This window comes from Tinamus guttatus, unplaced genomic scaffold (assembly GCF_059628265.1).
Source record: "Tinamus guttatus ecotype Peru unplaced genomic scaffold, ASM5962826v1 Tinamus_guttatus_pri_ptg000240l, whole genome shotgun sequence".
Lineage (NCBI taxonomy): Eukaryota > Metazoa > Chordata > Aves > Tinamiformes > Tinamidae > Tinamus > Tinamus guttatus.
Window position 1 is genome coordinate 9,366,685 of NW_028288774.1, and position 58,562 is coordinate 9,425,246.

General features: G+C 40.5%; 1 protein-coding gene across 4 annotated transcripts; it reads left to right on the top strand.

The window, feature by feature from the left end:
- The first annotated feature begins 887 nt into the window (after positions 1-887).
- Positions 888-44,915, top strand: AP2A2 (adaptor related protein complex 2 subunit alpha 2). Of its 4 annotated transcripts, none has more exons than XM_088525800.1 (23): positions 888-1,073; positions 11,001-11,069; positions 22,133-22,275; positions 23,101-23,294; positions 25,276-25,405; positions 26,244-26,345; positions 27,902-28,010; positions 28,502-28,652; positions 29,077-29,245; positions 30,443-30,580; positions 31,798-31,980; positions 33,033-33,130; positions 33,316-33,547; positions 35,814-35,987; positions 37,274-37,437; positions 39,198-39,275; positions 40,155-40,237; positions 41,185-41,264; positions 42,067-42,200; positions 42,747-42,863; positions 43,073-43,142; positions 43,817-43,951; positions 44,763-44,915. In XM_088525800.1, exons 1-23 carry the CDS (start codon positions 1,007-1,009, stop codon positions 44,838-44,840), a joined length of 2,898 nt encoding a protein of 965 aa, XP_088381926.1. In that variant the 5' UTR covers positions 888-1,006; the 3' UTR covers positions 44,841-44,915. The 4 variants fall into 4 exon arrangements, with proteins under 4 accessions (XP_088381926.1, XP_088381927.1, XP_088381928.1 ...); XM_088525801.1 differs by having other exon boundaries at positions 28,505-28,652; XM_088525802.1 differs by lacking the exon at positions 39,198-39,275.
- The last annotated feature ends 13,647 nt before the right edge of the window (positions 44,916-58,562 follow it).

Below are 58,562 nucleotides of genomic sequence, written 5' to 3' on the forward strand. Positions count from 1 at the left end.
GCATGCCCAGGAAGTCAGAATATGTATTGCTGAAGATAACAGAGCAACTGCATCACTGAGCAATGTGATGGCTCATTAGATATGTGACATAGAATTATACTACATATACACCTATATACTTGCCTGGCCTAAGCTTTTGTTTTTTCAAACAATCACAGTGGTCTGATTATTATACAGGGCATGTACCCTGTACTGTTTTGGGCCCCCTTTTGAGCTGGAGGACTCCGGTATTACTCCCCACAGGATCCCCCCTGTGGCCACTATGGCCTTGCACATCAGGAGATCTCCACATTGCAGCCCACCTGAGGCTGCATCCAGCCTGAAAAGGACCTACAGGATCTAAAAAAGATCCTACATGAGCATGCTGTCCAACACTTACCACTGAAGCAAAGACATTTTCCTGCCTGAAGCTGCAACCTGCTGTCCCTCTCCTTCTCCCCTAGAGGTTACATTTTCTGAGGCAAAGTGCATTATTTCGCCTTAAAAATAATAAAATAAATAAATAAATAAATAAATAAGAAGTCTCGGTTACTCAGGTACGGCAAGGGGAGGGCGAGTGGGCCATTGCGGAGCAGAGGGTGAGCAGTAACCTGCGGATAGATAGAAGCGTTTGCACCGCCCCGCCCGCGCCTCACGGGGGCCCGCGGCCCTCCCCGCCGCCCGCACCGGCCCCGTGGTGCCGACTGGAGATCGGGCCGCGGGCGCGCGGCCGCCGGCCCCCAGCCCCGCCGCGGACCGCAGCACCGCAGGCCCCGGGCGCGCGCATGGCGGCCGCGGCGGCGGCCCCGCTGGGGGCGGCGGCGCCGCCACCTCCGGGCAGCAGGTGGCGCCGGAGCGGCGCGAGCCCGGCGGCGGCGGGGGCGGTGCGGCGCCTGCGCGCTGCGGAGGCGGCGGCGGCAACGGCAGCGGCGGCGGCCCGAAGAGCCCCGGGGGGGAGAGCGAGCGGGTGGCGGCAGCAGTTGTGGCGGTTTGGCGTGTCGCTGGGCGGCCGTGATCGCGCGCCACGATGCCGGCGGTGTCGAAGGGCGATGGCATGCGGGGCCTGGCCGTCTTCATCTCTGACATCAGAAACTGTGAGTGCGGCCGCGCCGGGGCCAGGGCTTGGCCCGCGTCGCGCCGTTCGGGCCGTTGCGCCGTTGCTAGCGGCCGTTGTGACCGTTGCGCCGCGCCGCCCCTCCCCCCACCGCGGGCTGCGCGGGGCGCTCCCGGCTCGCGAAATGGCGGCGCGCCCCGGGGGGCGGCGCGGCGGTGCCGCCCTGGGCCCTGCGCTCGGCCCTTACTTAAAAAAGGAATACAATAATAATAATAATAAAGGCGCTTCGAGGGAAGGGGGGCAGGAGGGGTGGGCGTCTGCTCTGCCGTTATTGCCGTTTGCAGGGCGCGGAAGTGGAGCTGGCGTGAAGCCGTGGAGGGGCGGGCCGGGCCGGGCCGGGCCTCTGTGGCCTTGCTGCAGAGCTGCCCGCGGCTCTCCGCCCGCGGATGTGTTTGAGCCGGCCTCTAAACTGCCCTTCAGGGTTTGAAGGAGGATTGGGGGGGGGGGGGGTGACGTACAAGGGATGGTCCTTCTCTGGCGCCTGGATTTGCGTGTGGTTCAATATTAATTCGAGTTAAGGGCCGGAGTAGGTGATGTGGCAAGAACTGCCTGAGGAAGGGCTAAGGTCGCAGCGCTGGTGTGGTGACATAGCTCCGTGTTTTGTCTATGTCTGCCGTGCTGGGTGACGTAGGGCTGCATTGGAAGCAGTGACAACCTGGCTCTCACAAGATGGAAGTGGGTTTGGAGCATGCTTTAGGCAAATTATGATGATCCAAGGAGGCTTTTTCTGGAGTAACCAAACTGGCTTGGAAAAGCCTCCTTTATCTTCAGAAGGCTTCCTGGCAGTGGCTTTTGACTTCTACAAGAGGGACAGAAAGTGGTACTGATAAACAGACCAGTTAAACTAGGTTAGCACAGTGTCCTTAAACAGAATTTAGCTGATATAGACTTTTAGGCATGTAACCAGGAACCTCGCCAGTAAAATTCAAGGTCTTTAATCTTTTTCAAGGCAAATGTTGTCTCCAGGGGTGAGGTTTCTTGATTTGGAGACCAAACTTCCAGGCCTTTGAGACTTTCATCCTCAAGCCCCTCACCCCCCCCCCTCCCTTTCCTTCAGACTTCACTGTTATGTTCTGTATAAGAAGAATTCTAAAATATCAATTCAAGGTTAGTTGAATGCTCCTGTGCTTTGGTTGGCCCAGTTGTTTACTGAAGAGCATCTAGTGCTTTACAATTCTATGTAAACTGCATGTGTAACATAATCTCACATGGTATTGCATCACTTAAACTTGTTGCTGGTAGAACTCCCCAATATTTTTGAATGACTATTCTCATTCACTTATCTAGAAATATAATGACTTATTTTTCTACATATCTTTATTTCTTGCAGTTGAAGAATATGTTTCTCCCCTCTCTCTGTCAATGGGATCCAATACAAGTGAAACAGGCTCTTCTCAGCCTAGGTTTATAGATATGCAACTACTTGATATAATGAGTATAAAAAATTAACTGCTTGTTGCCCATAGATTTTTTTCCAGTACATAGCCAGTGCATGAATGCTGCTAGATCAACCATGTTTATATCCAGTTTGGAAGGAGGGGCATTTCCTACTGTGAGTGAAAACGATACAACTAATTTGTGAAACACAAAGCATTTAACCCTTACATTGTATCTCTAATAGAGCTACACTTGAACTGTTTGGATACCTATTTGGAAGCTGTTCTTCATAATGAAGATGAGAAAGATACAAAGTAATTATGGCTCCCAAATAGCTGTACCAAAGTAGTTTGCCCTAGTGTAGGGTATACACCATTTTCTAATAGCTGTTAATTGGCATATGATTTTTTTTTTTTTTTCAAAGCTACTCCAAAGGTGCTGTCAACTATCTAGGAGCTGGTGGATGATACTCAAATGTACTTAGTCATGCTCTCTAGAGACTCCCTGCTTTGCAAGCATGATTACTAGCTTAAGCTCATCGTTCCCATTTTGAAGTGGAGAGACTTGGTGGCACACTGGCGTACCTACTAGCATTCTGTATTTTTCTTAACTTTGGCTTTGTGCATTTTTTGTGGTGCTGCTACCAGTGTTTGAAGGTTTGTTGTTTGTTTGCTTACAGCCCTTTCAGATTATCATAATTAACAGTTGAAACATTGCAAGATCTTTCAAAGAAACAGCAAAGTTAATGGATTTGTATTATGTATGTTGCTGAAAAATGCTGATCATGTTTGTCATCTGTGCTCGTGTGGGTGCACCGTGTGTGCTTCCAAGTAGCAACCTAATTATCCCTTAAAGCTTAGGTTATGTAACTGAAGACGTTTTAGTTTTGGACATACCTAATATTCTTGCATCAAATATTGCATGTGTACTAACAATGTATGCAGCACCAAATAATATAAATTCTTTTACAAATTCATAAAATCAGTAATTTGACGATCATGCTGGCCTTGTCTCTCTCTTGTCCTCATGCATTATATGGCTTTTTAATAGTTAATGGTAGGTTATCACTGTGATTTAGGCATGTTTTTGGCACTTGGCCTATCTATAAACTTGACTGTTGTATACATTTTGTTGAATGCTTTTATATCATATGTGTCTTACATGCTTTGAATATACAAATAACTTCCAATATGACTAAAGAAAGTCTACTTAAGATGTTAGTTCTGCAAAAGTGTATAAAGCTTTTGCTACCAGTAGTCTGCTGACTTGAAGTCACAAATTGTATGAGAAGCTTCTTATGCTTAATGACTTTGCTGGTCTAGGCTCTGTGAAGTTCTAATGCTGACTTCTTCCAAATGAAGAGTTGACCTTTTATTCTTTATTTTGAGCAAGTATAAAATGAATTTTACAACTGAATATTAAAAACTGAATAGTATAAGAAACTGAATTAGCCAATACTTCGTGTTAACTGTTCAGACATGTTTCAGGACAATTTCTTGTTGTAGGTTGCTGTATTTTTTTGCATGTAAAGCTGCTGGTGGAGGTGTCAGAAGGAAGAGTGATTAAGAAAAGTGAAAACAATTCCTTTAAATTCCTGGTGAATTGTCAGTAGATAATATGGGCTTTTCTAGGAGCTTTGCTCGACTGAATTGCATTAACATATATGAAATAGCATTTTGATTATCTTTTCTAGACCCTAGAGAAGTGACTGGAAGACTATAAATTGAAAGCTGAACTAATGCACTTAGTTAAGAGATTTAACTTAGCCCAATGGGACAACAACAAAACTTGGCTATACTGTGAAATAAATTCTGGTGTACAGATAGCAGACCTGGAAATCTCAGGTGGTCCATGAAGGGCTGTTCGCATCTGAAAGGATCCTTGACTTTTCTTGGGTAACGTGTGAACTAGTAAATGATACGAAAATTGGCATATGTTATGTGTGTGAGTATATAAACTCTTGAAAAAGAAATCCTTATTCCTTAAAACGTTAAATGTATTTCCTCATCTGTACTGGACAACTGTTAAAGTAAATTGATTACGCAACATGATGCTTTATAAACTCCATAACCATCTTGCCTGCAAAATAACTGGACTGATACAGAGTTGATAATGGCTTTGTGCTCGCCTGGGTCTCTGTGAGCTGTCACGTAGACAATTCTGTTACAACAGCAGCATTATTGTATATTCACCCCCCAAAAAATAGGGAGAGGGAAATAGTTTTCATTACATTGTGTGCTACTTATAACCCCAACCTCCATTGTGAAGGGAAGAATCATTTGCTCTTGGGTTGATGGGATGTGCCTATGCAGAGGCAAAACCTAGTGCTGCCACAGCTTTGGAGAAGACCACTCTTAATGTTTTTCCTCATTACCTTAGATGACTGCCTTATGTTTTTAGTGGTACTTTAAAATTGGGCAGCGGAGGTTTCCTTCAGTCTATTTTTTAAATGTTTTTGTATCTGTTTGAATAAACTATTGCCTCTTTCATTTTTTTGGTTATTCTTCTTGAAATAAACCTGATGCATATTAAAACAATGTATCTTTTCTCTGACAGTTTAACGCTTTTTTTTTTTTTTTTTTTTTTGTACTGGGCAAGGGGAAGAGCTTGGCTTCTTGAGGTGCTTAGCTTCAGTAGCTTTATTTCAATGGATGTGGACCCATGCACAGGGTAAAGAGCATCAGGTTATAGGGGAACAAGTGTAGGGAGTAATGAAAGTGCACTAAACTGTTCAGATTGATCTCCCTTTTGAGTGGATAATGGATATCACATGCATGCCCCTCACATCTGATCCACTCTGATGTAAAATGATAAATATTTACCTATTTAGAGATATTTGCTCTTGGTGAGAACAGCCACACGGTGAAAGAAATCTATCGTAGTGTGACTAGTGCAGTGTGGAGCTAGTGCAGTTTTTGTACTCTGTATTGGTCATGTGGCTTTTGACATGGAGTTAGTGCATTGCTCCTCAGAGTTAGGTTCTGCCATTTGGATGAGGTGTAATTCTGAGGTAGGATTTGCATAATTTCTGTAGACAGTTGATGTTGCTATACATCTGAGTGATTGGACCATATGCCTCAAGATATTTGAAGGGGAGGGATGTGTGGAAATCGATTTCTTGCCTATTTCTTTTGCAGGGCTGTATCTGTTTTTTCCAATACAGCTAATTTCCTGATGGCTTCTGACATAATCAAGCTGAGAAGATGCTCAGAGATTTAGTATGCGATAGTGAACAAATGTTTGCATTGCTTATGTCTGCTTGCAGAAGAGTGATTTAAGGAGAACACAGGTAGCATGAGATTAATCTGAGGGGGATGGTGTTTTTTTGTTGTTGTTTTTGTTTTTTTGTTTTTTTTAAGTGTCTGTGCAAATTCATCTATCTAAACTTTCTTTTGGTCCTTTTATTGAACTCCAAATGGTTTATTGTGCTGCTGGATTTGCACCCATTTGGCTGAGAAAGAGGGAAGAATAGGCACAGATGATTAAAGATAGCTGAGAGGTGGTAATCAGGTAGTGTCTTACATGACCCTAGCTGAACAACCTCCATTGTGTCAGTTGAATAATAAAATATTTGCTGGATTTAAAATGCCTTGAATAAAGGCTACTTAGGGATTGCTGTAGAGAATATGACATTACCTGCCACAGTTTCTGTTTTTTTCAGAATATGCTTGGATAGAATGTGTTCGTTATTGTTTGGGTTTTTGATGTTTTGGAGTTTTTGGGATGGTTGCTTTTTATAAGGTCCCGGAAGTAATCATGTATAGAAGTGTCAAACTTGGAGATTTTGGGCAATCCCCCCAAACTGTTCTCTATTGTCTGAACCTAAACTAAGATGAAAAGGAGCGCATGGTGACTTGTACTGCATCAGTGCAAATAATGCCACGCCTGCTTGAAGAGAAACCCTAACTGTATGATGTGAACACACTGCAAGTTAAATGCTGATCCCTTGAGGAAAGAGGAAAAACTGCTTTATGCAATAGCCTAATGTACTTCCGCTTTTATGTATCTTCTTAGCTTAAAGCTTCTTCTGAAAAGAGCCAATGTCCTTTCATAACTAAATTGTAAATAGATGTTTCAGTTTTCATAAAGCTATTCACCTATGAGCTTTCAGTAAGCTTTCTCTTCATATGGGGATCTAGTGTTAATTAATGCTGGACCTTACTGCCTGCTGACAGCCGAAACAAACTTTCAGAGATTTGAGCTGCATTTTTTTTTTTAATTTGTAATGCCTAATTAGGGAAAAAAAATCCATGGTAACACTTAGCATGACTACACTTGCCTTACACTATTGCAGTTAGAGTATTGGAGTTTTGGTGATGGGAGGTGGTAGCTGGTGTCTACTCTCTTCCATTTATTTTCTCTTCCTTTAGGTGAAAAGGAGTTAATGTAATCAGATTACAGTAAATCTATGACTCCTTTCTGTTTCATGAGAGGTCCTCTTATACGGGAAAACCACTAGGAAAAAGTCAGTTGTATGGAAAGCTGTTTGCATATTTGAAAATGGACACTACAAAGCAATGTGATGAGTTTCAGCAAGTGATCAATAGGTCACTGATGTTTTCCATGGTAGTAATGCATATGTAATCACATCAGGATGTCCAGAAGAGCAACAAACTTGAGCTATTTTGGTGCCTTTAAAGATGTGCAGAGCTGCTGTCTTGTAAGGAGTATGGCTTTGAATTGAAATTATTACAAAACTACATCAGCATATCTTGCTGAAGGGAAGCTAGTACTGCTTTGACTGTGGTGTCCCTCCCACCCATCTGACAATTGGCTAAGATATTTCTAATATAGATGCTAATGAAAGCCTAAAAACACAGGAAAAACTAAGCTTGGAAAACAGTGACATGTTTTTTACCTCTGGTATGTTATCTAACACCTCTAAGGAAAATACCTAACAGTATCTTTAATAAGAAGAGTTTCTACTACTTATTAAATGGCTTCTATTAAGAATTAACTCCTGCATTTTTCCCAAGTGGATATTTGTAACCATTATAGAGTTCAGAGGGGAAGCTGCTGCTCTTAGTATTAGATAGTACTTATTTTTCTACTTTCTTGACCAGGAAACTGAATAAAATTGTTTTATGTCTCAAAGACCTATTTGATAACTCAATGCGAACAGAAAGGCATGTTCTTTTAGACAAATGCCATCAAGCGTTCTTGTGTTCTTATACCCCTGTCCAACATGGTTTATAGCATTTTGTTTTGTGTTTTTCGGACACTGGTGATAGCACATTCTTAATTGTTGGATCATCAAATGCCCTGCCCTTTTACACAGGGCAACTAGGGCTAAGGGGTCACACAATGAAACAATTCCGCCTTATGCACAAATTAAATGCATTAGCAGGTGGTTTCAGCTGTGTTGTTTACTGACCATAAACAAATTGTTTGGATGAGTACTGGGAATATTTAAACTATTGTAAAGATTTGTTGTTATTTTTGCTTTAAATGTTGCCAATATAGTAATCTCCATTAAAAGACTTGCTAGTGTTTTAGCAAGACTGAACTTCAGTGTTTGCATGGAGACCTGCTTAGAGCTGCTTCCCTGTTCCTTTGGGAAATAAATGTGTAAACTTTGTCAAAAACTTTCTAGATTGTAGATGGTTTATATATATGAAAGCAAAGCAGCAACCTCAAGGAAACTTCTACTGTGTATAATAGCTCCTTCAATCCAGATGTTTCTATGCAATTTACTTGAAGCCTGTCAGAGACAGTCCTAAAAATACTGAAATGATTATTTGTATTGTGGCTAAGGTATCCTCATTTTGTGGCCTATTTGCTTGACCTTCCTGGTAAGAGGACTGGAGAGAGAAACTGATTAAGTTGAAGGAAGGCCTGAATCCTGGGAGAGAACCCTGAGATAACCTGAATTAGGAGGATTTCTGGGAAGTCTGAAAGTCTTTTTGGTGAGGCTTGAATAACCTGGGCTTTAAAGGCATACGAGAGCTCAATAATAGGCTAGGGGCTTGGTTTATCTACTGGTATCATCCAGCTTTTGCCTCAGAAATCTAACAGTCAATAGAGTCTGAAGTACAATCCTTTCAGGAACCTGAGTGAACTTCGGATATGAACCTGGGGGAGAGAGGTAACTGCTTAAATAAGACAGATGGATCAGATACCTTCTGCAGCAGGGCGACAGTCAAAAGAATGAGTTTACAGCCTAGCTCACTTGGTCCAGTAGCTAGAGCCTTCAGGTCCACGTTCATATATCTTCAAGGCAAGCAAGCTTTTATCTCAGATGTCTGTGTACTACTACTGTAAGGATAGATAGCACCAAATCAACTTTTTGTTTGTTTTGTTTTAATCATTAGACTTGTAGCATTTCTCCTTAATTGTCGTGGATGTGCTTTGTGCATCAAACTTGCAGTTTGTGCTTAGTGCAAAGGCAAGTTAATCCTGCTGGTCTAAATGATCTGCAAGCAGCCCACTAATACTGCCCTTAAAACATTCTATTAATCTTGCAAGTCTTCTGCCAAATTACTGTCATGGTACATCTGAAACACTGTCTTCAAATGAACAGATTGTCAACGTATCTGATTCCTGTTCTTGAGTTTTCTTGTTCTTATTTAATGTGAAGTTACTGACTTAGTTAAGGTGGTGTTCATGGAATATCGAAGCTCCGACTACAGACTAGATTAATAGGAGATTAAGAACAGTCACCCTTTATTCTTCCAAAGAGCCCTCTGACTTGCAGTATTCAGTGCTGTGTTAAACAAGATGGCATTCGAAGGTGAAAGAACACTGGCCAACTGCCAAATATAAATTAATTGACTGAGTGTCTCAATATTGTGGCTGGGTATCAGTTTGCTCAGTTATTAATCTCGGATAAGATTAACAGAGCTGCTGTATTCTGTTTGTTACTTTACAGTTGTGAAGTAACTGTAAAGACACTGTGGTGTCTTATCCACAAAATAGCCAGCCAACGTTTACTGGATTGCAGTCACCTCTTTTAACCTCTTATTATGGATATTTAATCAGTCTTTTTAAACTGGAAAAGCCTGAATAAGAGGAAGCCTGAATAAGTGAAAGTAAGAAGGATGTGCACTAAACTGATGTGGGATATGAAAATCTTAGTATCTGTATGCGCTGTGGTTTAAGTGCCGTCCTAGCCATCTGTTTGTGTACACGATGGCCATTGATGCCATTGGTTATCAACAGTGTTCTTACCTTCCTTAAGGGTGCTTAAGTGTTCTAGTGGTGGTAAAATAAATGCACTTGGTCATGTTGTTGAAGATCTTCTACAAGTGATGTGAAGAAAACTTGCCAATTAAACACCTTCCCAAACACGCTGCCCCTTGGTGGCATAGAAAACCTGGCTGAAATTCGTGCATCTCTTGGCTGGTTGACTTATTTGTACTTATTTGTTTTTCTTTCTGTTCGTGTATGTGGAGCCATGTGAAGCCACTCATTCCTGTGATGCTTTATCTCATGTTGTCATCTTCTAATGCAAACAATAATGAGTTAGAAGTCTGAATATGACTATCAGGCAATGTTACTGCTGGAACTTTAGGAAACTTAATTACTCAAAGGTTAAGAGTTAAACTGAAGTATCCTATTATGTGGCTATCCTCAATCATCAGTGGGACTTGATACCTATTGTGCTAGTGCTGCTCTACAACTGTTATCTCTGGCATGTATATATTGTAGTTAGTGATAATGCTGCCTCTGCTCTTCCACAGCTGCTTGTGTTAGCTCAGATCCTGACATTGCTAGAGAATCTGTGTGTGACTTCAAAATGGCTATAAAAATGTATTTGCTTAAACTTTATTTGGACCATTTTAGCTGAAATTTATGTGCAAAGGGTTGCTTAAACATGGGGATAATTGGAGAGGGGAGTAAGAGAGGGATGGGACAGACGACTGCTCAATCTTCTCCTTAAAACTAACTGGAATAGATAGCAGATTATGCTAATTTGCTTAACGTAACTGTGGCTCATTCTAGGCAAGTTTGCAGCCTGTTAAATGAATCTCATGAGATGTTTGAATAGTTGCATTATTGATGTCAAGATGCTTGCTTTCTGAAGAAAACCAATGTAGTAAGGAGACAATTTGGGGATTGATCGTGAATCCAACTTGGGTGTCTGATATGTGGAATGCCTTTGTATGACCAGGAGAGGGGAGGGGAATCATTGTTTTGCTGAGGCTGCCATCCATCTGCCAAAGGATGGCATTCCTGACTTCAGGAATTTATGAAGTATTTCACTGAAGCTTCCTTTAATGCTCAGTTGCTTGCTTAGGAAACAAAGACCATAGTTTTTAGAAGCAATTGATGGATAGTGTAATGGGTAAAAATGCTGCTTGAAAAGCTTAGAGGGGAAGGTGGCTTTGCGCTTAAAAAAAAAAAAAAATCTAATATAGATTAAAGCCTTAAAGTTTTTTAAGTAAGCTGCCTAAGATTGATGTACTTGTTTTGTTTTCCCCTTTTCTATTCACTTTTTTTTTTTTAATCTTCAGTGATTATTGCTAAACTTACTGAGGTTAGAGGAACAGTACTCTGAAACACCACCTGATGTATGTTCTTTTGATTTCAGGCAAAAGCAAAGAAGCTGAGATAAAAAGAATAAACAAAGAACTAGCAAACATTCGCTCAAAATTTAAAGGTAAGTGACTGTACCATTCTAAAAACTCTACTGCTTGCTTTTGTGTGACATTCTCTCGTATTTTATGGGGGATTTGTTTTGTTCTTACGTGCTTGGATTTAGTCGTGGTGTGGTAGATGTGTGTTTGGGTGTTTTGTGTGTTTGGGTGTTTTGTGTGTTTGGGTGTTTTGTGTGTGTGTTTTTGTTCCTTCTTCTTTCTATCAACTGTTTTGGCAAGTGAAAAACTAGAGGAAGCTATTAGAATAACTGTTGAAAATAGACTATGAATTAAAGAACTTGATAGTCCTGTGACACTGCCCTAATGGGCATGCCCTCCTTTATCACAGAACTGTGCTACTGCAAACTCTGCATTTTCTAATGCTTTGCCGCCCAACCTTCCCGTTTTGTAGCCTGCTTACTTGCAGAAGACTATGAATTAAAGATATGTGTGATTCATCCGTAGCAAAACCAAATCTATTTGAACTCCCCTACACATTCACTCATGTGTGCTTTCTTGCTTTTTCTCACTCACTCTTGGGGAATTACTGTGTTAAGTGGTCTTCTAGTAGAAGTAAGATGAAAATACATCTTACGATCCTTTGAGACTATAGATCTTGACCATTCCAATAATCAGCAGCAATACAAATTTATTTCTATAAAACGAATAATATGTAGTGACTTTGACTGCATCCTGGTGAATTGAGGCCAAAGTTAAGAAGTTAAGCAGCATCTGATAATGCTCATAGAGTAATTGTATGCCAAGTGGTTTAGCTGTGTATGTGGCTTTGTGGGTTTTTCTTGTTCTGAGAAGCAGTTGAGATATTCCATCGTGATGCCTATGGTAAAATAAGTTTTCTGTTTAAGTAGACAAAGGACTAGGTTTAGATGGATAACATGTTGCAGTGTATGGGGCTGTATGTATGTATGGGGCTTAGAACTTACTATCTTCAGAATCAATTTGTTTGCCGTATATATATACCCTGCCTCTTAGCCTGTTTTTTCTCATGGGAATACTTACTGCTTTTACAAAGCCTGAAATAACTTGATTGAACTTCATAGTGATCTGTTGAGATATACCACAATGTGGAAGTTGAAAGATGAAGTAACATGAAAATACTTTAATTCACTTCCCAAGCATATACAAGAAGTTACTTAAACTGTTTTAAACTCAGCCTCTTTGTCTGAAAGGTATATTTAATCTGTCTAATAAAGATCTTGCTTGGAGACTAAATTATATATAAAAAGCTATGTCTTTGTGTTAAACATTGACTTGGAAATGAAGAAGGTCACTCTGAACATACAGCCAGAATTAACAAAAATTACTTAGTCTTGTATTCAGTTTTCTACTGCACTCTTGAAGTATGTGCTGGTCCCTCAGTGTGCATGCATACTTTGTACTCGAGGGCAAGTGATGTCTACTTGGTCATTGTGAGTGAACACTGATGTAAGTTGGGATAGGTGACTTGGATTGGGTGAGGGAATAAGCTCTAGAATAGACTGTGCAGAGCATGCCAAATCTGCCAAAATTTAGACCAACACCAGTGTCTGGTGGAACCCTTGCAATGAAAAGGAAGTGAAAAACAATGTGACAACATAGGGAGATGCCGAAAAGAAATTGGAGAGTGGTTCTGCTTTTTTTCCCTAGAAGAATAGCCACACACAAATGAAAACTTTCTCAGTTATCTTATGGCTGAAGTTACCATCTGGAAAAAGTTTTTAAAATAAAAATGTTAGCAGAGAAGCATGAATGTAGAGGTACCTTTACAGAGGCACCTCTCTAAAGGACTACTTAACTTTTCTTGAGTGTCCTGTGCTCTAGTCAGCTTGTCACCTCTGAGCTTTTGTTGATGCTAAGCAGTTTTTATGGGTCTCTAAATGGGGGCTTCTAACCTTTTCAGTGCTAGTATGAGTGTGAATTATAGCCTCCTCCTGGTTAGCACTTTTGCATGAAGACTGAAATGTTGTATTAGATTACCTTGTCCTTGTACCTTTTTTCTTCTCTTTCCAGGATTCTCTGGCTGGAATTAGGAGCAGAATAAAATCTTTGTCTACTTTTATTTCAGGGTGAGGGATTTCTGAGTCTCTCTACAAGGATCTAAAAGTTAATGCTGCTCTTATAATCTTATCTAAGCTGCCCTTACAATACAAGGTGAAAAATTGAAAAGTGGCTAAACTTTTAAGACAGCTACCATCAGGGGAACTGTTTCTTATCTAGGATAATTCAAGAACTTATAAGGAGAGCCTGTTTTGTTGGGCAGGAGTGGCGTGCAATATCAGTTCTGGACTTTATACTATAGCAAGTAAGGGATCAGGAAAGTAGTGGCAGAGGAAAGCCTAGCAAAGCTAAGAAAAAAAGTTATGAAAGCCTATCCTAAGGTGCCTAAAATTGAAGGAAGTAACTTTACGGTATGCAGGCAACTTAAGAGCATTAGCATTTCAAATATTGTCTGTGAATAGATAGTATACACTCTCACTGGCTGTTAGGGTGCTTAACAGCTCTTCCTAACAGAGCAAAACTATTCCTTCAGCATATCGGAGCCAGAGCAACAGATCTTTCTTCCCCAATAACACGTTTTGTTACCAGAATTTCATAGGCAAGACCAGTGTTTTAGATTAATCTCAGCATGTGGTGACTTTCTTCATCTTTTGAACAGTGAAAGTACATTAATCATATTCATGTAACAGTCCATGGCTCAGTTTCTGGCCATGATTTTGTTTGTCCAAGTTCAGGTGGCTATTTTGCTTCTGAAGTTACATTGCACATAAATCTGTAGTCTGACTTATAAGGAAGTCTCATTCAACCTGTTACAGTTGGCCTGAACCAACTGAGAATAAAAAGGATTCTTAATTTCCCTATTCTTCAGGCAAGCTGCTCTTCCTGTCTCTCACACTTCTGTATTATGGTCCTCTGATTCTCCCTTAGCTGTTTGAAAGATTATTTGGCAGTCTGGAAGATTTGGCCTCAAGGACAATCTGTTTTTGTTGGTCTGTATTTGTAAAACAGCTTTATTTGCTGTCAGCTGTTGTTAAAGTAGTTTTTCTGTTGCTAAATTTCTTGCTTAGTAGTGTCATGTAACTTTACTTATAGGTATTTCACGTTATTCTGCCTGCATCCTCCCTTTGTCAAGAACAAGTTGAGGTTAATGTCTATCCACAAATCTTACTGCGGTATCAATACCAAATAAATCTAGTGTTTTCAAGAACTTGACTTGTAAACTCTAACACTTTTTTTTAATCTCGTTTTGGTTGATGAGTAAACTTTAGTTTATTTACATAACTGAATTGTTTATTTGCATTTCTCAGTAATGAGAGAGGAATTTCTTATCAGACTAAAGTTATCAAACTTTGCCTCAGTTTGAAGTGAGGTGCTATAAACCTAAATCATGTGGAAATCTAAATTATGGAAGCTTCAACTATCTAGGACTGCTGCATAACGTCACTGCCTCTTCCATGTTCTGGCCTCCTTCGTGTGTGAGGGAGGTCCAGTTGGGCCTGATTGCCTTTCGGTTGGAGTTAAACATGCTGTCATGAATGTAATAACTAATAGCAGAAAAGTTCCTAATGGCTCAGACTAGCTGGGCTATATTCTTGCAAGTCAGAATCCAAACAATGTGTACTGTAGTCAGATTCTGTTCTTCAGATCATAGACAGGAAGATACTAGCTACTTCTAAACTACCTCCTCGCCCTTGCACCTGACTCTGAAAAGCTCTAATTGTGTTTTTCTGCAAATTTAAAATGGGCAACTGGATTTAGACCTCTGTCAACCATAGGAAAGCAAACCATTCTAAGAGGGGGAAAAAAAATGGCCTACACTTGTCATAGCTGAAATGAAACTTCATCCACTTCTCTCTTTTTTTTTTTTTTTTTTTGACCTTCCATCCACACCCACGACACTTCATGTTTCTGTAAGCTTGCAAGAGTACGATAGAAATAAGTGAATCGGTGAATTATGTGTGTGCTGCAGCAGTCAATAAAGCCTTAAGGGAAAAAATAGTAATGCTTTCAGTGCCTTTACTAGTAATGTGCTGTAAGTAGTATGAGAGGATCACTAACAGTGACAAGCAATTCGGTATTTGTTGAAATCTGTCATTCTTTGAGCCTTGTCCTGTAAAGGGTGTGCCATCATATTTAAAGGCCTACTCTTATCGCCTATAAAAAGACTGTGTAACATAGTTAAGCTAGTCTTCTCTGTTCTCTTGTGTGAATATCTCTAAAACTGTCTAAGTTGGTATGCTACAAACTGTAGAAAAAAATAGGCAGTACTGTAGTTCTTAGCTCACTGAAGCAGGCTTCTCTGGTTCACTTAGGTAGTTCTGTAGCTGTATTGTATAACTGAATATTCATAAATTAAACACCGCTGATGGTGCAATTCATAAAATTGTGTTGTTGCTAAGTGCTTTGCAAGGTATTTCATGACTTACATACAAAACCTTTTTTATATAAAAAGGATTAATTCTGCTTCTGTGATTAATTATGAGGCAGGGAAGAAATAATCATAGGAAGCTTCAGCTGTGTACAGCCATGAAATGGGCAGTTTAGTGGAGTTACTTTCCTTAAAAGAAATGTAACAACTTCAGCTTGAGTACCTTGTGTGTACCACAGTAAGCCAATTTAAATAATTCGGAATAAATGTAACTTTTACTGTGCTTAACCCGTAATCTGAGTGACAGGCTGAGTGAGGCTTATGACTAAGCCTTCCCTGAAGTTGTTCTTGCTCTTATGTACTGTGCATGAAATTCAGGTGAAAGCCCTCACTTAACTGTGAGGACAATAAGTTCATGTATTTGGAAGAAAAATAAATACAAACAGCATGTGTTTGGAGAAAAAACAGAGTTTGGATAGCTTATGTAACTGGTTTGGCCTTTAGAGTGTAGGGAGGTGATAGTGGTTATCTGTCCTTTGCAGAAGCTCTGTGGGGCTGGTATGCTGTGTGGTATGCTTTCTTGGAGAAAGGCAATGTGGAAATATATATGTTTTAGTTTTACTCCTAAGTGGAGAATGTTCAGTTAATGCAGTTACTCTTTATGTAACTCTACTTTTTTTTTTTTTTTTTTTTTTTAAAAAAAAAGCATCTTAAAAGTCAAATATTTGATCAGGATTTTGAGATAGAGTGCCTTGCTAACTAGTTATGGAGGAAATAGTGGGGCCCTCTTAGCTGTGTTAGTTGCCTGTCTCAAGATTTGACTGTAGAACTGGCTGTACTTCTGTAATTAGGAAAAGAGGCAACTATAAGAACCGAAGTTGGTAATTTCACCTTTTGTCACAAATGTGTTAGATTCTTAAGAAACAACGTAAGAGATTTGTATACCATCATTTCCTTCCTTTGGGCTTTTATAATTTTTCAGCATGCTCATTTGCAACATGCCCAAACCCAACACGGTTCCCAAGATGTATTCTGACGCTCTTACAAAGGTAAAGTATTTTTTGTTTTGATTTTTTTCAGGCAAGTCTTTTGGAGGTGGGTAGCAGGTCTGTTGCCCACATCATGTGTGAGGAAGCTCCTATTTACCCTTGTACCCAGCAGACTGGGATGGGGTTGCAAAAAAGGCAATACTTTTCTTGAACTGGTGGAATGTGGAATGCCTCGGACTTGCATTTGGCTTCTGCACTCTCACTCAGAAGGAATATACTACATAAAATCACTTTATCTTTTGTTTTAGTATGAGAAAACCTTATCACTGAGGTTGGTGTCCTTGACTGTTGGTTCAAATACTGCTGTGAAAACTGAAACAAGATGAATGTAACAGGAAGGAAAAAGTACAATGGAATAATACCTCAGAAGTTTTGGAATTAAGAATTAAGCCCAGGAAAAACATTCTGTTTTCATTTAGATCTTTAGACTGTAAGCTGTATGTATCATAGAATGCCCTTTTTTTGTTTTTATTTGTTTGTTTTGCTTTCCTTCTCCAATTCTTGAGCCAAAGTAAAAGTCTGGACCTCAGAGTATTGATTCATTTGTAAAGGAGACCACTTAGCATCTTGAGGGAAAAGTAAATGATGTATTGATTGCTTTTTATTTTGATATCTCGAAGTATTATTTGTGTAGTAATGAAATAGTACACAAAATATATACTGATTCTGCAGACAGTGGAGTTCTTGTTTTTTGCTTGATGCAGGCTTCTTGTGTTTTCCAGATCTGGCATAAGAGCTTAATTTTCTTCTGTTTAGGTGATATGTTTAGGCTTAAAAAGTAGCTGCTGCATTTAAGATATGGTAGTGTATCTTGGCAGTTTTTAGTTATGCAAGAAAAATAACCCTCTGTCAACTAATAATGTCTGCTAGTTTGCCTCTGGCTCACCTGTTTTGCCAACCTTGAGCAAGACTCCTCTATTATTCGAAAGTAACCCCTTGTAAGAAGTTTCAAAATAAGTCTGTAAATCTCTCTCTCAAACCAAAGCTGTGCAACAGTGAGTTGCTTTCCTGCCATCCTGCATAGTGAATCTTTCACCAATTAGATTTAAAATTACTCTGGCAAGTTAGTGAGCAGGTGACTGTCAGGTTGTCTTCCATTTGTCTTAAATATGTGAAAGCAAAGCACGTCTTCATTCACAGAGCAAACTATTACAAACAGAACTAGTCTTAAACAGCTGAGATGCAGCTGCTCTAGCAATATTCTGTTTTAATGGAGGCAGTGTGGTAGCTAAATAATAATTTATGGTCCATGTATGGGTTTTCAGCCACAGATCGTCAATTTTTCACTTAGAAGGCTTGGACAGAATTGCACTTTTATGGAGAAAAAACAGTTTTCCTCATTCCTCAAAAGATGTAGATAGTTGTAAAAAGGCAATTTAGTATTTTTGTTAGCTGCTAAGCTACAAGTAGGTCTTCGGTCAGTATTGCACTAGACTGACACTTGCATGAATGAATATAGTCTAAACTGTACAACTAAGTTGTACTGTCTAAAACTGTACAACTTAACCCAGGAAAGAAGTGTTTTGAACACAAACATTTAATGATATTGCCCAATCTACTGGAGTTCTAAAGCAGAAGATATATATATGTCTTTGAGGAACAATTAACTGTGTGGGGGCTAGTGAGGCTAGACTCTAGTTGGTAGCGAGCTGTACAGTAGGGTGTTTTTTGTTTTCTCTTTCTTTTTAAAGAATACTTAATTAGATTAAAATGCTTTTCTGCTTATGGACTAAGCTAGAGTGAGAGGTACTGCTTGGAGGCTGAAAAGTTTAGTAATGTTGGTGCTTTATTTCTTCCTTTTTGGAGGGCTGCCTGAGAAATTCCGGTGTGAATTCCTGCAGTGTTTACAGACCTCTTATCAAACAAATCGCAAATCTTTGGTAGATAAGGTGATCCACAGAAATGTGGAAGTAATATCTCTGTTTTAATTTGTAAAAGCACTATTAGCTGATCTGCTGCTCAGAGTCTCTTTGCCTTCCCCCACCCCTCTGAAAAAGCCTGGCAGGCTCTCCAAGGAGAGGAAGTAGTCTGCCATGTGCTTGTAGTACTCGAAAAGCTGCTGACTCTTCTTCCGAGCCTTCCTGTTTCTGCTGACTTGATGTGCGCTGTTGGAAAATGTTCACAAAAACTTAAAAATGAGCCAAGCTAAAAGTAATCGTGTATTACAATAGACAGCATAGAATAAGCAAAATATTGTCAAGATGTCTTCTTGGGAAAAGCTGTGGGTGTTTTGTCTTTCTTTGTATGTTTTTAAACCACATACTTAAGTGGCACGACTTGTTAGTAACATTTCAAATAGAACCCTGTATAAATGCTACCTGGGAGAGAGTAGGACTGATTAGTTAAGCATGAAACCCGCATAACAAATGGAAAGCAAAGCTTTTTTACAGCACCTTGTAATATACAGAGAGACTTCGGTTACTGTAAAGCTGACTTTTCAAATGCAGCTAAACAAATGATATACAAAAAAGATAGTGAAGTGAGTATGTTTTATTCTTGTTGAGAGATAAAAGTTTTAGAGTGAACTAGTGCTTGTTATTTGGCTTAGTTTGTAAGTTTGCCTGTTAAAGTGAACCTTCAGGTTGCCATCCTGGGGGTGGGGAGGAGGCGGTTTGCTAGACTATGACGGAAAAATAAAGAACAGAACTGTAAAATCAGTACTTGAAAAGTCCTTTCCTTAAGAACAGAAAAAATACTTCAAAGCATCTGCTTTCAAAAGCCTATGTCCCTCCCATGTAGAGATGGCAGTGTGCTTTGAGCTTGATTGTTTGGTTGATAGTTTCTATCAAAGATGCTTCAGGTAAGTGGTATTAGAGTTCAGATTAGCAAGGTCCTTAGATCTTAGATATCTTTTAAGTATATGAAACTTTAAATACCTAGTTCCTGAACCTGATGAGAAAAAAGAATTGGCAAACTGACAAATACTTTTTTTTTTTTTTTTGTTAAAGTCACTGCAGTTCACAACATACATAGTTTGATCTGCTCACGCTTTTCTTTAAGCGGTTAGGTTGCTTTGTCCTATACTGTCTGTTCCCTTGTGATTTCAGGAAGTCAGCAGATGAGCAATTCAGTAAAATGAGAGAAGGCAGTCTATAAATGTGAATTCTATGGATCAGCTGAAAATGTATGCTGTCAACTCCCCTCTTTGAAACTGTGTGTGTGTGGTTTTTTTTTCCTTTTTTTTTTTTTTTTTTTTTTTGCTTGTCCTGAGGTAAGCGTCAAGCTACTTTCTGACACCTTTTAGTGCATCTGCCTGCTACACATCTCTTTTGAGAGAAGCAACAAGTGATATTAATGATACTAAACTTGATAGCAAGTCCTCAATTGCATGGATCTGGCTTGCTAAAGGAACCCAGGCTACCCTGCTTACAGCTTTAGTGTCCCCTTCTGTAATAAAATTTGATAGAGGTATCCAGCAACTCCCATTTCTTTAATCAGTGAAAGCAAATGGCTTGTCACTAACTGTCACTTTACTCATTCATTCTTTCTTTTCCTAAAGGAGACTTAAAGGAGACAGAGCTGTTGGAAAGCTTAAGTCAACAACTGAAAAATATAATAACTCAGTCTTGCTAACTTGCACTCTCTCACATCTTATTTTTTTTGCCTCTTCTAAGCAAAGGAGGTGTTCTTGAGCTGCATGAAATTGTACATCTACCATGATGTTATGGGAAGAAAGCAGCTGCTGTTGATTTCTACTTTACTGGAAAGATGGTATAACCATCCTATATGTGTGTGTGTGTGTGTGTGTATCTCCCCTGTAGGTTCCCTTTTAAAATTGTGGAGTGCCTTTTTCCTTCGTTACTCAAGCCATAGCTTGAAGATCACAGTGGAAATGGCAGAACCTCCCTTGCATATTTTTTTCCTTCGATCATGCTGGTTCCAAATTAGAAAAAAAATGTAGTGTTTTTCCCTAATCTGAATGTTTTACCCTGTTTCTGCTCATATTAATTCATATGTCCAATAAAGCAAACTCTCCAGATTCTTTTTGCTACTGACTCATCAGGAAAATAGCCTTATCTCAGCAAACTGAAAGAAAACTGGTTTTAGGCAGTCTTGTGCAAAGATGGATGTCAGCATATCCTGTGTAGCGGGACTTTAGCAGCATAATTACTGTAGTAACACTGCTTCCTGTATCCACATAAAATATTTGAGTAGCATGTTCGGGCTTCCATGGCATAGGTCTGAAGGTTGATTTTTACATTGAAGTTGCTTTTATGCTGTGCAAAGCTTTCTGTTGGCAACTGCTGTCCATGCCAGTTGAAAATAATATATACAAATTTATGTATTTATCAAGATCAACTACTGTTTAACGACTCAAATGTTTAAGATCACTGTATTAAATTTCTGAATTCATGTGCTAAAGTTCCTCTTTGTTATACATGTAGAAAAAATGGCGACTTGAAATCTAGAGGCTGAAAAGAGAAAGCAGCCTCCTAAAAGTGATGTAATTGCAGACTGTAGACATAAACATCATCTGCTTCAGTGTGCCAGTGTGCTTTCTCCTAACTCACTAACATTACTGGATTTAACATGTAGCATTTAAGTTAGTCTTTGTTCCTTCAAAACCTTTTAAGTTTAACTTGTAGTGGCGGGGTTTCTCTTAACCTTTCTCTTAGTCTTTCACACTGAATTGATTATCAATAGGAGCTAATAGATACCTGCTTCCCCACCAGTGGCTGGAGTGGAAGAAGGGGAGACCTCTGTGCTGTTAAGCTTCTTTACTGTATATTTAGCTGTCTACTTCATATATCAGAGATGAAAAAAGAAGGTGGGGGGGGGAAGGGAAAAGAGCTTGGAGCTTTTTTTTTTATTTTTTATTTTTTATTTTTAATAAAGGCAAAGACTTGAAGATACTTTGTTTAAGCTTCATGTTAAACAATACTATGCTGCCTGAACTGGCCTGTCACTGAGGAGTGCACACTGATTTGACAGATCAGTTATTTCTGGACCCCAAATGCAGAAGCTAAGGAGTGTGTGTGTGCAGCAGCGTCTACACTAATTTTCTTCGCTGACTGAAGAATTTGGACTTTTTGATTTACTGGTGCTCTTTTGTGCTATGAGCTACATGTGTTCCACAAATATATATATATAAATGTATATGTATATGCAATTCTTTTAACTCCAAGTGGCAAGTTACTTGACTTGTCTGACTGTTTCTAGTGATGGTTTATGATAACTTTAATGTTTAGCACAAAAGGGTGCAAATACTTGTAGTCATTTTCCATGAGTATTAAGTAGATTTTCCACAATTTATTTACCACAGTCATTCCCTCTATAGTTTTGTAAATTACCTTTCCACTGAGATGATGGTTTTGCCACCATCCTATACTTATACATGTGGGATAGTACTTTGCACATTATAAAAACACAAGAGTACACTTAACATTCAATTAACAGTAAGTGAAAGTTAAGAGTAATGTTATATAAAATACAATGACTTTAGTTAAGTGGAACTCTCAATGTTTTTTTTTCTCTGAATGCCACTTTGTACATAGTGAATCAAATGTCAGTCATCATCACTAAGTAGATCTTTTTACCTTCTTGAAGACATGCTGAAGTACTTCAGTGAAACTGTTTATCTTTGCAGGGGGACAGGCCTCAGGCCTCAGAAGGGTACATGAAATATAGGAACAACAGAGGCTTAATTACTCTTTCTTTCCTTGCTTTCTAGGTGACAAGGCTCTGGATGGCTACAGTAAGAAAAAATATGTCTGCAAGCTGCTTTTCATCTTTCTCCTGGGGCATGACATTGACTTTGGTCACATGGAGGCTGTAAATCTGCTCAGTTCTAATAGATACACAGAAAAACAAATAGTGAGTAAACACCAGCTGTATGAAAGACAAGGCATACTGTCTAATATCCTCCCTCAGCTGTATAGTCTGTATTTAACTCCACCCTCAAATTTTCCTTGCAACAAGTTTGTTTTGGATCTTAGCTTGGGCTCAAAAACAGCACCTGTTTGTACAGAGGGATTCTTGTTCTACTAAATGACTCGAGAGACTGTGTTCCTGCACTGCCCAAGTGAATTATTGTAATAGCTAAAACATATATTCTGCCTAAAAATTACTTATTAGGAACTTGCCCTGACTGCAGTGTTCAGGTAGAACTTCAGGCTTCATAGGAAGCCATTTAAGGAAATATGCTAGCTCCTGCTAACAAACTGTAGTGCAAGTATGAGTTCCAGCGCGAGTTTTTTGTATAGTGGCTAGCTATGAATTGAACCAGAATAAGGCAAGTAGCTGTTAAATATCCCCTTAAATCTTCCCAGAGAAGTTATCTTTATCAGACAGATGTGGTCCAATGATTTCTGAATAGTAAGTCAATGCTTGATTTGCTTCCCATTTGATTATCCCATTCTTGAGAAATTATATTACTGAATAAATGCTGAAGCAGACTGTGATCTGCAGGCCTTGTATCTTTTTTCACTAAAAAGTGATGAACGTGGGAAACCCTAAACTATATGCACTTGCACTTCCTTCTGTTCTTTTTAGCCTTTACTGTGGTGTATAACTATTTCTCCCCATCCCTCTAATACTACAGAAGATCTGTATGTGCTCGAAGAATTATTTATGGCATTAGAGGAAAACACAAACTAAGTGAACTAAAATCAATTTTCCTTTCCTTTTTCTGAATCACAGGGGTACCTTTTCATCTCTGTACTAGTGAACTCTAACAGTGAGCTGATTCGCTTAATAAACAACGCGATCAAGAACGATCTGGCCAGCCGCAACCCCACCTTCATGGGGCTAGCTCTGCACTGTATCGCTAACGTGGGTAGCCGGGAGATGGCGGAAGCATTTGCTGGAGAAATTCCAAAAATACTTGTAGCTGGGTAGGTATGAGATGCCTCCTTCAAATACAACATTGTTAAACCTTTTAAGGTATTCAATTCATCAGGAGCAGCTTCATCTGCACTTGGATGTGTCCAACCCTGTGTCTTATAATGAAAAAAACAGCAGACGCTCTGACATTCCTGAGTGGGTTTTAATGCACAAGAGTATAAATAAAACATGGAAAGTAATACTATGTCAATATCTCAGATAAGTTTTTGTAGCTCTGTGTAACAATTAAGTCTTCCCCCCCCGCCCACTCCTCCATTCAAAAGTGTAGCAATGAACACCTGCTTTTTTCTTCTTCTCCTGATGTAAGGAGGGGCAATTAGGGGATCTAAATATAGAGGCTTAAACTACAAATCTCATTATAAAATGAAGCTATTCAAATGATCATGACATTCATTAGAAGTGGGCAAATATCCTTTGTGTGGTGAGCATTATTGCTGCTTCTGCTAGCAGTGTTCAATTGTCTAGGTAAGGGTAGCAATTTCTGCATAAAGATGATGACTGGCTACTTGTGGTTTAACTTGCTCTTGTTCTTATTAAATATCTTCAAACAGGCTTCGTAAATGTTTAGAAATGTAGTTAAATAAACATAGTGAAACCTGTGCTCTCAAGGGCTATTTTGTTTTGGAACATAAAGCTTAAAAGCAATTCAAATCACATAATACTACAATAGTTTTAAGTGTGTATGGATCTTTGTTTTACAATAGGCTGTTATGTGATACTAACGTTATGAAGTAATATGTTGCATAATAAATGTATTAACGCTCTAAATGTCAAACCTTGGAGAACTTTTTTTTAAAAGAAAAGGCACTTTTTTTTTATGCAGCTTTAATCTGACTTTATGTGCACATAATTTGAGCTGGGGACAAAGGCAAGGCTGTGATATCTAGGAGTTGTCAAGGGTTTCGCCTGAATCTTGCCACTACCGACATAGTACCACTGTGCTGCCACATCTCTGTTAATTCCTTGTGTATAACAAGTATAGTTTGAACGTTATTTGTGTTTTGCAGTGCTGAAACTTAGTATGGGCCAGAAAGAGAAGTAAGCAACCAGCACTTGTTGCTTGCTGTCTATCTGGGCTAGTGGATGAAACGGTGGAGAATCCATCCCAGAACTTGCACTTTCTCAATAGATGTGGCAGTGTATGTCTGAAGAAAACAAGTTCTGGGGCCCGGTCAGGCTCACTGCTTTCCTTTCCTGCAGTGTCCCTGTCAGTTCTGGGGGATGTGGAATTTGGTGGTGACCTGAGCATAAATTGTATAAATTGGCTCTTAAAACTTTCAGCACTAGGGGTGTGTACCTTCCTACCTATTGTAACTGAAAGAATAGGGTTTTTTTTTTTTTTTTTTTTTAAAAAAAAAACTTTTTTGTGAAAGGGAGTTTACTGAGTTACGGTTTTAGCATGCTCTTCTCAAAATCGTCAATTGCAGTGTCAACAGCTTGAATGGCAAAGTGAAAGATCTGTAGGTAGTGTGCTAGGTGATACTTAGCCCACTTGGTGCTAGCCAAAGGTCCTGAAGCTGTTTAGTCAGTCCAGCATATTAGAGAAATGATTAACTCTGGAGATTCAGGTTTGTATGCCAGGATCCCAAGCATAAATTGAAATTTAACTGTGTGACCTTAGTCTCTTCAGAAGAAGCTTATGTTTATGATGCCTAGTGAACTTCTGACTCTAATAGCTTTCGGCTCTAATGAAGAGGTGTGAAATGTCAATTGTAAAGAGCAGACTCCCACATACATTACAGAGGATACAAGACTTAATGGTTTGACAAGTCAAGTTTACAACCTAGCTGACAATTATGAACAACAAATAATCTTAACATAGAATCTAGTTAATTAGCTTTGGTTTCCATGTACTTGGAAAGCTAAACCATTACCAGGGAATGTTGCAGTAGGGCAAAAGTATAGCATAAGGCTGGCCTGTGAGTATTGCTGTGACTTTAATACCAATGAAAACATAATTGTGTGCTGCAGAGATACTATGGATAGTGTGAAACAGAGTGCTGCGTTATGCCTGCTGCGTCTATATCGAACTTCTCCTGACCTTGTCCCCATGGGAGACTGGACATCCAGGGTGGTACATCTCCTCAATGACCAGCACTTGGTAAGTTAGTTTACTTCTGTTTCTTGTGCCTGTTTTGTTTAGAGTTTAATAACTGTTAAAGGCATTATGAATTTATTATTTTTTGAATCTTTTAAGTAAGTTAGTGGGTGGCTTTTTTCTTCAAGATTGGGGTTAGAGATGCAAGAAGGTTGTCCTTATCATAATTAGTATGTGTTTTTTCTGATAGAGCCTTGTTATATTAGACTTGTCAATATAGGGATAGTATGTATAAGCTTTTATTTCTTTGCTTTGGCTCTAAATAAATTATTCTTGTGCCTTGTGATCATAAATCATATGTGTAGGTATAATGTTAGCTATTTTCAGGCTCCTCTGAAGATTAGAGCTATATTGAAAATACAAAGCCTGCTTTGTCGGTGCTTGGACTTCATGGTCATACAGTCTTCAAGCAGTCATTCTGATCCTGATCCTGTTCATTCAAAAAAACCCAGTGGCTGTTGTTCTTAATAAGAAAACCTATTTTTCCCCATCCCCCAGTTACTTTACAAATATAAAGACATTTAGACTTGCAAAACAGTAATGGGAGTACTCTAGTCTGTAGTGATATCAAATGTGAAATATATAAAATATGCAATAGTAAATGAAACATTGTGAGCATATATGTAAAATTTAAAAAATAGTAATTTTATTTTATAAAATATATTTTACAGATCTCTCTGTCTCTCCATTTGTCAGAATTCTTTCCTGGATGATCTGCTGTGTGTTTGTTTGTTTATTTATTTTTTCCTATATTAGAAATACTTCAAGTGAAAGATGGTTTTAATTAGGACCATCTTAAGCTGTTTCAAAACTGAACTATAGGCTTTGTTCTTCTTTCCAGGGTGTGGTTACTGCAGCTACAAGTCTGATTACTACTTTGGCACAGAAGAACCCAGAAGAGTTCAAAACTTCAGTCTCTTTGGCAGTGTCAAGATTAAGCAGAGTAAGTCTAATGTTAACCCTGATAATACTTCATTGTTTAACTTACCCAGCTGTCTAGGTCACTGTAGTTTACTGTTGATTATTTACTAAGTTTTCGAGGTCAGATTAACCCTCTGTTAAAAAGGAGAGTCATTCAATTTCTCTTCCTCTTTTGTGTGTGTGGGTGGGTGGGGGGGGGGGGGGGGTGGGTGGGTGGGTGGTATGGATATATACGTATATATACACACACACACACACAGCTAGTTCAGGTAGCCCATTTTAGTATTTGTGGCTTACAGTGATGGAAAAGCATATTAGCTTGCACAAACTTTTGGTATGTAGCGAAGATAAGGATTACACCAAAAGTCTGTAGTTGAGCAGAGTCTTACCTGCTCCTGGCACTGTCACTGCTGCAAGAACCTCCACAGTGCAACTGAGACTTTTGTCCTTGTTTTCTTACTGTAACACTGAAGAGTAACTGGATCAAACATTAATTCTGGAGCCCCCCAAAATACTTTTAATGCTTTTAATTTAGTTTAGTTTTTAATTAGTTTAATATAAATTACATAAAAGAAAATCAGTCTTCCTATTCATTCCTGTGATGCTACTAAATTAATAGTTACAAGAATTTAATATTCTGTAAATGGATGTATGAGGTTCAGCTGAGGGAGGGAACAATGAGACTTTTTTTACATGTGAGAAATTGAATTTTCTCCCTCCAGTCCCTCATGTTAGCATGTTTGTGATGGAAAATTTGTGTTATTTTTTTGCTTTTGTCATCTTTTGAAGATGGTTAAACCTGGGAGGGAAAACCCACCCTTTTAAGATATTAATTAACAGATGAATTTTAAGCTTCAATTTATGCATTTTAAGATCCAAAATTAAACATATTTTGGAGAAGTTTAATTTCATCTTGGATAGGAAGACTTTTTAAATTATTTCTTAGAAGTAAGATAATTCTAGGGGAAATGAATAACTGTTTCAAATGCAGCATCAACTACTGGGTGAAGTGTCTTTGAACAAAGCTAATGCCAGACTTGTGCTTACTCTGTAGTCAAAGATGTGTGTTGGGGGAGGGGAGCATGAAGTAGTTTCTCTGCTAATGTAATCCTTGTCACATTTCACTAAGTATAAAAACCTTTCCTGTAAAAGCAAACTGTTTATCACTGGTGAATGTTAGTGAGAGGTATTTGAACCCTCTACCTTAAATCTATCAATAATTCTCATATTTAGGGATTCAGTAATCATCTGTCAGTGGTCAGTAAGGTATGACAATACTCTAAAATAATATTCATTTTTAGTGAAAGCACAGAATGATTAGAGGAGAGAGGATAGGGAAAACTCAATAGACTACTATATCTGTAGAACTGAATTCATATGATCAGAGAACTTGACAGAGTACTGACAGTATGAAAACTTGAACCCAACCTACTTATAGAACTATGCCACTGGTAATGTTTAACTAAGCCACTGTCAAAGATGATCTACAGTGCTCTTCCTTTGACTGGGTGCTCTATTAATTGCAAATCACTTCAACAGCTACTGCAGTTTCATCTGTGTTATCTGCTTATTTTACAGATTGTAACCTCTGCATCAACAGATCTTCAAGATTATACTTACTACTTTGTTCCTGCTCCTTGGTTATCTGTGAAACTTCTGAGGCTGTTACAGTGCTATCCACCTCCAGGTAATGCACAAATTGTAACAGTGGTTACCTCTCTCACAGGGCATCATATCCAGAGAGCCACTTTGGTAGCGTGTCAATACAACTTGGAGTGTAATCACAGTGTCTTAGGGTGTGGATATCAAAACTTGTGCTGTTCAGGTGTTTCAGATTGTTCAAATGACTATTGCAACTGGGCTGCAAGAAGCATTTTGATTTAACAGTCTACTCTAAGACACCTAGGTCTATGTTGCGAGTATTTAATATTGCTTAGTGTTATCGATGATATTAAAGTCTTGAAGTATATTACAGCGCAGATAGGGTTTGGCTTTTGTTCTTGCCCAAGTAGAAATGTGGCTTAGACTTCTCTGTTAAAGGTACATTAGGGAAGGATGAGCTATTTAACACATAAATATTGCCTCAGCTTCTTCTGAAAGTTTAGCGGGTGGAAGGCCTAAAGTAAGGGCTGGGGTGTCGAGTGAAATGAAGTTGTCCAACAGCTTGTTCTTCTCCAGAAGACCCTGCGGTACGTGGTCGTCTCACAGAATGCCTGGAAACTATTCTTAACAAAGCCCAGGAGCCACCAAAATCTAAGAAAGTGCAGCACTCGAATGCCAAGAATGCTGTGCTGTTTGAGGCAATAAGCTTAATAATACATCATGACAGGTGAGCAGTGAGAGTATTTTTATTAAAACAGTGTTTTCTTTTGTTTGTTTTAATGGAAAAGTGGAAAATGACTTCATGTTGAATGTTAAATAGAATTTTACTTAAAGGAAAAAATCATAGTATGAAATTGCTAGCCAGGTTGCAACATCACCTGTAGCACTTGATTTGAAAAGTATTAATAAACTGTGTCACTGCTAGCATTTTGTTTATTTCTGTTTCTTGCTCTTTCTAGTATTTAGTTTTGTGTTGTGACCCACAATTCTAATCTAAGAGAGATGATCTCACAATATCTGAATTTTAATTTCAACAGCAGACACTTTTTAAAGCACTTTAAGAAACTTGCACTGCAGAAACAGGGTTCTTTATCCAGTGTTCTTGTATCTGTTGCTTTTAACCCTTTCACTTTCTCTCCTGTTCTGTGCAGTGAGCCAAATCTACTAGTCCGTGCCTGTAACCAGCTAGGTCAGTTCTTGCAGCACCGAGAAACTAATTTGCGTTACCTAGCACTGGAAAGCATGTGCACGCTTGCCAGCTCTGAATTCTCACATGAGGCTGTGAAAACACACATAGAAACAGTTATCAATGCATTGAAGGTAAATATTAAATGTACAGTCTATTTTTAACTATAATCCTTGTATTCTCCTCTTTTTCCTTCTCCCATAAGGCTAATAATACTTGGGGATTAAATGAGTTATTTCTAGAAACTTGCTGTAATTCTTTTTCTACTTCCGCAAAATTATTGTGTGCCTATAGCCATAAAAGTTAACTTCTTACTTTACATTTAACTTTACCTTTACAGTTTTGCTGGTGGATCTGATGCTTGTAGCTGAGGCTCCAGAATGTTATAAGGGTCAGAAACTGGAGACTGAAGGCACATGAGTCTCTCGAGTCAAAATTCAAAACAAAGAGTGCTCAGAAAGACTTTGTTCTGTTGCTATCTTTACTAAAAAAACAGACATTACTTTTGCTGCAACAACTTGTGGGGAGCAGTAGAGTAGGTGATCAGCTTTCTCTGTGTAACCATATGTGTATATATATATATGTATATTTTTTTTCCAAAGTCAAGAAACCTTAAAGCTGTATCTCTAGCAGAAATTGAAACAAGAAGACTTTTTTTTTTTTAACCTATTTTTGCTTGGCAATGCAAAACGCTTCAGTGTTTATGTGTAATATTTCCTTCCGAGCTCATACTGTAGCATATTAATGCATTTGTCTAACCTTAAAGCATGCACCTCCGTTGCGTTTTAGCTGAGCTTCTGTTATTTAAGGCAAGCTCCATGCTGAAGCTCCAGGTAGTTAGTTGTCTATCACCCTGATCATTATGGTCATCTTAACTGGTTCTTAATGTGTCTCTGGAAAGTGGTGCAGGTTACCCTATTTAGAGTATGCCACAAGCTTGTCAATGCTTGCAGGGCAGTAGTAGAGTTCAAACTCTTCCATGCTCTCAGCATTTGTCTGCGTTCTAATGTGTGTAGTACATAAGCAATACCTCATGTTTTCATTTAAAAAAAATATTTAATATTTTTTTAAAGACTAAATGTTCTATAAAATCAATAAGCCCTCTCAGTCTCCAGGGAAAGTGGAAATAACTTGAGAAACTTGTAGCTCATATCAAGGGAATGTTAGCATTTTGAAGAACTTCATTCTGTCTCTGAAAGCTTATTACAAAGCATTTGTCTTGAATTTGACTATGAAAAATAAAATGTGGAAGTTTAATCTTTTTTGGTGAATTGCACATTCTTTCCAAATGTGAAATCATCTTGACCTTCTGCTCTTGTGTCCTTTTGCAGACTGAGAGAGATGTGAGTGTGCGTCAGAGAGCTGTAGATCTCCTGTATGCAATGTGTGACCGAAGCAATGCTCAACAGATTGTGGCTGAAATGCTGAATTATTTGGAGACTGCTGATTATTCCATTAGAGAAGAAATTGTGAGATATTTGTATTTCCTTTTTGTGTGTGTGTGTGTGTAACTGGCTTTGGCACCATGTGAGATGGTCTGTGATAGAAATTCTTTGAAGGTGGGGGAAAAAAAAAACCCATAAAGGCTGTATCTAATAATGATGTCTTTGTTTATGTTAAAATAATAATATAAAAAATGCTCAAATCAGGAAACTTAAAAAGTAGCTTTAGTGGTTTTTTTTGCTTACAGTGAAGTGAATTTTTAGTGCTCCTGGAAGAAAAATCTCTAGTTCTACTGAGCTATGTCTTATCTCTAGACAACTGCTTTTGTTTCAAAGCTTAGAATGATAAATACTTATTTTTGTATGTAGAATTTTAAGCCGTGTGCTGTGAGAACTTTCCCCTGTTCTAAGGATTCCCAGGAGCTCTGACTTAGATGATGAGTTCAAGGGGACGAGTGTTGTCTGCTGTCTTTCTCCCAGCAGAAAAAATGCAAAAGATAAAATACCCAGTGAGTGACATTCACAGAAGTGTGGCAATAGTCTGCATTTACAGCAATTATTTAGTTAAGACTACATTGCTAAAAGTTCTTGATCAAAATAGCATAGAATAAAAGGTACTTGATATACCTTTTATACCGCCTTGTTGCTGTTGACAACCTATGCTGACTTTGCAGATAACATGAATTTCATTCTGTTAATTTACTGCTCCTAAAGGAATTGGCTAGTACAGTTGCAACCTACAAATTCAAATGATGTATTTAGTCTCTTCCTGTTGCTGACACTTTGCTTCAGATTTCTAAGTGTTCTGAAATGGCAACAAATTTGGTGGCTCTGACCTGCCTCTGCTAGTGTGAACATCCACATTTTTTAAGAGTACTTCAAATTACTTAGTGCTATCTCAATGATGGTTTAAATGCTTTTATAGGAAATAATATTTTTGATAGGTTTTTCTTGATCACTTGGTTAATCTGTGGCTCTTCAACTGTGTACTACTTACAGCCTGCTCTAATGCACAATGTTATGTGATGGTAGCAGGTGATTTCTGGCACACAGCATCAATATTCATCTTCTACCTCAGCTTTGAGAGCAAGTGAGCGAGACAGCTGAAACGGATGTTTCTGGATTTCCCTGAGGGTTCACAGCATATTTAAAAGTTCATCTTGATTCACATCTTACAGAATCACAGCATATAGAATCCAGAACACTGACTAGCTTCTGCTGTCTTGTCCTCTGTGTTTGTTCAGGTGCTAAAAGTTGCAATTCTAGCTGAGAAGTATGCAGTGGATTATACCTGGTATGTGGATACAATCTTGAATCTGATCCGCATTGCTGGTGACTATGTCAGTGAAGAAGTATGGTACCGTGTTATTCAGATTGTCATTAACAGGGATGATGTTCAAGGGTATGCAGCAAAGACTGTTTTTGAGGTAAGAATAATTCTTCTGTGTTGGGTTTCAAAATGGTTTGGAAATTAAGCAAATGTGTAATCTAGCAGCTGTGCATATTCCTTCTGTTAGGGAAGAATAAAAAAATTGCTCTTGAATTATTTTGAGAAAAATACTGTTAGAGCTTTAAGTCTAGCATCTAAGACTTTCTGAGCCAGAGACAGGTTGCTCTCTGATGAAAAGTTGCTCTGGCTTAAGTAAATAATGTAAAATCACCTGTTTGTTTTCTAAGGTATTGGGGAGGGAGAGTGGTTTGTGCTTTTTAAACTGCCACACTGAAAGAAGAGTTTGTTGTTGCTGTTGTTGTTGTTGTTTTCTGAGTGAATAGCTTGGTAAGGAAATAGCATTATTGGGAAAATTACTGAAACGCAAATTAAAAACAGGAGGCTTTGCAAATACTTTCAGTTTTATGGACTGTAGGAATCCAAGCACTCAAGATAACTTGGGGATCCTTCTAGAATATGTGTCCATTCCAGCTGTTTAGGATCTCATACAAGTGGAATTTTAACTGTTAGGGGAAACTTCGAAATGGCTGACCTTATTGCTCTGACTTTGTTTGGATTCTTCAGATGGGTTTTCAACTTGGTCATCTTTTCTGAATGCGTAAAGAGACATTTGGAACTTATCTCTGTTGCCTTCGTACTTAAAAAGACAGTATTTACATCTTTGACAATTTTAGCCCATTCCTGCAATAATCAAGTTAAAATACTGGCATACTTTTGACTCTCCTAAGGATGTTAGGAAGTTCCAGGTAGTTGTATCTGTCCTCAGAAGTTCACAGTACTGCTAAGTGAGCTTTAAGAATGCTCTTGGGTTAATAACACTTACATTAGGTATGACTTGGCTTGATTAATCTTTCTATATGTTATAGAAAACTTTCCACTGTATTTTTTCATAGTTGGTTCTCTACCTTTTAGACGTATCATCTGCTCTTATAGGAAAGTAGACCAGGAAACTAGGTATGGAACTGACAGGTGAGATGAATCTTTTTGACATATTACAGGTTAGTGACCACCTATTACTATATTTTACAGGCCCTTCAAGCTCCAGCATGCCATGAGAATCTTGTAAAAGTAGGTGGCTATATCTTGGGAGAATTTGGAAATCTGATAGCAGGTGATCCAAGGTCAAGGTAAAATGTCTTTTAAAGAAGATCTCTAATTATGCATTTGGAATAGTAATAGTTCTTTTGTAAAGAATTACTGTCTGTTTAATCTTCTTAAGAGCTCCTAAGATGTTTTGGCACTTACATTAAGAATTATCATTACTGTGAAAATTGAACAGATTGTTTTCCCTCCCTCCCTCTTATCTTTAAAGTCCCCTCATCCAGTTCAACTTGCTGCACTCCAAGTTTCATCTGTGTAGTGTTCCTACCCGAGCTCTGCTTCTGTCTACCTACATCAAGTTCGTGAACCTGTTTCCAGAAATCAAAACAACAATTCAGGATGTATTGCGCAGTGACAGTCAGCTTAAGAATGCCGATGTTGAGCTGCAGCAGAGAGCTGTTGAATATCTGAGGCTCAGTACCATTGCCAGTACTGATATATTGGTAAGTGTAGTATTTTGTTTTTAGTAGTTTGGTTTTTTATTATGGAGAAATCTTTAGCTATGTGTGTATCAAAACCAATAATGGATCTTCAATCTGTCAATGAATAAAATTTCAATAAACCTTAGCTGATTGCTTAAAATCTTCATTTAAATTTAGGAATCACAAAATGGCTAGTTTTGCCCTTTTTTTTCTCCTTTTTTTTTCTTTTCCTATCTGTGACTGAATTTAGCTGCAGCCATCTTTTACTTAGAGCCAAGAATCAAAGCTGTTGTTCTGGTGGCAAAGTAAGTTAATTCATGTTAACGCGGACCCGATAAAAGCTGGAATAGTATGAAGCCCTGTAGTACTGGTCCATGAAAGTCTGCTGCCTTATATTGTAAGGACTTTCACCTTTCAATATTTAGATGTTTCTCTTTAACAAGTTCACTAGGTAGCTGTAACTTTGAAATTGGAGCTGTTAGCTGTGATAGTTGCAGAGTTCTGTGTCACTGGACAGTTCAGGTTCCTGAAGTGCTGAGCTCTGGCTTGAGGGATGCCTATGTGCTTATGGAGAGTCTTGACGTAGACATTGCAGTGTTCATATGACATGCATACTGTCTTTAACTGGACTAGTTCGTGATCTTTTAGAGGAAGGTTGGGAATACCTCATTGGGTAAATTTGTAAGAAGCAGATCAGCATGCAAGTATGCATGGCTTTTAGTGAAGCATATGAAGCTGGAGTTCTTGCCTCAGTGAAGTGAGATGTTGAAGTCTGGAAGCAGATAATTAAATATAATAACTTTAAAAGCACGTGTATGCTAGAGCCATGTACAGGTAGAACCTGTAAGATGTCAACACTTCAGTATTACATGATGAGAATAGTGAGAGCTGTGTGGTGCTGTGTGTGGTGTATATTATTGTGTATTAGTAACTTTCTTTTTCCTCCAGAAATTTGACTAGTGTTTCAAAGATGTCATTATTGAGTCGAGCCTTTAAAGTCTAAAATCTCTCCTCTTCATTGAGTCACTACTTATTTCATATCATTTTGCTCTGCTATAATTGAAGAGTTAATGGCAGCTTCTTGAGGTCTGCAAAAAGGAAGATGTTAAAGGGTTCTTTATGCTGTGTTAAAGTGAATACATGACTCAGAACTAAATGTCTGCCACTTAATGCTTGGGTTTTCTTTAACAATTAGTCAAAACTCATGTAGACTGTTCCTGAAAATCAGCTTGTAGGTTGGTGGGCAGGAAACTTGCAGTTACCTGCACAGAACTTTTTTCTCCCCAGAAGTTCCCAGACTGTTTTAACCTGATGTCCTCGGGCCAGAGCATGTCACCTTCAGTCTTGTGTCTGGTAACAATGTTTAGGTCTGAAGAGGGTCCTAACCAGGGTAGTACTTAGTGCCTCTGGTCTAGGTCTGCTTGATTCAACCTTCATGTCCATTATGACCCAAGCTTGGTGTTAGTATATTTGGGTTTCTTTTTAATAGTACTTTATTAGAGTGGTAATCTGCACCCTTTTCTTTTTTTTAAGCATCTCCTTTGGGAAGATTATTTTCAAGATTATGCTCTGCATATCATCAAAGTTAGGTCTGTTGTCTGTGGAAGGTATCATGAAGAAGGAGAAAGAGGAGGAAGGGCATATCAGCAAAAGTTCCCAGGTCATCAGTCAGAAGCAGACTTCAGAAACCTTTGAATATTTTGTTTTCACAAAATCGCAGAATGGTTGAGGTTAGAAGGGACCTCTAGAGATCATCTAGTCCAACCCTCCCGCTCAAGCAGGGTCACCTAGAGCACGTGGCACTGGGTCACATTTGGGTGGGTTTTGAAGATCTCCGAAGAAGGCGACTCCACAACCTCTCTGGGCAGCCTGTTGCAGGGCTCTGTCACCCTCCCAGTAAAGTTCTTCCTCACATGGAGATGCAGCTTCCTGTGTTTCAGTTTGTACCCATTACCCCTTGTCTTGTCACTGGCCACCACCGAGAAGAGTTGGACCCCATCTTCTTTATATTCTCCCCTCAGGTATTATGCATATTGATCAGATCCTCTCTCAATCTTCTTTTCTCCAAGCTAAACAGGGCCAGCTTGCTTAGTCTTTCCTCATAAGATAGATATTTTACTTTTTTTTTTTTTTTATCTACTGCTGTACAACAGACTGTATGGTGGATTTTTTTTGTACATGTCTTGCCTGAACATCATGCAATGTATAATGGTGTTTCTCTTCAAAGACTAGAAAGTTGATTTGGTCTTCTTTTCCAATATAACTAATATACTACTTCTGTGATAAGGCTACAGTGCTAGAAGAAATGCCTCCCTTTCCGGAGCGGGAGTCTTCCATTTTGGCTAAGCTGAAGAAGAAGAAGGGGCCTGGCACAGTTACTGACCTGGAAGAGATCAAAAAGGAGAGGAGTTCTGATATGAATGGAAGTGCTGAACCTGCCTCTGTCAATGCTAGCGCTGTTGTGAGTTTAAAAACTGTTCTTATTTCAGAAGTTCACAAGGTGTGGAAGCAAAGAGGGAATTGCATTGGTAGAAGGAATTGCGCTGGTCTTAAATATTAGACTATGGGCCCTTGCTAAAAAGGGGAACCTGTATCAGCTTTCCCTGCACACTATATTCAACTCTGCTTGGGAAATCTTACCCATGGTATAAATGGGGAAGAATTGTCTGCAGTCTAAAAAAAAAATATATATCCCTTTTTATATTGTTATGCTGAGAGATGTTGCTGCAGTCTTAGAAATGGGGATATCTTTCCTCTGACTAATTTGCAGTGAAGGTGAGGTGCTAAAATGAGCATATTTAAAAGGAACATTTTGAATTTCTGTGCATCAGCTGTTCTTACATCTCTTGTAGTATGATAAGTATTTTTTCATTTTGTTTCAGGTTATTTTTATTTTCACTAGAAGTGAACAGCACTTAATGCGGGTGCCCGTGAAATATACTGATGAGATTATATAAGCTTACTTAACACAATAGTTTGAGTTCCATTATGGCAGGCAGTGCAGCCATCTCATTTGTTTAACTGCAACTTATCACTTTGTCAACTAAGGCTAGAAGGATGAACGCTCCCCTAACAAAGTTCTTAAGTTTTCGATTTTAGTAACAAGGATAACTTATTGCAGTTGAGATATAGTAGTGGATTACTTAAGAGGAAGAAGTGCCTTGACACATTCCCTACTTTTTTAACTTCTTCCTTTAATCTTGTCAATGCAGTGTCTAGGAGTTCCTGCATGTGATAACCTTGAAGTGACTTGCATTTGGATGAGCTACTTAACTGTTTGTTGCAAGTCAAAGATTTCATTCTTTTATCTTACAAGATATTATCTTGATTATTGTAGAATTAAAATATAATGCATAAACACTTTGGCTACTACCAGTCTGTGCTTTTTTCTTGTATGTGGCTCAGGAGTGCACACGTGAGGCCTCTGATGGTCTCTTGATTTGCTCCGCTTGGGAAAAATATTCTTAAAGGTCTCACCTCTACCTTTACCGCTTGTAGTCTTAAATTAAGTACAAGCTCTGCTTTTTGCAAGTCTTGTTTTTATTTAACTTCTAGGTGGTCGTAATTCAAAAGGGAGGGGGAAGGAACTTACATTGAAACACCAAGTAGTAACTGCATTTATGAAGTTTTCCCTTGTCTACCCAGCCTTGATGGGGCAGGAAAGAACTTTGCTACAACCTAGGTTACCCAGCAATAGACAGCTCTGTCGTAGTCTTGTTTAATTCTGAAGTGTCTTGTCTTCCCTAGTCTACTCCTTCTCCATCTGCGGATCTACTGGGTCTGGGTGCAGCCCCTCTTAGCAACTCAGCTCCACCACCTGCTTCTAGCGGTAGCCTGCTTGTGGATGTATTTTCAGATTCAGCTTCTGCAGTTGCACCTCTTGCTCCTGGTTCTGATGACAACTTTGCGAGGTAATTGAGAATGAGACACTCTGTAAGGTCTTTGGGGAAGTATTTCCTGCTAAATTGGGGTTAGAGAAGAGAATACATTGAATTAATAACTTTCAGTTTTCTTCCAGCTACATGAATGCATTCCTGGGTGGTAGTTGTGCGGCAGAAGTGCTGTTCTTGATCTCTTTATGCTGTATATGTTGTCTTTATCTAAACTTTTGGTCGTGTGAAACTGAGTCTGTAATAGTCATTCTGAGGATATTTTAACCGTGCAGTCTTGCCTAGTTTTCCTGCTGGTTTTGCTTGCTAAAGCAAGCTGCTCGTGCATCTCAGCAATACATGGTAAACTTTGGGGCTGTCTGGCCCTACATGAATACATTGTTGTTGTACATTGTTTCTTGTTTCCATAAAGCATTCTTGCATTTCCTCACTTACAGCAAACTTGCAGCGGATTAGTGGGCTAGGTTGTTCCTAGCTAAATATTTAGATATTGTGGCCCAGTTTCAAGAAATACTTTAATTGCTCTGCTACTGTCTGACAGACAGTCTGAAAAGAAAAGAAAAAATGGTTTTCTTTTTCTGGGGGAGGGAGAGGGAGATTTGATTAAAATTATCTTCCTGTTTGCATTGCCAGCTGTAGTATCAGGCATAGTGTGTTATTAGTCCTTTTAATATGAGACGGCTGGTAGCTATGCTCAAATGTCACTTGGCTAAAATTTTGGAAGTAAACAGAATTAAATGACAATGACATCTTTCAAAATTTTTCTTCCTATTGGCCAAAGAGCATAATATTAGTATTATCAAGGATATCACATCATGATGTGATGATGCACTTGCTGGGTATCTTAATATAAGAGGTGTAGCTAGTGGAACTAATCTGCCTGGGCTCCGTTGCCTTTCATCAATTTTATACAAGGCCAGGCACTGTTGCAGGTTTGCAGTGATTAAAACTCGATCCTACTTTTCTCTTGAAAAGCAGTAAGTGTTGTTTTATCATGCTACACAGTACCAAAATTTTAAGAAGCTGTACAAACTTGTTAGAGCTTTTTAAAAACTTTGATTTTTTTTTTTTTAAAGACTAACATTTTCATAAGAAAGTTACTTGGGTTTCCTCCTGCTGCAGAGGAAAGTCTAGCATTGTCCAACTATGGTCTGTCTGTACAAGATGAAACACTCCTTCAGCACTACTGCCAAGTTGCCTTCTATAGTTTCCTGCTGCTTTTCTAGTGCTGTTGTCACTTTTGCTTCTAATCTGTTACTTGGCTTAGTCATACACCATGTGCCCATGTACTGTTGCCTACGCTTTAAATATTTTTGGGGTTTCTTTTTAAGAACAGACTGTGCAGTCGTCATGAGAAATTCCATTAATGTAGATGAGGTCTGTTTCAAAATGCAGGTTTGAAGTGGTTAATATACACCTCCACTTATGGTTTTGAAGTTTAAAAACTGTCACAAATAATTAAATGCCTAAAAGGATTTGATTGTTTAAGAGGTACAGACTTAAGCTGCTGAATGTCTTCAGCATCTCCTGTCTTCAGGAGGAATTCCTGGTTCCTAATAGTCATGGAGTGGGGGTGGGGGAAGAAAATAATCACTTAATGCCTAAAATCCTTCCAGGTTTACTCAACTAGGGCAGCTAATAAACTTCTCATGCATTAAATTCTCACAAGTGCAATTTTTTGAGGAAGGAGGTAAAGGAAATAACTAAGCACTAAGCTGTCTTTACTAACTCCTGCTATCTCTGTCGCTACCACCTTTCTTCCTTTGTGCTGCCTGAACTAGCCCTGACCTGGCTTCATCTGAGGTAGTTTCTGAGGAACCAGCTGATACTGTGCATGATGCTGATGAGCTTTTTCACAAGTAAGCAACACTAAAACCTTGCAAGGCTGGGCAAATTCCAGAATATAGTTACAGGAGAGAAAAGATAAAAGGATAGTGTGCATTGACGTAGTGCTAGCAGAATTGGGCAGAAACATATGTATGTACATATATTGTCAGACTTCCTGTGAGCAGAACATTTCTGTAAATGCTGTGCGTTGTATGACACGCTCATGAATCCACAGCTTAGAGTTGCCTGTTAAGAGTCACTGCTATCACACACTACTCTAAAATGAGACATTTTTGGCAACTCTAGCTGTATATTTGCAACTCTTGCAAATACAGACGACTGTTTTAAAAGGGGTAAGAATTTACCAAAATTACTGATATTTGCAAGCATGTTTTTGTGTAGTGCTGTGTATGAAACAGGCTAATATTCGTTGACGACCTCTTCTGCTTTTAAGTGACGGGTAGGAGGACTAAAATACATGTAAAATGGGCTTGCTCCTTCAAAATGAAAAAAAAAAAAACCCACAACTGCCAAGTCAACATACATGATAGAGAGTTGATGAAACAACTTCTCTTACTCTCTTAGTGAGTTCCAGAAGTTGCCAAAAATAAGCAAATAGTCTGTTGCCTAATCTTTCTTAGTGTGTGTCTATAGCATATTGTGGCTTCCTCCATAGTTTCTCAGGTATCCTGTTGGATAGAAACTCAGTTATTTTAGTGTTCTACAATAGGTGGTTTCAATTCTAAAATGCATTCATCTTTTAACTCTGCAATTTTCTGCAAGGGCCTTTCTCGCAGACTGATGCGCTTTAGGTTAACCAGTCTTCATCTTCTGTGTAAACCCTGAATTTTGTGGTTTTGAACATTTTTAATCTGTCTCAATTAAAATGTACCTTGCTTTTTTTCTTCTAGGTTTGTGTGTAAAAATAATGGAGTCTTATTTGAAAATCAGTTGCTACAAATTGGACTGAAGTCTGAATTTCGGCAGAACCTGGGTAAGAACTTTCAGGCAGAGTTGTTAGCTTATTTATGCATCAACTTCATTGGCAACATGATACTGAGCATAAGGCTGACTTTTCAGCTACTTTAAAAGAGGAGTCTGATTTCAGGCCCAACTGTCTTAAGAGCTTCTGTTTGTGGCTTCTGTGTGGGATCTTGTTTTCTTTAACTTATCAGCTGCTTTTGGCAGCTGAAATGAGAGTGTAGGTGGTACTGTGAGTTCTAGTTCTTAATGCCTCGTTGTAGGGCTTACACTGCTTGGGTTATAAGTGACCTTTATCTTGAGTCTGTCTATTTTACAGTAGAGCTTTTCCTAACCATATGGTACAGAATATCAATGCACAGGGTAGTTAGTGTCTGGTAAAGAGCTGGAGGTTGAAAATGCTCCAGAACAAGGAGCTCTTGCTTCTCTTTTGCATGGCTTTTGATACCACAATAACACTAATATATTAAAAAAAAAAAAAAAAAAAGTCATAGTGATTTAAAGACTTCCATGGATTATTTTAGTGCCTGTGTAACAGCTACAGTGGAAACAGTCTAATGGTTTATTTCCATACTACTTCATCTTGAGCTGTGACTATCTCAGCAAGATGAGCACTATATTTATCTTCTGCTCTCTAGCATTTTAAATGGAAGTAGGTTAAGACTTGAAGTACATGTTGAAGAGGCCTCACAGTGAAGAAGGCTCCTTTAGGTTGATATATTAGAACATATTCTGGCGTATGTGTGGATATATAAATATATAAGTATATATTGTCTGATATACTGTGTCTGTATATGAGATATATATGCCATGTCTGTTATTGGATGAATAAATTATATTGTCTTTCTAAGTTATTTCCAAGAAATTACTTTGAAACCTAAGAAACTTCTGATGACTTCTTTCTTGCTTGCTTTCTCTTTTATTTTTATATACATATATATATATAATTTTTTTTTTTAGGACGTATGTTCATATTCTATGGCAATAAGACATCAACTCAGTTCCTGAATTTTACTCCAACAGTAATCTGCTCGGATGACCTTCAGTCAAATATCCTTAAATACAATAGCGTCTTTCTGTTCTTTTTACACCTTTAAGCAGAGCAGGAAAAAAGTTCATTAAAGCTGCTAGATCAAGGTTTGATGTCCTCAAACATGAAGAAATGAGCAATTTGATGAATAGCGTCCCTTTTTTCTTCTTTTTTTTGTAGAAAAAGCCAGTCTTTAGCAGAAATAAAAGACCTTTCTCTTTAGAGCTGTGGTTAGAGGGACAGCTTTTAACTGCTGAGTCTAGGATGTATTATTATGAATAAATATGTAGCAAAATTATGTAGCTTTATCCATTGAGATAAAGTAGCAGAGACATAGGCCTGATGTCCTTCCAGGCCTGCATCAGCACATGACTTTCAAAGGCAGATAGAGGAATGTGTGTGCACAAGTATACCACTACCTTAAAATAAGTTCTTGTGGGTGTGTTTTTGCACTTAACACTTGCTATTGACAATTTGGGATTTCTGGGAGAGCATGTGATCTAGCTTGTTTGACTCAAAGCCTCACTGTAACATTTGGATCAAAATGAGATAGTACTGGGGTTTTTATTTTACAGTTGTGGCCTGCATGCTTTTTTTGATGGAATCCTTTTTTAAGGATATTCCTATAATGAGAAATGTTGACAACCTATTGCTTCTTGATGTGTCAACAGGAAAAGAAAATATTGTGTAAAAATTGAGCTTCAGATTTTCATGAGTGGAGAACCAGCAGACACAATATTTATTCCTTTAAATATTTTGCCAGTAGAAACTACTGTTTGTTAACTATACGCTTAGTGATTGCTTTCCTTAACTACGCCTCATGCCTGAATCTCCAGACAAAACCTGTTGACCCCACAGTGGACGGAGGTGCGCAGGTGCAGCAGGTTGTGAACATTGAGTGTGTGTCAGACTTTATGGAAGCGCCAATCCTGAACATTCAGTTCAGGTAAAACACAGTATTTTAAAGTTGCTGAATTAATTATTTAGATGTTGAAGTTGGCCTGGGCCTCTTGACTGAAACATGGACTAGGACCGCAAAATTAAAAGCCTTAATCTTGGGCAGGTAACTTTCCTGGGAACTTGATCTAACAAAACTTTAACTAAAGAGGGAGAAAGGGATGTTTGGTTGCTGTAGCCTGAGCTGAAGGTTTTTTACTTGGTGCATTTTCACAAGAATATCTCTTTGCCACCTTGCAAGGTGCTATCTAAAGGGTTAAGTACCTGTGTTGAAATGGAGCAATGTCCTTATAAGAAGCTGTACCAGTTGACTTTCATGTCTAGGTAGAGCAGTTAAAATCATGTAATGGTGGCTTAAAATTTGCAGCTTAGAAATTGCATGATATGCAGTTTCTCAGTTAAGACAGCTGATAGCTCTTTTTAAATTATCAAGCAACTCTACCTTAGTATTTGCCCTTCTTTTCCTGGTTGATATGCCCTGAGACTGCTATCAGTTTGTCCTGCCTGCCCCATTTTGTGTCTCTTCTGCATACAGGTATGGTGGGACATTTCAAAATCTTTCAGTAAAGCTACCCATCACACTGAATAAGTTTTTTCAGCCTACAGAGATGTCTTCTCAAGACTTCTTCCAGCGTTGGAAACAGCTGAGCAAGTAAGACCCTATTTATGCTTGGGCTTGGGGTTTCTAGGGTGTGGGTCAAAGAGAAGATATTTACTGTGAACACAACTAGTGCAGTGTCCCATTCTATCCATAATGCCTGCAGGTTAGAGCCTCCACAGTGCAAGTAGTAATGATAGCTGTTAATCAGTGCTGTGGGTTGCATAGTAATCCAAAACATTCACTTGTGCCTTGCCTTGCAGTCCTAAACAAGAAGTACAAAATATCTTTAAAGCGAAACACCCGATGGATGCAGAGATCACAAAAGCAAAGGTGGGTAGTAACATGGCATTTCTAAATGGTAGTATAAAGGTAGTGGCCATTGACCTGTCTTATTTTATGTGGCACTTGGCTCATGCTGTTAAACAATGAGTCTGTGGTATAACCGGCCTTTGGCAGACGGGGTTTGTTGGGCTGTTTCTCAGTATGGCTTGAGCTTTGACAGCAGCTGGAAACTTGAGGCAATACATGAAAATGTGAATTCTGTGCTTGAAGTTTGAAGTATCTTCTGCTTTCATTTGTACTAGTTTTGTGCTAATTTCGAAAGCAAACAAGATAATATTGTGATGTCATAAATCTGTCCGCCTTCAGCAGAACAGATACAATGAGGGTAAGGCAGGGAAGTCCCTTATAATTAAGCAAGGGAGAATTTGAGTCTCTTGAAAATTATTTCTCAGTTATTTTCCAAAGGAGTCTTTTATTTCAGGAAAAGCTCAAAATCAGGCATCCTCATAAAGGTTACCCTTGTAATAGAATTCGTATCGAGTAGTTGATAAAGTTCTTTAATTTCTTGAACACTTCAAATGAAAATTAAGGAATCTTCTACTTACGTGTTCGTGGCTGTACTGGGTTAGACTGTCAGTTCCATTAGTGATCAAGGTTACTTGGCACTGCTGCTGTCCTTCTGTCCTCTCTACTTATAAAAATCTTCTGGGTTTCCTTGACAGATAATTGGCTTTGGATCTGCTCTGCTTGAAGAGGTAGATCCCAATCCTGCTAACTTTGTTGGTGCTGGTATCATACATACAAAAACTACTCAGATTGGATGCTTGCTGCGTCTTGAACCCAACCTGCAGGCACAGGTATCTGTTTTGGTGTCTTTAGCTTAAATAAAAGTTGTCGTATGCATTAAGTAAGAGCGTATGTGAAAATTCTTAAGGTGTTTTAGAATCACTATTGCAATAGCTAATTGTGACTGCAGACTCACAAGGAGATTAAAATTTAGCAGCTGGTCCTGGCCTAGTTCAGTAAGCTACTTTCCCATAGTAATTCTTTTCCTGTTGTGAAGGGTCACTGTGTTATTCTAGACAGTCCACGGAGTGTAATCTTCTTCTAAAGGTTGGAAATATTTAGGTTTTTCCTTTTATGCACCTTGCACCAAGGTTAAGTACAATTCTGTCTGTTATATTAATGGAAGACTGCTGTGGCTAAAGGAAAACATTAGCACATGGACACAAACCTAATGATTTCTTTTTTCTGACTTAAAGCTTCTTGACAGAGCTTTAATCTGAGCTCATTGAGGCTTTGTCTCATATGGCAGTACCATTTGCTTATAAAAATAAGCTTTGCGTGATGGGTCTCCCTTTTGTTGATCAAGTAGTGGTAAAGAGTGGGCTATTCAGAAAAGTGTTTTCTCCCTTTGGAGGCTTCTAAAACAGATCTTGAGCATCACTTTGCAGTTAAAAGATGAGAAATAGGAGAAAATGTTTTCTGTTCTGTGGACAAGAAATGAAAGACCTGCTCTAGCCTGTGCTTTGAAAGAGCTGTATTACTTGATAACTGGCTGCTTTTGAATGTTGAGATCATTTCCTACCAAATCTAACAAAGCCAAGTGGTGACTGGTTATCTGTGCAGTTCATTTAACACAAAACTATGCTTTATGTTCTTTTTCAGATGTATAGGCTCACACTACGAACAAGTAAAGAAGCTGTATCTCAGAGATTATGTGAATTGCTGTCAGAACAATTTTAATATTAACCATGTCATTGTTTTGTTTTCCCATTTATATCATTGTTATCATACTGCAAATAAATGTCTTGTACATCACTGTCTGAGTACTGCAATGTTAACCAATACCAGCTCCCTGCCTTAACAGGACTTGTCCCTTGTTTGAAATTAAGACTATAAAATGAACAGTATGGGGAAATGGCTTTTTTATTAAAAATGGCTTTTGTGTCCGTTACAAAGAGGGTGGGAGAGCTGCCTTGTGCTCCGTTTGGCAGAGGTCAGGCTTCTTTTAAATGTATTAAAGGGAAACTAATTAAATGCGATAACTAAGGATTTCAGCTGGAAATTGCCAGTAACATTCTGCCTTAGCACCCTTAATAGGTGCTCCCTCTGCTCTGAGCTAAAAGAAACCAGCGTAATGCAGCTCGGTAAGATGAATTTGCCTGTTAATGTAAAGCCTAAATGACTGAGAGCATTGAGGTCAAGAGTCAGCTTCTTGTTGCATGGCTTCTGTTTTAGCTGAATTTGTACATGTTTGAAAACATTGCCACAAGTTTTGGATGGGATGAAATGGGTGGATTACAAGATGTATTTGAATCTGGTCTAAGTGAGCACTTATGCTAAATGTCACTTTTTTGTTGTTGCACGTGAAAAATACCACAGGACCAAACTCTTAAATTAATAATCTTGTAATCCTTTACACATTTTCTTTTAGCTTTTGAAAAGTGGATGCAACACAAAGGCTATTCTTAATCTTTCTGCTCATCTCGAGGAATGAGATGAGCTTCTATGGCAGGTGTTGAACCAGTACTTGCTTGTTCATGTTTAGTCAAACAGAGGTTAAAAAGTCTGTGTTGTGGTTTCTGTTTCCATCAGATTTAGCAAATAGCAGTCCCCATGGTGTGCTATAACTAAATGCAGAGAGAATGGGTTCTGATCACTGTGGTATTGTATAAAAATAGAAGAGGAAAGAAACAGGCCATGAAGGCTGTAAGGCATGCACTTTTTTTGCAGACACAAATGTAAACATAACTTTTTTTTTTTTTTTCCCCAGGGTATAGTCACGACAGAGCTCAGTTGGTTGAATAGCTGATACCTGAACAGTTTCTTGTCTGTTGATGATAATGAAAATAGCCAGTGTGGTGTAGGAGATAGGTGTTTGGTTTCCTCTAGATCAAAGAGTAGAAAGGCTGAAAATGTTGAGCTTTTAGTGGCTTTTACAACCAGAGCCTTCATAGCTTTTCCATATCAGCCAGCAAACTCTCAGCAGCTTCTCTGCAGAAATAATTGGACATATCTTTGGTTTACATCCTTCAAGCCTTCAGATGCCCCAAGGGCTGCTAAAGCAAGGCAAGTGAGGCACCACAGTTAGAAACTGTGGGCAGTTACCAGCAAGGAAGTGCTGGCCAGAGTGAACAAAGTCAGCTGCTGCCCACATTAAAAGTGAATTTTGTATCAGACTCCCTGAAGGTTGTTAAAGGAGGCCTGTGACTGTCTTGCAAAGCGTACAGCTCAGGTTGTCCGTGCAATGAAGAGTTCAAGTAATGGTCATGAAGCTAAAACAGCCCCTTTGAATGAGGCGCCTGCTGCACTGCCCAGTGCTCTCTGGAGACAGGGTTTTGCATGGCTGAATGTGCCTCGCTCCCCCTGGCCCTGTGCTTTGAGTTAGGTGATGGAACTGGATGGCTCTCATCTGGTTCCGGTTAGGGCCAGTGATCACACTTGAACGCCAGTGACAGTTGAGGAACAAAGCTTTTTGCTCCAGGAGTGCTTGGTAACTCTGGATGCTGTGACTAAAAGCTTGTCTATAGACCAGGGGTTTTTGACAGTTTTCTTCAGCAACTGGCCTTTCAGTAGCCTTTCAAGTAGTTAATCAAAGCTCAAGTCACAGAAATTGTCTTTGAAAAATCTCCATGAGGGCTTCCTGCAATGAGGTTGAGCAGCTGAAAAATGCTACGGAACTACCTTGTGCTTTTTGTCTTTGGGAAGTGGTAGATCCCTGTAGTGATCCCATGATCTTATCCCCCTCCTGTTGGCTGCAGTGTTGAAAATCTGATGTGCTGAACTAAGGTCTGCAAAAGGGAGTTCTAGCAGAAATGGGGAAGAGCTGCTATTTTATCTTTGTTCAAATCATGTTGTACATCTGTCCCTCTGCAAACATTGTGCCCTCACTGAGGGGCACCTTGAGACATGCTGTACTACTTTATTTCACTTCGCTTTGGTTCAAGCTGTGCTAAAATGTGCATTAAACATCAAGGAGGGGGCCTAGGGGAAGTGTCTTCTGCGTGGTGGCTGTATTAAGCTTATGACTGTCCACATTTTGTGTTTGATGATGTCAGCTCAGTGAAGCCGTGGGCAGAACCACGAACAAACTAAGGACAAATACTTGATGACTTTTTTTTTGTGATTGATGGTTGATTTACCAAAGTGATGTATCCTTTCAAGCAGACAAAGCAACTTTCTGCAGTAAACAGTGTTATTGTTTTAAAGTACAGTATTTTCGGGCGTTGACATGTGAAAATAACTGAATAGCAAGACATAGCATATGTGCATTCTTGACCTACACTCCAGTATGTAACATTTATGGTGATTGTCTTATTTGTATAAAACAAAAGTTCTGTCAAATTAAGTGGAGAATTTTCATATAGAAGACTATATATTAGACAATATATTCATCAGAACATGTGAAGATTAAATAAATGATTAGAACAGTAATCAAATTGTCCTTTTTTCTCTGGGGAAGTGGGAGCATAAAGAATGTGCATTGTATTTGATTTGTGCAAAATATAATGTTACAGAACAAACATACATAATGTTTCTGTTGCAGACTGGTGGATTGTGTTTAGTCTTACCTGGTCCACAGACTTCTTGTCCCCATAGAGTTGGTCTTTCATTGTTCTGTGTTATAATGTAGAATTCTACTATTTCTTAGTAGAAAAATCCTTCTTCCTATCGTCTTTAACACCAGCAGTGTCTGCCACAATAAACAGGTAGAATACCTTTTCCTGCTTTTAACAATTGCGGTGTTTGCACTTGGGACTTATTTCAAAGTGGTTTATTTTCAAAACAGCAGTTTTGCTATTGTTTTTAGTCAAACAATGATAAATGAGTTAACACATTACATTTCTTCTGCTTTATTTGAAAATCAAGTTTCTATTATTGCACAGTGCATAGGCAAGCTTTTAGCCTCTGGTTAAATATTGCCCTGAGCAAGGCCAGACCATCTTGGATGTGGCCTTCCCTCCTATCCCCACTTGCCCTTTTTTCCCTCTGCCCCAGGATTAGGCATAATTTATCATTCCATGAAGTTCATTGGCACTCCAGGTAGCTGCTCAGGAAGTCTCCTGGCAAAGCTAAACCTTTATAATCAATGCAGGAAAGAGCTCCCAGCAATGAGCAGTCATTACAAAGTGTTAACTGTTAAGTTGTGATCACCATTTAATTAAAAAGAAAAAAAAAAAAAAAAGGAAAAAAAAAAAAGTTTTGTCCGAGGCAGTCTGGAGGTCTGGCTAGTGTTTGCAGGTGTCAAAGTCACAAACACAGCCACTAAATACAGTAATTTCTGTAATGAGATTTTTTCCAGGATTATCTGGATCGTGGCATGGTAGCTGGAGTTCCTTCTTTTGAAGTGTTAGTGGCATACAGCAGCCACATACTGTGGTGACCGTCAGGCTTTCAACACTCAACCTGTTTGGAAGAGAGGGAAGGAAAAGTTAGGACTTGTGTGTAGCTTTTTAGTTTTCACTTGGGATTTGATTGAGTTGTGACCATTCTTAAGATTCAACTGCTTCTTCTTGAAGCAGTTGAACCAGATGGTGTTGTGTCATTTAGTAGTATTGTACAACACAGAAAAAGTAAAACAGAAACCGATCTTTGGGGTTGTATAGAGAATGAACAGCCTTATAATATTTTAAAAGAAAACATACAGACTTGGTTATTTAAAAATCTGTACTTGTTTAAGTTCCTTAGTGTTTGGCCCTAGCATGCCAAAATGCAAGATGGAGAGAGGAGGAGGAAAAAAAAAAAGACTTTCAAGTAGGTATCTAAAAGCCTTGTTTATAGCTTTTCCTTAAAATACTGAATATTATTTCTTTTTTACCTCTGTATACTTAGAGGAAAGAGTACCCTCCATAGTTTAAGGGCTCTACCAATCTACACAGATGGTGGAGCAATTTGCTGTATTATGTTCTGATTATGATTTTACTGAAGGAGTTAAGGTGTATGGAGCTCTTGCCTTCCATTTTAGGGTGGAATTTCTGAAGGGCTTAGAGATGTCAGGTCTCTAACGTCCCTGGAAAAACATTCCATTTGATTTGCTCATTCTCCTCCTTGAACTAGTAAGTTGTGCATGATTCTTTTTCACAGTTCATGGAGGAGGGGAGAAAATCTTTTTTTCTCTGAAAAGTAAGGACCAACTAATGACTGATCACTGTCTGTGAGGCCAGTTAAGAGATAATAACTAACTACACTTGCACTGTTTTTCTTTAACAGGAATAAAGCACAGGTTAAATGATAACTTGAATAAACAGAAAAGATTTGGATTCTCTTCCAGTGGTACTGTTATTCTTACAGTTGCTTTTTTGACCATGTTCGGCTACATGTTTAAGAGCCACTGTGCTGCCAGACTTGCTCCTTCCATACTGTTTAACAAGATTACTGCAAATATCATAGCACTTCTAACCTTTTGTTCCCCTCAAATAAACGTGAGCTCTGCAATAGTGCTACAGCTCTATTCAAGACTTTTGTTTTACTAAAACCATTTTTTTAATCTGAAATAGTTACCCAACAGGCAAGCAGAACTGCACAAACTGAGGCGCCACACTTGTAATAGTAAAATGCCCCTGTATTACACTATCAGGGAAACATTCTGAGGCACTTGAAATTACATTTTGTGCCTAGGTGAGAGAAATGTCTTGGTTGTTTGAAAGTGGTATTTAGTAGTCTTCTAAAAACCTGCAAGTTTGTCAGTCTAGGTACTGGCCTCTTCTTTTAAATCTTGAGGAAATGAGAAGACAATCATTGTTTAAATTTCAAATCTCACCGTGCTAATTTACCCAATTACTGCTCGTAGACTTTTTTGCTAGCTGGCTTGTGCTGCAAGTGTAGATTCTTGGGAAGATACCAAACACATATTTCTGCTTGCACTATAAAGGGGAGTGGTAGTTAACAAATAATAATGCTTAAAGACTGCAAAATAATACAATGAAGCAATTGCAGTATCTGTGCTCCAGAGGTTCTCAAATATGCTTACTGTGCTGAAGATGGACATGATCCTTCACATCGGACCAAAGTGACATTTGCAGAACAGCCTTTGTGAATTATTTTCTCTTCATATTCAACCTCTCTACAAATCTCTGTCAAATGTAAAAAGAAAAAATAATAAATTTATCTTTGTCATCCACCAAGGTTATTAAAAATTAAGTTTCACAGAAAAGCCTTCCTATTGCACGACTTGAGTGGGACTGAGGGATAACTGACAAATCACAAGGCACTAGTACAGCAAAAAAATATATTAACTAGGCACTGAATTGCATGAGAGGGGCTCAGGAAGGGAACTAAGAAAAAACAAGCAGCTGGAAACATGAAAGAGTAAGAGACTTCCCTTTAAGAAAGAAGGGCTAAGTTGTGTCCAGGAGGAAAAACATCTCTAATTCACTAATGAGAATATAGGGATGCAAATAACTCTGGCTAGTTCTGGTGGAATATTTCTGACCCATAAACTCTTCATGAGGTATAGGCAATGATATTGCCCTTGTTTTGTGATCATCTCTTGAATTCATACAGCAAGTTGGCTGAAGGCTTAAGCAGTGCATGGAGTTGAAGAGCGGCAAGACTGCTGTGGGTCCCAGTGCTGCGCTCCGCTGCTCGCGCCCGGCGCGCTCCCAGTGCGCAGGTCAGCCGGGCCTCAAGGCTCATTTCTATGTGCTGCGTTCTGCTGACAAGCTTTACAGGGAAAATGTAGAGGAAATGGGCTACTGCTAAAGGCAGCTAAACCCACTGCTATATAGTGACGGTCACCATTTGGGAGTAGTACTTTATCACAAATACAGTTTCTTTCCTTGAATTTTTGAGACCCTGTATATAAATCAATTTTGTGGAGTAAGACTCAGCAGATGACCTAACTGGATGAGCTTGGTGTTCCGCTTCCCATTTACTTCTTGCTGTTAAGGGCAGGGATAAGCTGCTGGTTCAGCTGATCTGACTTGGAATCAAGGAATGGACTTCATGTGAAACTTCAGTATGACCAAGGAAACGGTATGTGTTTGATAAAAGATTTTGTATGCTTGACTCATCCTTGAAAAGGATGCAAGTACACGGCTTAATAACAAGAGTTTTGTTTTTTCTCTTAAAAACAAAACTTTTCCTAAAAGAATACTAGGAAATGCTATTTCACTTACGCACTGAAACACGCATCATTCATTCTGTTTCTCTTTTTCCTTAGAAGGGTTAGTCTATATTCCAGGAGGTGCTGAATGAAAAATGTCATCCACACTCTTTCATCGTAAGAGCAGAGCCATGGTTCTGCTACGCATATGAAACACCATTATGATAGCACAGATATCTCTAAGCATTCGTGTAGAACAGGTCTGTTCCAGAGCACTAGAGAAAGCAGGAACAGTTTATGTGCCTTTCTTAAGCAAGCTGCACAGGAACTGTTAGGAGTGTAGTATTCCTTCTGTCACTACATGTGAAGCTACAATTATGCACAGGAACCAAAGATAACCAGTTTACCTAGAAAACTCTGAGAAAGGTACCTTGCAGAGGAGGTAGTACTGAACTTCATGAGTGAAAGAAAACAGCATGAGAGATAATGGGAGGGCTGCAAGAGGATTCAAAGGATGGCTTGTCTATATGGATGATGTCTTAAAGAGCTCAGCTGGGATTTTAAGATAAGAAACACTCTTGACTCTATAGGTCTTATTCTGCTGTACATCTTGTCATCAGCCTTAATCAGCTTTCTTCATGTATGCATCAGTATATACCTAGGAGCCAGCTGTTAACAACACAAAGACATTTGGAAAGCTACTCTATAAAACAAAAAAAAGCAAATGTTTATATGAGCACTTCGGTTATGTCACCACCTACAACTAATTATATGACTAAAAGGCTTTTAGGCTGAAAGATAATATAAAAATGAATACCTGGTGGCACTGTTATTGGTGTAGCAGGAGCTGAGGATGTCGTGAGCTTTGAAGTTGAAGAAGGAAAAGATGTGGTGCGAGTGGTGGTTGCTGTTGTTGTTTGCAGCGAAGTCCTTTCAACATACGGGATCTCTGTAGAAGCACTAGTAAAAATGACAGTTGGAGTGAAAGTAACTGTTGTGGGTAAAACACTTGGTGTCACAACTGGAGTAGACTTGGCAGAGATGCTTGTAGGAATTACTACTGAAGAGGTTCTGATGTGTGAAGTAGAAGAACTGGTAGTGTTTGGGGTGGAAGGAAAAGTGCTTGTTCTAAATATTAAGGTTGCAGGAGGAAGGGTGGTAGATGTAGGACTAGGCCTAGTTGTTGTAGGAAACTTGGTGGAGACTGTGGAGGGGGCGGCAAATGGCGCGTGGGTGCTGAGCGGTGTGCTGGAGGCCAAGGTGCTGCGTGGGGTGCTGGGGACCTGAGTTGTTGTTGTCAGCAGCACTTCGGGGGTTGTTGCTGTGGACACAGTCGTCTTGGAGGTGGTGGATGTGGCTGTTGTGGTTCTCTCTGTGGTCACAGGTGGCACCGTTGCCTTTATGTGGGTCACAGCTGCTGGGAGGAAAATGCACCATGACTGACAGCAGTGGAGCAAGAGGTGGAAGCAAAGTGAGAGGATCAGTTAACCCTGCAGCAAGCTATACTTGGAGGACACAGACAAGAAAGGTAGGACTGGGCTCCTCCAAGCTTGGGAAAGCACAGAGGAATCCATGGAGAAATGCCTTGGATTTTTTCCTTTGGGTCGTCCTCCTTCCCTGAAATGCAGGGCTGCAAGTGCGCCTGGAATATGTCCACAAAGTGAGCTCCTTCTTGACTCTTTCTGGAGTGTTTGAGCAAGGGAGAAGAGCCTCCCCGCACGTGTGAGACTCCATCCATGCAGCATGGAGAGGTTTCCCACCACCTGCTCCAGGATGAGTCAAGAGGACTCTCTGGCCAAGGCCTGAGGCCTAGAGAAAGACTCAAGGCTTAAGGGCAAAGGACATATAGACTACGGCCATATGAGGGCTGGGTTCAGGACCATTCCAGGTCCAAGGAACCCCAATACCAAAGGCACATGGGAATGGGGCACAACCACAATAACAGGAAGCCCCTGTATCTTGTGCAGCTGCAGAGAGGAAGCCATGAGGTAGAAAGAGTAGGCAAAGCAGCAGGGGGACAGGAGCCAGACTCACCGGGATGTGATGAGCTTAGTGGTGTTGAAGACAGAGTAGAGGAGGGGGAAGAAGCAGACGATGGCAGGGGAGTCGTTCTGGCTGTGGTGGTTGCAGAGGACACAGCTGGCAGCGTCTCTGTAGAAACACTGGTTGTGGAGGGAGAGGCCGTGGATGTTAGTGTGGTAGGTGTGGGCTTTGGCCTAGTTGTTGTGGGAGCCTTGGTAGAGACTGTGGAGCGGGTGGTCAATGGCGCGTGGGTGCTGAGCGGTGTGCTGGAGGCCGAGGTGCTGCGTGGGGTGCTGGGGACCAGAGTTGTTGTTGTCAGCGGCACTTCGGGGCTTGTTGCTGTGGACACAGAGGTCTTGGAGGTGCTGGCCGTGGATGTGGCTGTTGTGGTTCTCTCTGTGGTCACAGGTGGCACCGTTGTCTTTTTGTGGGTGACAGCTGTTGGGAGGAAAGTACACCATGACTGACAGCAGCGGGGCAAGAGGTGGAAAAGTGAGATGATCAGTTGACCCTACAGCAAGCCCTGCTCAAGAGCAGTGAAAAGAAAGGCAGGATTGTGTCCCTCCAAGTTTGGGGAATCATTAAAGCAGACATGGTGAAATGCCTGGGACCTTTCACCTTCCCGACCTCGAACTCTCCTGAAATGCAAGGCTGGGCACAGGGCTGGAGGATGCCCACCCACAAGTAATCTTTTTTGTGTCCCCCTGGACATGTGAATAAGGGAGAAGAGCCTCCAGGGACATGTGAAATTCCCTCCAAGAGTCATGGGAGGTTACTCTCTGCCTGCTCCAACATGAGTCAGAAGGAGTTTCTGGCAGAGGTTGGGCATCCAGAGAAAGATCATGAATGTTGGAGGGCAGAAGACACAGTCAGCATTAGGATGAGGGGACAGCTTCAGGACTCTCATATGTCCAAGGAATCTCTGTACCAAAGGCACAGGGATATACAGCAGAAAGGCAACAAAAAGAAGCCCCTGTGGCATCTGCTGCTGGCAAGAGGAAGCCATAGGGTAGAAAGAACAGGCAGGGCAGCAAGAGGACAGGAGCTAAACTCACTGGGATATGATGGGCTCAGTGGTGTTGAGGACAGAGTTGAGGATGGAGAAGAAGCAGACGATGGCAGGGGGCTTGTTTTGGCTGTGCTGGTTGCAGAGGACACAGCTGGCAGCGTCTCTGTAGAAACACTGGTCGTGGAGGGAGAGGCCGTGGACGTTAGCGTGGTAGGTGTGGGCTTTGGCCTAGTTGTTGTGGGAGCCTTGGTGGAGAGTGTGGAGGGGGCGGCAAATGGCGCGTGGGTGCTGAGCGGTGTGCTGGAGGCCAAGGTGCTGCGTGGGGTGCTGGGGACCGGAGTTGTCGTTGTCAGCAGCGCTTCAGGGGTTGTTGCTGTGGACACAGAGGTCTTGGAGGTGGTGGAGGTGGTGGATGTGGCCGAGGTGGTTCTCTCTGTGGTCACAGGTGGCACAATTGGCTTTTTGTGGCTGACAGCTGCTGGGAGTAAAGTGGAGAGTTAACAGATAGTGTTAGGGCAAGAGCTGGGATGCAAGTGATGGGATCAGTTAACCCTGCAGCAAGCCCTACCTCGGGCAGTGACAAGAAAGACAGGGAGGCACATAGACAGCAGGCTATGGGCAATGACTGGGACCCTGTGCCCACCACTCCTCCTCCTACTTCCCAAGTTACGGGGCAGGCACTGGGCCTGAAGGACTCCCAGCAGCAGTTGTACTTCTCCTGCCTCTTCCTATGGCTCCAGAGCAAAACCCAGCATCTTCCAGGAGTATGTGTGACTTACTCCAAGTGCCATGGGGAGGACACTGTCACTGATTCCATGCTGCACATTGAAGTCTCTCTGGCAGAGGCGTGGGGCCCAGAGAAAGGCCCTCATGCATCACAGCCAGAGGATGCAGTCTGTGGTAAGATGAGAGCTGGGTTCAAGATTCTTACAGATTCCTCCAATAACCAAAGGCACAGGAGAATGAAGCACAACCACAAGAACAAGAAGTTCCTGTGGGATGCATGTCTGGGAAGAGGAAGCCATGAGCTGGAAAGAGCAGACAAAGCCACAAGAGGCCAAGAGCCTGCTTACCTGGCTGTGATGGGCTTAGTGCTGTTGAGGAGAGAGTTGAGGATGGAGAAGATGACGATGATGGCAGGGGGCTCGTTTTGATTGTGGTGGTTACAGAGGACACAGCTGGCAGCGTCTCTGTAGAAACTCTGGTCGTGGAGGGAGAGGCCGTGGACGTTAGCGTGGTAGGTGTGGGCTTTGGCCTGGTTGTTGTGGGAGACTTGGTGGAGACTGTGGAGGGGGCGGCAAATGGCGCGTGGGTGCTGAGCGGTGTGCTGGAGGCCGAGGTGCTGCGTGGGGTGCTGGGGACCGGAGTTGTTGTTGTCAGCAGCACTTCGGGGGTTGTTGCTGTGGACACAGTCGTCTTGGAGGTGGTGGATGTGGCTGTGGTGGTTCTCTCTGTTGTCACAGGTGGCACCGTTGTCTTTTTGTGGGTGATGGCTGCTGGAAGGAAATTGCAGGGAAGCAGACCGTGTTAGCTCAAGTGTTGGAATGCAGGATCTATTGATAGAGCAGCGAGCTACATTTGGAGGATATGAACATGAAATTGGGGCCCCTCCAAACTTTGGAAAGCCCGGAGGAAACCATGGGGCAATGCCTTCGATCTTGTGCCTACTGGTGCTTCTCCTTCCCTAAAATGCAGGGCTGCGAGTGCACCTGGAAGATGCTGACAGTGAGCTGCTCTTTGACTCATTCTGCAGTGTTTGAGCAAGGGAGAAGAGCCTCCCTGGGCATGTGAGACTCTATCCATGCATCATGGAGAGGTTTCCCACCACCTGCTCCAGGATGAGTCAGGAGGACTCTCTGGCCAAGGCCTGAGGCCTAGAGAAAGACTCTGAAGGCCTAAGGGCAAAGGACATACAGACTACGGCCATATGAGGGCTGGGTTCAGGACCATTCCAGGTCCAAGGAATCCCAATACCAAAGGCACATGGGAATGGGGCACAACCACAATAACAGGAAGCCCCTGTATCTTGTGCAGCTGCAGAGAGGAAGCCATGAGGTAGAAAGAGTAGGCAAAGCAGCAGGGGGACAGGAGCCAGACTCACCGGGATGTGATGAGCTTAGTGGTGTTGAAGACAAAGTAGAGGAGGGGGAAGAAGCAGATGACGGCAGGGGAGTCGTTCTGGCTGTGGAGGGTGCAGAGGACACAGTTGGCAGCGTCTCTGTAGAAACACTGGTTGTGGAGGGAGAGGCCGTGGACGTTAGTGTGGTAGGTGTGGGCTTTGGCCTAGTTGTTGTGGGAGCCTTGGTGGAGACTGTGGAGCGGGTGGCCAATGGCACGTGGGTGCTGAGCGGTGTGCTGGAGGCCGAGGTGCTGCGTGGGGTGCTGGGGACCTGAGTTGTCGTTGTCAGCGGCACTTCGGGGCTTGTTGCTGTGGACACAGAGGTCTTGGAGGTGCTGGCCGTGGATGTGGCTGTTGTGGTTCTCTCTGTGGTCACAGGTGGCACCGTTGTCTTTTTGTGGGTGACAGCTGTTGGGAGGAAAGTACACCATGACTGACAGCAGTGGGGCAAGAGGTGGAAGCAAAGTTAGGTCATCAGCTGCAGCAAGCTCCACTTGGGGAACAGCGACAAGAAACAGCAGGAGGAATAGAGGGAGAAATAAGGCAATGTCTGGGACCCATTGCCTATCCATCCTCCTACTCTCTTGAAATGCAGGGGGATGGAGTCTGGGTCTGAAGGATGCCCAGCACCAAGTGAACTTCTCCTGCCTCTTCCTCAAACTAATGAGTAAAGCACATCAGTCTAAAGGATATGCGTGACTCCCTGTTAGTGGCATGGGGAAAGAACCCTCCTTGATTGCATGCTACTCATTGAAGTCTTTCTGGCAGAACTCTGGGGCCCAGAGAAAGGTCCCGAAGGGTGAAAGCCAGAGGATGCAGTCTGCAGCAATCTGAGGGCCATGTTTAAGAGCCTTCCAAGTCCAAGAAATCCCAGTGTCATAGACACAAAGAAGCAAGACAGAGCCACGCAAAAAATCAACTCTTCCTGGATGTGCTGCTGGGGATAGCAACCCCAGAGCATGGTAAGGCAGGGAGAGCAGTAAGACAGGAGCTGGACTTACCGGGATGCGAGGTGCTGAGTGGTGTTGAAGACAGAGTAGAGGAGGGGGAAGAAGCAGACGATGGCAGGGGAGTCGTTCTGCCTGTGGTGGTTGCAGAGGACACAGCTGGCAGTGTCTCTGTAGAAACACTGGTCGTGGAGGGAGAGGCCGTGGACATTAGCGTGGTAGGTGTGGGCTTTGGCCTAGTTGTTGTGGGAAACTTGGTGGAGAGTGTGGAGGGGGCAGCAAATGGCGCGTGGGTGCTGAGCGGTGTGCTGGAGGCCGAGGTGCTGCGTGGGGTGCTGGGGACCGGAGTTGTTGTTGTCAGCGGCACTTCGGGGCTTGTTGCTGTGGACACAGAGGTCTTGGAGGTGCTGGCCGTGGATGTGGCTGGGGTGGTTCTCTCTGTGGTCACAGGTGGCACCGTTGTCTTTTTGTGGGTGACAGCTGTTGGGAGGAAAATGCACCATGACTGGCACTGGTAGGACAAGAGGTGGAAAAGTGAGATGATCAGTTGACCCTACAGCAAGCCCTGCTCAAGAGCAGTGACAAGAAAGACAGGGATTGTGTCCCTCCAAGTTTGGGGAATCATTAAAGCAGACATGGTGAAATGCCTGGGACCTTTCACCTTCCCGACCTCGAACTCTCCTGAAATGCAAGGCTGGGCACAGGGCTGGAGGATGCCCACCCACAAGTAATCTTTTTTGTGTCCCCCTGGACATGTGAATAAGGGAGAAGAGCCTCCAGGGACATGTGAAATTCCCTCCAAGAGTCATGGGAGGTTACTCTCTGCCTGCTCCAACATGAGTCAGAAGGAGTTTCTGGCAGAGGTTGGGCACCCAGAGAAAGATCATGAATGTTGGAGGGCAGAAGACACAGTCAGCATTAGGATGAGGGGACAGCTTCAGGACTCTCATATGTCCAAGGAATCTCTGTACCAAAGGCACAGGGATATACAGCAGAGAAGCAACAAAAAGAAGCCCCTGTGGCATCTGCTGCTGGCGAGAGGAAGCCATAGGGTAGAAAGAACAGGCAGGGCAGCAAGAGGACAGGAGCTAAACTCACTGGGATATGATGGGCTCAGTGGTGTTGAGGACAGAGTTGAGGATGGAGAAGAAGCAGACGATGGCAGGGGGCTTGTTTTGGCTGTGCTGGTTGCAGAGGACACAGCTGGCAGCGTCTCTGTAGAAACACTGGTTGTGGAGGGAGAGGCCGTGGACGTTAGCGTGGTAGGTGTGGGCTTTGGCCTAGTTGTTGTGGGAGCCTTGGTGGAGAGTGTGGAGGGGGCGGC

Excerpts from the sequence above, each read along its gene's own strand:
- AP2A2 (XM_088525800.1), top strand. The coding sequence starts at position 1,007 with ATGCCGGCGGTGTCGAAGGGCGATGGCATGCGGGGCCTGGCCGTCTTC. Across the intron at positions 30,581-31,797 it reads ATTCCATTAGAGAAGAAATT|GTGCTAAAAGTTGCAATTCT; the intron begins GTGAGATATTTG and ends GTGTTTGTTCAG. Across the intron at positions 35,988-37,273 it reads CTGTCAATGCTAGCGCTGTT|TCTACTCCTTCTCCATCTGC; the intron begins GTGAGTTTAAAA and ends TGTCTTCCCTAG.